The sequence below is a fragment of the Hordeum vulgare genome, chromosome 6H, assembly GCF_904849725.1.
Source record: "Hordeum vulgare subsp. vulgare chromosome 6H, MorexV3_pseudomolecules_assembly, whole genome shotgun sequence".
Lineage (NCBI taxonomy): Eukaryota > Viridiplantae > Streptophyta > Magnoliopsida > Poales > Poaceae > Hordeum > Hordeum vulgare.
The window spans coordinates 554,473,075-554,545,163 of record NC_058523.1 but is presented as its reverse complement, the minus strand read 5'-3'; the positions used below and the strand labels follow the sequence as shown (position 1 = coordinate 554,545,163).

At 45.5% G+C, this 72,089-nt stretch overlaps 2 protein-coding genes across 4 annotated transcripts; one reads left to right on the top strand and one right to left on the bottom strand.

Annotated features, from left to right (window-relative positions):
* Positions 1–31,791: 31,791 nt before the first annotated feature.
* On the top strand, positions 31,792–36,745 carry LOC123402219 (P-loop NTPase domain-containing protein LPA1-like). Of its 2 annotated transcripts, none has more exons than XM_045096111.1 (7): positions 31,792–32,155; positions 33,583–33,872; positions 34,215–34,296; positions 34,532–34,951; positions 35,072–35,809; positions 35,933–36,037; positions 36,224–36,745. In XM_045096111.1, exons 1-7 carry the CDS (start codon positions 32,018–32,020, stop codon positions 36,482–36,484), a joined length of 2,034 nt encoding a protein of 677 aa, XP_044952046.1. In that variant the 5' UTR covers positions 31,792–32,017; the 3' UTR covers positions 36,485–36,745. The 2 variants fall into 2 exon arrangements, with proteins under 2 accessions (XP_044952046.1, XP_044952047.1); XM_045096112.1 differs by lacking the exon at positions 31,792–32,155 and adding an exon at positions 32,624–33,138.
* Positions 36,746–37,231: 486 nt separating this feature from the next.
* LOC123402217 (pumilio homolog 3-like) lies at positions 37,232–42,993 on the bottom strand. 2 transcript variants are annotated; one of them, XM_045096109.1, is made up of 11 exons: positions 42,737–42,993; positions 41,596–42,299; positions 40,555–41,485; positions 39,912–40,461; positions 39,695–39,836; positions 39,474–39,581; positions 39,163–39,381; positions 38,966–39,076; positions 38,340–38,534; positions 37,926–38,100; positions 37,232–37,764 (listed from the first exon to the last, which is right to left on the bottom strand). In XM_045096109.1, the coding sequence occupies exons 2-11, from the start codon at positions 42,211–42,213 to the stop codon at positions 37,724–37,726; spliced, it is 3,090 nt and encodes a 1,029-aa protein (XP_044952044.1). In that variant the 5' UTR covers positions 42,214–42,299; positions 42,737–42,993; the 3' UTR covers positions 37,232–37,723. The 2 variants fall into 2 exon arrangements, with proteins under 2 accessions (XP_044952044.1, XP_044952045.1); XM_045096110.1 differs by lacking the exon at positions 42,737–42,993 and adding an exon at positions 42,417–42,556.
* Between the last annotated feature and the right edge of the window lie 29,096 nt (positions 42,994–72,089).

Sequence of the window (72,089 nt, the reverse complement as noted above, 5' to 3'; positions counted from 1 at the left end):
GGCCTAAACGTGTCGCGGACCGGTCCGAGTAGGCAACGTATCGTGTTTGGACCTGAACCCCGGACACGCGGGCCAGCACGACACGGCCCGTATATTAATCGGGCTCAGGCGGGCCGGACCGGTCCGTTTGGCCAGGTATGAGTAGTACGTACTAGAGTACCTTGAAAGCTATGGTCAGTGACTGAGTCAACGGTCGCCATGCACGCACATGGACATGGACATGGGAACACCGGCATGACCGATGAAATCTTAACAGTGCATGCTGCCACGTGTCGACAAAGAACGGATACGTCCATCGACACGGAAAACCAGCACAGGGTAGAATCGAGAACGGCTGACACGAGAAAGAAAGGATCACGCATTGTTCTTTTCTTTTTGCTGACTGTGAAATGTGTGACATTGATTTGAAGAGCGCGCTAGCTAGCATGACAAAGTAAAATCCAATGAGAATAAAATTGAATAAAATACCCCTAGTTTTTTTTTTTTGAATGAAACTGTACTATTAGAATCTTACTATATAATTTTTTGCCGGAAAATTCTTACTAGCATACTCCCTCCCTCCACAATTAAGTGTACATATAGATTTGTACTTAGTCAAACATTTTAAAATTTGACCAACTTTATAAAAAATAGTAGCAATATATATGACATTAAAATGATATATTTAGAAACTTCATGTAAAGATAAATCTATTGATACTAATTTGATGTCATAAATGCTAGCATCTTTTTTTAATAAAGTTAGTCAAAGTTTAACTAGTTTGACTTACAGAAAAGGAAAAAGTACACTTATTACCGGATAGAGGGAGTATGGCAATATGAATATATGATAACCGTCGAAGTTGTACTCTTCGATAAATAACGTTGACGTCCAAGGCAGCATTTTTTTTTTCTTAATGAAGGACATGATAAAGTAGCACTTCGAATAGAACACAACATATCGCTAAAGTCGCGAGAAATTACGGAACAATAACATATTTGTTGTTGTGGAGTTGCCTAGAAGTAATCGGCTTTTACGAGTCGGAGACGCTGTTGGGGACCAACCACCCAGTCGGAGAAGGGGGTGATGCGGCCTGCCACGGCGTCGCTGGCGGAAGGGAGTCATTGCTCCTTTAAAAACATCTCTAACAGATCTCTTAAAACAAAAAACTGTAAAACCGAGACAAATGAACGAAGAAAAGACATTTTAAGGGTCTATTTTAGCTACAACCGAAAATATAATGTAAAAAACAAACCTAAAATCAAATATTATTCGGATACACAGAAGAGCTCCTTCCTCCAACACAATCGACGCCGCCCCTTCCCCAGTCGGCCACACCTCATCCCCGTCGGTCGCGCACCGTCGCCACGTCGCTCGTCGGCTGCGCCCAGCTCTGATTCCGACCGAGCCATGCCCCTTTGCCTGCCGCGTCGGAAGGATTTTGGCGGCCAGGCTCACGTCACGGGAGGTCACGACGAGGTCGAGCACGTACAATTCGAACGGACGACGATCGATTCGGCATCGAGCAACCTTTTTTCGGTGTGCGGTGATGAATTCCGGCAAATTCCACGATGGAGTGTTTGCTTCGACGAGGTTTGACCGGTATACGTGCCATCCTCGGTTCGGCCTTCCAGCCTTCAAATATGAAGTTCTCGGGTGTGGATTTTTGGTGCCTTTAAAAAAATACGGACTGGAGCACTTTTACAGTATCTGTTTTGAAAACCTTTTTTTGATCAAAACCTTCAAACTTAAAAATTATAAGGATTTGATTATTTTTAAAGGTCTACTAGAGATGCTCTAAGTACGCAGTCGCTGTCCGAATCCATTCATGCACCTGTACTGTATATATCTTACTCGGACAGAGATCAGGTGACATGCACGTTTGCCTGTCACTGTGTGTCTTGCGACCTAAATTCAAATTTAAACATTGTGAAAAAATCTAAAAAAAAATCATGCATGTTCACAACACATATTAATATAACCCTAAAAAATATCACCATGTTACCTGATCTCTGTCCATCTTACTCGTCATGGACGGTCATCCAAGTTTATTCTTCACACATGGAAGATAGAAGCTTTTTCTAAAAAAAATTCAAAAGCAATTAAAGGGACCGGAAAAGTGGACAGATTTGTTCTACAAGAACGGACGGGCACCGGCCATTGCTGGTTTTGCCGTGCACGCACGTATTCCCGCGCACTCGCTACCTTTAGCATGTCCAGAGCACGATGAAGTGCGTTTGGAGAAGTGGCCTTTTTTAGTTTCTTCAATCGAACACATTCTTTCTACACCTAGTACAAAAACAAATTCTGGAAGAGGACGACACGCATACACATACTTCCTCCGTTTCAAAATTCTTGTCTCAAATTTATCTAAAAATAGATGTATGGAACGGAGGGAGTACCTATCAACAGCTTGTGCGCAAGAGATTTCATCAACAAATATTTCACGCGTGCTGTGCACATAAAAGACAAACGTGTAGATCAAAATATTTTCTTATCGTATTTGTGCCAGCAGCTTTCCTTTCTTTCTGTAGTATAAAAATCATTATACTACTCCCTTGGATCCAAAATAAATATCGCAGTTTTAAACTGGTTTAGTTCAAAACTACGACACTCATTGTGAAGGTATCATTATTTAGCAAAACTTTGCATTTATCTTTTTTCCTGCCGTATACGGATCACTATACTACACCCTCTATACACTAAATGTAGCATTATTTAACAAAACTTTGCAGGTGCATAGAGAAATTGCATATATTTATTTAACCAAACATTTTGTTTAAAACTACTCCCTCCGTAAACTAATATAAGAGCGTTTAGATCATTAAAGTAGTGATCTAAACGCTCTTATATTAGTTTACAGAGGAAGTACTAAATAGTGTTTTCAATTATTGTTTTCGGACTCCGGGCACAATGGAGACCGGTCTTCAAAATGCCGCACTCAAAAGTTGGAACATCACTTTTTAGGTGGAGTACAAATTAGCATCATGATTTATAAACTACCTGTAGTGCTATTTGGATATCGATCGGTCTTCACGGTGTACCTTTGACTAGTAATTCATATTTTAATATTTGTATAAAATATAAGAAAAACTACTATATTCTATATAACCTCTTGAGGACGAACCCGTGCATATGTTTTTTAAAATTTCAATATTTTCAAAGTTTTTACAATCGGCTGAAAATATGTTCAAACCATTACTTGTGATGTACGTACAGGGAGTAAATTTTGCTTAGCCGCGTAGAGAACAAGTGGATTTTTGTCTGATGGTTACTGCTAAAGAAGAGATATATTTGTATATATGTTGCAACAAATATCGCAGGATTAAACAAGAGTACGTACTTACGTACGTGTCCGGCACCTAGTGCAGATGGACGCCTAATTAATCCAAAAGTTGCACCTTTTTTTTCTCCCTGATACTCGTAGTATATAAACATCACTTGTTCCTGTCTGCTCTCTTCTCTTGATGAGATCTCACTTGTTCCTGTCTAGTCTAATTAATTGTCACATGGGAACAGTCGGCACAATCAAGACGATTTAATAGTACTGCCACTTGTCCGCAAAGAACAGATACAACCACTACACAAAAGATCAACACAAGACATAATAGAAAACGACTGACACAAGAAAGAAATATGGGATCATGCATTTCCCCTTTCATATAGATCGTGAAATTTGAGCCATCGATTTAAAAAGCTAGCACAATAAAATAAACCCGATAAGAGTAAAATTGTACTATTAGTATCCCTCTTGATTACTATCAAAGTTATACTCGAGAAATTATGCCAATGTTCACCACAACAACCTTCTTAATTTAAAAACATGAGAACTAGGCTGTAGCCTAGTGGCAAGGGAGCGCAGTGGCGTCTCCAGCAACCAGGGTTCGATCCACGTCGGGGACGAATTTCTGATTTCTCATGAGGGATGCTTCTTCTATATCAATAAAACCATGGGTGCTAGTGCCCATGGAGTTTCATTTTTTTTTAATTTAAAAACATGCAAAAGTATCGACACTTTTCTTCTCCGTCATATTTGGAGCATCTATAGCACACCCCGTAGAAGGGCCGAACCTGCAAAATTCCGACGAGTATACGGGTTCGACCTATTTTAATGGACAGAACACACCCCGTATCGCGCATCCGGTCTGTAAATCTTTTATCGCACCCGGAAAAAGACCCCCAACCGGCACATATGCGATTTCATAACGCGTTTACGGGTCAAACCCTATCCTCCGCCGCGATTCATCTCCCACTATGCCCTAATTTCTCGTCGCCAGCGAGACAAAAAAAACCCATAGCGGGCCGTCCCGACCATAGACGACCACGGAAATGAAGGGGATGACGCCGAGCATCGTCGCCCCGTGTGCTCCGACGCCACACGCAAGTGGGGATCACGGAGGTGGCTGAACTACGGCCGTCGGCTTTCGAACGCCTCGAGCTCGAGCAGTACGAGCGCGAGCTCGCGGCTCGACGCATCGGCTCCTCTGGCTTCTCTGCCGCTGGGAGCTCGTCCGCGGGCGCCTCGTCCTCACGGACCATCGCTCCGGTGAAGAGAAGGCCGGAGGAGCTCGGGTCGCTCGCCGTCAAGTTCGAGGATGACGTTGTCCCGCCGCGTGGAGGGGTCATCGGAACACAGGACTACCTCCCACCGGGGCAGGAGGATCACCTCATGCGCGACATCATGGAGCGCTCAGTGAGGGAGGCGGCGAAGGACGCCGCAAGCTCGAGATCGAGCAGATCTTTCTCGAGCAAGGGGTCACAGCGTCGCAGGTGAGCGCGTCCAAGGAGACGGACCTACGCGTCCTGAAGGCCGAGCAGGACAAGATCTGAATCGACCTCGACTCCAACGAGGACTAAGCTCCTCCGGCTCCTCCGTCGCGTCGTCGTCGTCGCACCCGTCATTTTTGGTAGCCTTGGCTCGGGTACGCTGCAGGACCCGTAGAACTCCCCTATCTAGTAGTAGTATGAAGAACTGATGTAGTTTGATGAAGAACTCATGTAGGTTGATGAAGAACCATGATGTAGTTTGATAAGAACTATGATTGAGTTTCACCCACGAACCTTTAAAAAAAACAGTTTCATATACGTGATCTGATCTTTGACGCACGAAATGGCCCCTAAAATTGCTCCGCAGCGACCTTTTGCGGATCGCTCTTTTACGGTGTCTGCTAGAGATGCTCTTAGGGAAGCAAATATAAGGCTTTGATCAACAATTAATCCATCAATATGCAATTTTATGTACGTATAGACATGCTTTTGTATCATATAAATCATATATTAACCTGGAAAATAAATAAATCCTATATTAAAAGCGCAATCTGTGGTCAAACGTTGTTGAGAAAATTCAGTTGACACCATGATTTAATGAACGGATGGAGTAGTGGTGGAACTTTTATCGTTATCATATGTTCTTTTTGTGGGAGATTAGTATACATTATTATTACTAGTTCTAAAACAAGAAAAAAAATGAACAGTAAAAAAGATAAATCCAATTCAATTTCAAGGCAAATTGAAACTATCCGCTTAGAGCATCTGTAGCACGCCCCGTATAACGCCGACCCGCAAAAGCCATTTACAGTTCGAAAAGTGAATTTTGCGGGCCGGCGCGGGTGCGGACAGAGGCAGATTCCAAAAATGGATCCGTATAAAAGCATATTCGCAGAAGATGCTATTATAAGGATCGTAATGCGGGGTGTGCTCGGGCACCATCGCGTCGACCTGCAAACCGAAAAACCATGCAATAAAAGATAGTTAGAATTTTACAACGATTCCGGCAGATGAATTTGAATTTAAACAATAAAGCATAGTTCGCGCGTGAAACGAGAGCATAGTTTAAAAGACAAACGCAAAAGGACTTCATGCATCCTCATTGTTCTTCAGTCTGCACCATCGAGTTCATCGCCGCCCACGAATCCATCGACTCCCTCGAATCCATTGCCTGCACTTGTTCCTACTACGGCACCGAAATCATCGGCTCCGATTCGAGAGGAGAAACCATCGTCACCATTGTAACACGCAAGCATCCTCCTCTTCAAGATTTCTCTCCTTGTCATATCATGCCATTCTTTGCTGATATCGTCCATGTCATTGTGGTTCAAGGTCATGATATTATTCTCTTTGGCAAGAAGGTTGGCCATGGTTTTGTTCTCAGCGGCACGTGCATTTCTCTCCTCAACTTCCTTGAGCAATTTCCACCTCTCTTGCTTCTCTCGTGCCTTCTTCTCGGCCAACTCTATCTTTGCATCCAAAGACTTCGCTAGCAATACCTCATTTAATTACAGCATGAAATATATCTTGTCCCGCAAGGTCGATGCTTCACGTTCTCTTTTGATCTTCTCCTTTGTTTTTTTGTCACCATCGGGCTTGTTCAAGTTTCTTGGGCCATCACCATCTTCATCTTCATCCATGTCCGTAAGTGAACCTCTCCTCGGTGGGGATTCTCTGTCAATCAACGCCCACTTGTTGCAGTTTTTGCGCAATTCCTAGCAATGCTCTACTTTAAAAAATCTGCCTTCGGAAGCATCCATGTCTTTGTATCATTGTTGGGCAATTTTTTTTCCTACACAATAAAAACAAAGTCAAACTGATGGAACCATTGAAAATTATGCAAACTAATGGAACCATTTGATTGCAATCAACTCACATAGTCGGACTCGACGGTTCCACTTGGAGGAGCATTGTGAATTTGTTCCAAGCTGCCCAACGGCTACAAGTCGGCTTGATCACGTCCCAAAGACCTTGGAGTGACCGAAAGGTCCGCGCTGTCCTATTGGGATACTTGGTCATCAATTGAAAGTACTGATCTTATATTCTTTGCCAATACGTCTTGGCGGTTTTGTCACGCCCAAGATGCGACCCTATCCTCAATTTGGCACGAGGGCCTCGTCAGGGATAGAAGCACATCTCGTCGTGTTGCAAGAATGGATATTGTTACAAGTACTTGTACTGAAAAGAAGAGATATAAAGAATTGGCTTACACTCACCACAATCTACATCAGAGTCACATCAGTACATTACATAAACATCAAGAGTAAGAGCAGGGTCCGACTACGGACGAAAACAAACGAGAAAAATAAGAACGACGTCCATCCTTGCTATCCCAGGCTGCCGGCCTGGAACCCATCCTAGATCAATGAAGAAGAAGAAGAAGAAGCAACTCCAAATGAACAATCAACGCGCTCGCGTCAAGTAACCTTTTCATGTACCTGCAACTGGTGTTGTAGTAATCTGTGAGCCACAGGGGACTCAGCAATCTCATTTCCAAAGGTATCAAGAATAGCAAAGCTTAATGGGTGAGGCATGGTTAGGTGGTGAGGTTACAGCAGCGGCTAAGCATATATTTGGTGGCTAAACTTACGAGTACAAGAAATAAGAGGGGGAAGATCTACGCATAACGGACGTGAACTACTGATGATCAAATGAATGATCCTGAACACCTACCTACGTCAGACATAACCCCACCGTGTCCTCGATCGGAGAAGGAACTCACGACAGAGACAGTCATGGTTACGCACACAGTTGGCATATTTTAATTAAGTTAACTTCAAGTTATCTAGAACCAGTGTTAAACAAAGCTTCCATGTTGCCACATAACCGCGGGCACGGCTTTCCGAAAAGATTTAACCCTGCAGGGATGCTCCAACTAGTCCATCACAAATTACCACAAGCCGCATAGAAATCCTCAATCACGAAGCTCACGATATCGTCGGATTCCCTAGTGGAAAACCTCAACTCTGAGATTACCCAAAGCATCACCGGAATTCCGATGCACAAGATATCTCGTCAAAGTTAAAACTAATCCAGCAAGGCCGCCCGACGTGTCGACGATACCGATAGGAGTCGCGTACCTCGTTCTCAGGACACGACGGATGAGCGATGGTTACCACGCCAAACGCCGAGTTGCCCCGGGTAGCGTTAATAAGCTGCTCTGTTTTGGACCAACACTCATGAGGAGCCTGGCCCGGGGGTTGATTAAATTTCCTCGGTTAATTACTCCCTATGCAATTCATTAGTTGTTAGGCAAATGTAGTACCAAAGTTGGGCCTTGCCAGACCAGCTTTAATCTAAAACGAATTATCAAGGGGGTCCCCATAACAACCCCGATCGTGTTAGGAGCGCTCATTTATGGAACATAACACTGGTAGCCGAAACTAAGGGGGCAAAGGTGGAACAAAACACCAAGCTAGAAAGGCCGAGCCTTCCACCTTTTACCAAGTATATAGGTCCACTAAATTAAATAGCATTTAATATAGTGATATCACAAGGAACCCATGTTTTCACATGGAAGCAACTGCACCTGCAACTAGCAACGCTAACACAGGGTTAAGCAAGCGGTAACATAGTCAATCAGTGGTTTGCTAGGTTGAACAGGTTGAAGGTTTCATGGCATTGTTGAGAGGCTAATATTTAACATGTGGTAGGCAACGAGACATAATTGATAGCATCGAAATACCTAGCATGGCAATGATAGTAATGGTATCTGGGGAAATGATCATCTTGCCTGAGATCCCGCTTGGAAGAAGAACAACTCCATGAAGTCGGCGAACCACGTAGTCGAACGGGTCCTCACATTCCGACACGTTTGCGGAACTCTATCGAGACGGAGCAAACCGAAAACAACATCAATATAGATATTCACCACACGATGCACAACATGATGCACAACCTAATATGATGCATGATCAGTTCAATGATGCAAGGGATGGCATGACAATTCACTTCACGCAAACACTACACATTAAGTGAAGCTCGATATGCAACGGGTTGCATATCGATGAAACTCCACGATTAATTATTTAATTCACTCCCGATTATTTACACGGCAATGTTAAATTGTTGTTATCATGGCAAGGGGTGAAGCGATGATCCTACATGGCATCCTAGTCGGTATAACTCGCGGAACATAGAATGGAGCTACGGCACGAGAGGCATGCAACACAAGAATATATATGCCATGAATGCCTCATGCATGCAAGTTCATCACATCACGACAAGGAGGGAAAATAAGCATGTATCGCCATGGAGAGCGAGAGGAAATCATGGCGGCAAAACGGAAACGATGCCACGGCAACGTTCCTATCCCGACAACTCGTCGAGATATCGAAGCCACGAATAGGGAGCGCGTGCGGGAACGGTAAATTAAGATGGGGTGATCCCGTATACCGGGTTCCCATGTGTCGGGCACAACATAGAGGGACAACGTGCAACGGTCAAACATACGGTGCATACATGCATTCAACTCAAACAACACATACACACGGTCACGACCACGTTTCATCGGTATACCTTCGAAGCGTGCATATCGGAGCGGTTCGGTCCGGTGAAGGAGAACAACGATCGTCATGGAAGTCGAGGTGCTCGGTCTCGTCGACGGTAGTCGTTCGCTCGGCGTCGTGGTTCACGGTCTCCGGCGACGGAAGTCGAACTCGTTACCGGGGTCATCGAGGGCGTCGTTGTACTCGCGAACTTGTCGACGGGCCACGGTGGCGGGGATGGTGCACATGGCGACGACAACCAGCGACAGCGGCAACCGCTAGCATCTAACATCTAACGGCAAGCTACGGCAGGCAACCCGGCTAGCGCTAGTAGGCAACAACAAGCAGCAGCTAGCACAAGCGACAACAATCATCTACGGGAAGCACTAACAGGAGCTACAGCTCTCGGCAACAGTCAACAGCAAGCATGGCACGACAGCTAGCAACGGCAAGCATCAACAGCAACCGGCCACGGCATCGGCACAAGCAAGCAGTTTAGCAGCTAGCAACGACAGCGGCGGCATCAGCAAGCATCAAGCATCACTAGCAGCAAACTACAGCGTCAGCAAGCGACAGCAGCATGCACAAGCAACAACAACTTGCAGGCAGCATACGGCAAGAGCAGCAAACTAGCTAGCACTAAAAACAAGCTAGCATGCAGCAAAGCATCAGCCAGCTACAACTCTCGCGGGCACAGCGAGCAGGCACCAGCAGCTATCGGCTTGGGCAGCAGCAAAGCAGTAGCCAACAGCACGCAGCTGCACGCAAGCAACAACTAAACGGCACAGCAACGCTAGCAACAACAGCAACTTGCATCACGGCGGCAGCAGGAGCATGCACAACAACACAGGGGCCTCAGGCCGGCCGGGAGTTGGAGGCGGCGCCGGTGGAGGGGCTCGGCCAGGGCGACGAGCGGGAGATGCGGGCACGGCGACCTGGAGGCGAGGGACGAGGCGGAGGAGAGGCCATGGCGGCGAGCTGCAGGATGGCGAAGCGGAGCAGCAGGGCCAACCGGCGCAAGCACGGGACGAGGCGGATGCAGCCGGCGTGGGGAGGCGGCGAGGCGAGGAACTCGCGCATGGGGGGAGCAGGGGCGACGGCAGGAACTCTCCTCGCAGCAGACGGCGGGCGGCTGCGCGCTTGGGTCGAGGGGGCGACCACCGGCGATGGGAGGCGCGGGGTGGAGCAGGCGGCGCTGGGCGGCGACCACCGGAGGCCAGGGGCGGCGCGGGCGACGGCGGAGCAGCGCGGCGGCGCGACAAGGAGGGCTAGGGCGCAGGGGCGCTGGGGCGGCGAGGCGCGGGCGGGCGGCGCGGCCATGGGGCTCGGGGTTGCAGCGCGAGGAGGCGGGGTTGAGCGCGAGCAACGCGGGACGAGGGCGAAGGGAGCGGCGCAGGAGCTAGCAGCTGTGGGGAGGGGCGCTGGAGACGGCTCGGGAGCTTCTCCCTGCGAGCGAGGGGGAGGGGCACGGGAGGAAGACGGCGCTGGGACGGGAACGACGATGGGATCGGGCACGGGGGGGGGGGGCAACGGGCTAGGTCATGGAGGGGAAGCTCGGCCTTGCGCCGGTTGGCCTTGGCTGGCTCCTCCCCCATTTTTTTTTATTTTAACACTTTTAAAACAGACAGCTTTTAACTAAAAAAGGCTTTTAACAAAGAAAAGAAAAAATTGAATAATAATAAAAAAACTAATAAACCCCAACTCTAAAAATAGATTGGGCTTTTTTAAAACAAATAAAAATGAAACCTTTTTAAGAATAAAACAAAACCTCTTTTATTTAACGAATAAAATAAAAGCCCTTTTAAAAGAGAAAAGAAAATGAGACGGTTTCAAAATAAAACAAAAGAAGGAATTAAATAAAAACCCAAGGGTTGCCCCTACATTTAATAAAATGATTTTTCTTTAAAAGAAGACAAATCTTTATTTTTTTTAAATAGGGGTTAAAACTAAAGTCTTTAGCCAAACCACAAAAAGGAAATGAGAGGGGAGAGAAGGTTTTAGGTCCGCGGTGCAACAGGGCTTAGCGGTGGCTCTCACGCACCCTCTCTCATCACTCCAACAAAACAACGCCACTCACGAAGCACTATCACCCAACACACGGAGCAGCACGCAACACCGACAAAACACAGGTGACATGATGCCATGCATGATGCGACGATGCAAACTAAATGACGATGCAGCCAACAAAATAAAATAGCCACACGACGGAAACGGAATAAAGGGGGGAATCTTCTGGAACGCCGGCATCGGGCTGTCACAGGTTTGAGACACACCCGTGCAAGGATCCATAGACACCGCACTCCAAGCCTTGATCAACATTTGATCTTCAAAGATCGTGTAGTTCTTTGATCTCACGCTTTTTTCCTTGCGATTGCTGATACGTCCCCTCATCTATCTCCTCCACCTCGTCTTCACCACCGTGGTCATCAACATCACCCTCTAATTCATTGTAATTAAAACTACCGATCGGGGCTTGATCGATGTCGACTGCATTGGTGGCTAACAAGTGCACGAACTCGAGAGTGGCATTGTTCGAACCACGGCTACATCGAGTGAAAGCACATCATGATGGGCGAATAATCAAAGCAAAAATAAGTGAGAGAAGTTGCATACCTTCCGGCCCTTTCATCGAACACCTCGCCTACGGTGGAAGCAACGCCGCAGGAAGGCACCGTAGGGGAACGTCTCGTCGGGGCGGATGGGGTGGCCGAAGGTTTCTTCGTAGGAACATTCTTCCGCTTCACGCCCGAAACCTTGTTCATCTTCCCCGCCGGCGGTCGGCCAGATCGCGCAGCAGCGGCAGCGCCCGGCGCGCCTTCCCTTCCGGCTAGCCCAGCCGGATTGCCGTCCCGCACGACAACGTTGCCTTGCCACTTGCGGGCTGGCGCGTTGGCGACATGGCCGGCGATGAGATGCGCCGGACGGGATTGCGCGTGCGCGACCTCCACGGTGACGAGATCCGCCGGCTGGAAGGCTTCCATGGCGACGAAGAATGTCGGGGAAGAAGGTCCGAAGCACGCGGTGGGCGGGGCAACAGCTGCCGAGGAGGGAGGAGCGGGGGAACGGCACGGAAATTTTCCTTGCGCCAAATCTCGTTGCGGATAAGGGGCGAGCTCGGGTCGGCCTCCCACCCCGTGAATCTGAAGGTTAAGGACGAACAAAAAATCACGGGCCGAACGCATTTACGGGATCTGGTCTGACAGCATTTTTTGCCTCGAACTGTATTTTGATTGTTATTTTACGGGTCGAGGCATTATACATGATCTGCTAGAGATGCCCTTAGTGTTGTGGTCGGGTGGCCGGCATACTTTGACGCCCCGGTCCACCCATCATCACCGTCCAAATCTGCCCATGCACCACCCCTCATGGACGGTGATCCATGTTTGTTCTTATTTTTGGTATGTGGTGGGGAGGAGAGGGGGAATACATGTCTCTTTTCACACACGAATACTAAAGGCCAAAGGTGCAACAAGAAAGGAGAAATGAAAATAGAACACGCACCTTATCAGTTGCACGAATCATTTTTTTTTCATGGCAGAGGCGACGACATGGGCAGCCGTGTACCGCCAACCCGCTATCAAACCATCTCGCCGTTGCCAAGGCGCGGCGCCGGCGAGGAGAACGTGCGGATCGAGGGGGTCTGTTGTGGAGGATTATTGTGGGGCAACAAAGGAGATGTGTGCTCGAGCGTTGTCCTTCGTTGTGTGGAGAAATCCTGCTGCTCTAAACCTGGCGTCGCAGTTCTTGAGGTTCATCTTCAGTTTCGTCAGAAATAAGATAGGCGTGCGTGTGGAGTCTGTTCTCGCGCGCGCCCGTGGCATAGGCTAGATTTGCCAAGATTAGTTAGACGCCGCGATGATCGCTCTTGTGGGATGGCACGGGGACACTGCGAACATGGCGGCGATGAGGGGCGACGAGGAAGCGGTCGTGGGATGGCGCAACCCTGAAGCTCGATCGTGGCCCCGATAGACTAGGGATTTTCGGTTGCGTTTGTAACAGAAGTATAAATAAGATGAGAAGAAAACGCTGCGTAAGTTAAGCGGCACAAAAACCTTCGTCTCCTTCCCTCGATCTATCACAAAGAAACGAGAGAGTGATCGCGAGGCGAGAGAGAAGAGAGAGACTTGCTCTACAACGACAATTGGCATCAGAGCCATCTGAAAGGATCCTGCGGAGATGCCCGAAACGCCGGACAGGTCGCTGACGCCTCGCCTCGCCGTCGAGGATCGGTACACACCGCCAGGGGCAGACGATGCTGGTGGCGCTCAGCTTCTCCTGACAGAGGCTGAGTGGCACGCGCGGCAGAAGTAGAAGAACCCAGAAGAAGGTTTCTCCGGGGGATCCGGCGGCTGGAATGGCGGAAGGGGCAACCGCCAAGGTGGCGACGGACGCGGCAACGGCGGACGCGGGAACAACCAGGGAGGCCACGACACCGGCGGGCGCGGGAACAAGGGAAAAGCGAAGATGAAGTGCTACAACTGCAGCAAGGAGGGTGAAAGGACGTGGATGTCGCCTAGAGGGGGGTGAATAGGCGCTTTAAAATAATTAAGGTTTAGGCTTGAACAAATGCGGAATAAAACTAACGTTTAATATGTCAAGCACAAAACCTACAAACAACTAGGCTCACCTATGTGCACCAACAACTTATGCTAAGCAAGATAAACAACTAAGTGATAGCAAGATATATTACAATAAACAATATGTCTATCACAAAGTAAAGTGCATAAGTAAAAGGTTCGGGTAAGAGATAACCGAGGCACGGGGAGACGATGATGTATCCCGAAGTTCACACCCTTGCGGATGCTAATCTCCGTTAGAGCGGTGTGGAGGCACAATGCTCCCCAAGATGCCACTAAGGCCACCGTAATCTCCTCACGCCCTCGCACAATGCAAGATGCCGTGATTCCACTAAGGGACCCTTGAGGGCAGTCACCTAACCCGTACAAATGGCAAACCTTGGGGGCGGTCACCGAACCCGTACACGTGGCAACCCTCGGGGCGGTTACCGGTACCCGTACAAATTGCTCGGCGCTATCTCCACAACCTAATTGGAGACCCCGACGCTTGCCCGGAGCTTCACACCATAATAATTGAGCTCCGAGACACCACCAAGCTTCTAGGATGCCAAAGCATCCACGAAGAACAATATCTAGGGTACTAAGTACCAAAGATAGTAAGCTTCTCAACTTCTCACTTCCACGTATCACCGTGGAGAACTCAAACCGATGCAACTAATGCAATGGCAAGAACACACGAAGTGATCAAGTCCCTCACACTCAAATCTCTCCGCAACAACAAAAGCTATGGAGAAATATGAGAAGAAGAACAAGGAGCTCACAAAGAACTCCAAGATCTAGATCCAAGGGGTTCCCCTCACATAGAGGAGAAAGTGATTGGTGGAGATGTGGATCTAGATCTCCTCTCTCTTTTCCCTCAAGAACAAGCAAGAATCATTGGAGGGATTGAGAGTTAGCAAGCTCTAGGAATGTCAACAATGGAGGTAGAACAAGAGCTCAACGGATAGATTAGACCAAGGGGGAAGAAGACCCCCTTTATATAGTGGGGGAAGGAATCAGACCGTTACCCCCACTTACAGCCCGAGCCCAGCGGTACTACCGCTGACCCTCCGGCGGTACTACCGCTGGCTGCAGCGGTACTACCGCTGACCCTCCAGCGGTACTACCGCTGGCTGCAAAGATACTACCGGGCCAACCACCGCCAAGAAAGTCTTCGCAAAAATGTCCGACGCAGTACAACCGCAAAGATGACGGTACTAAAAACTTGGAGCGGTACTACCGCTGGCCAGGGGCGGTACTACCGCTGGGACAGCGGTACTACCGCCAGCTCTAGCGGTACTACCGCTAGGGCTAGCGGTACTACCACCAACTCTAGCGGTACTACCGCTAGGTCCAGCGGTACTACCGCTCGCCACTGAAACATCCATAACTTTCACATACGAGCTCCGAATCGAGCAAACCAAAGCTTGTCGGATTCAGGACGACAAGAGCTATCCAAACAGTGACCATGCAGATATGAAAATGCCAATGATATAGAGATGTGAGTCCTCTATGAATGAAGAACCGGCAAAAACTCCAACATCGAAAACATCATAGTAGATGCTTATGGACTCCGTTTTCGATGAACTCGAGCTTGTCACGAAGATGACCATAAGCTCTAAAACTCACAAAGAGAAACACCAAACAAGAACCAAGAAGTATGATGCAAGGATGCAAATGGTTTGAGCTCTCAACGAACGATACGATCAAGCTACTCACTTGAGAGCCCCCCTTGATAGTACATCAATCTATCCTAAACAGAAAACCTATCAAGGGCAAACCTATACCTTGCACCTCGTCCTCTTGAGCTAGATGATGATGATCTTGGCTTCCTCAAGATGGACCACCTTTCTTGATTGCATTGGCTTGATGAAGACTAGTTGATTGCTCCCCCATACTCACTATGGGTGAGCCACTCTTCAGCATATCTTCACAAGTCCATTGCCACCACAATGGACGGCAAGCTTCAAGCATGATATCTTCGTGCTGATCCACTTGAACTTGCACATCGCAATCTTGATGACGATCACAACTTGACGTCATACTTCATGGGTTGTATGAGATATTCCCTTTGACGCAAGCCCATGGAAACACACCTAGCCCCCACATAGAACTCTCATGAAGACCATGGGTTAGTACACAAACACGTAATGGACAATGCTTACCATACCATGGGATCACTTGATCCCTCTCGCTACATCTTGTACGCTTTGTGTGTTGATCATCTTGATTTACTCTTTGTCTGAGATCATGATCAACCATGTGTCTCTATGACCATTCTTTGGATAATACCTTGAATACCATCTTGGTCATCATATAAACTTCTTGAACCCAACAGATGGACTTCAAGAAGTGCCTATGGACAAATCCTATAAATGTAACTTAAGGCAACCATTAGTCCATAGGAATTGTCATCAATTACCAAAACCACATATGGAGATATATGCTCTAACAGAGGGGCACTTCGCGCGCGAGTGCCGACAGCCACGGCGCGAGCGTGGTGAGGAGGCGAACCTCACGCAAGGCCCGGACGACGCCGAGCCTGCGCTGTTGATGGCCCACGCCGTCGAACACCTGGCCACGAACACAGTCGACATCGTCGCGCCGCAGACTGTGCTCCTCAACGCGGAGCGTGTGGTGCCGGCCGATGCCGGCAACGGCGCCTGATACCTCGACTCGGGCGCCACGAGTCACATGGCGGGAACGAAGGACATTTTCGCCGCCCTCGACAAGACGGTGCAGGGCACCGTGCGGTTTGGAGACGGCTCGACCGGCAGCATCCAGGGCAAGGGCACGGTGGTGTTCGAAGGCCTGAGCGGGGAGCAGCGTGCACTGGCGGAAGTGTACTTCATCCCTACTCTCAAGAGCAACATCATCTCGCTGGGGCAGATGGGCGAGAACGGCTGCACCATCGTCATCGACAACGGCGTGCTGAACATCTACGATCGACACAAGGCGCAGATCGCGCGCGTACCTCGACGAAGGAATCGCCTCTACATCGTCAACCTCGTCATCGCCACGAGCGTATGCCTGCTGGCCAAAGCGGATGAAACGGCGTGGCTCTGGCATGCCCAATATGGGCACCTACATTTTCGTGCACTGTGCGCCCTCGCCGCCAAGAACATGGTGCACGGCCTTCCCACAATCGAGCATGTGGAGCAATTCTGCGATGGTTGTGCATTGGGAAAGCAACATCGCCTGCCATTCCCCCTGGTGGCGACTTACCGCGCGGAGCGCGCCCTGGAGCTCGTGCACACTGATTTGTGCGGGCCGATCACCCCGACAACTCCTGGTGGAAGCAGGTACTTCTTGCTCGTACTTGATGATCATAGTCGATACATGTGGGTTGAGATGCTCAGGACGAAGGGCGAGGCGTTCGCAAAGTTCAAGAAGGTGAAGGCCGCGGCAGAAGCACAAGGAGAGTGTCGGCTGCTCGCGTTCCGGTCGGACCGGGGCGGCGAGTTCAACTCTGGCGCATTCAAGTTGTACTGCGCGGAGAGCGGCATCCGACACCAGACCACGGCCCCGTACACGCCACAGCAGAACGGAGTCGTGGAGCGCCGCAACCAGACCTTCGTTGAGATGGCACGCTGTCTCCTCAAGGCGATGCGCGTGCCGAACACCTTCTGGGGCGAGGCGGTGAGGACCGCCGTCTACATCCTCAACCGATCCCCCACCAGGAGCCTCAACAGTGTCACGACGTATGAAGCCTAGCATGGAAAGAAGGCAAGCGTGCACCACTTCCGCACGTTCGGGTGCGTGGCGCATGTCAAGCAGCTCGGGCCAGGGGTCGACAAACTCGCAGACCGCTCGACACCCATGGTGCTCATCGGGTATGAGGAGGGCGCGAAGGCGTATCGCGTCTACGACCCTGCGGCGAAGAAAGTGCAAGTGACGCATGATGTGTGTTGGAAATATGCCCTAGAGGCAATAATAAATTAGTTATTATTATATTTCTTAGTTCATGATAATCGTTTATTATCCATGCTATAATTATATTGATTGGAGACACAATACTTGTGTGGATACATAGACAAAACACTGTCCCTAGTAAGCCTCTAGTTGACTGGCTCGTTGATCAAAGATGGTCAAGGTTTCCTGGCCATAGGCAAGTGTTGTCACTTGATAACGGGATCACATCATTAGGAGAATCATGTGATGGACTAGACCCAAACTAATAGACGTAGCATGTTGATCGTGTCATTTTGTTGCTACTGTTTTCTGCGTGTCAAGTATTTGTTCCTATGACCATGAGATCATATAACTCACGGACACCGGAGGAATGCTTTGTGTGTATCAAACGTCGCAACGTAACTGGGTGACTATAAAGATGCTCTACAGGTATCTCCGAAGGTGTTCGTTGAGTTAGTATGGATCGAGACTGGGATTTGTCACTCCGTATGACGGAGAGGTATCTCGGGGCCCACTCGGTAATACAACATCACACACAAGCCTTGCAAGCAATGTGACTTAGTGTAAGTTACAGGATCTTGTATTATGGAACGAGTAAAGAGACTTGCCAGTAAACGAGATTGAAATAGGTATGCGGATACTGACGATCAAATCTCGGGCAAGTAACATACCGAAGGACAAAGGGAATAAATACGGGATTATATGAATCCTTGGCACTGAGGTTCAAACGATAAGATCTTCGTAGAATATGTAGGATCCAATATGGGCATCCAGGTCCCGCTAAGTCTCTCGGGTCATGTCTACATAGTTCTCGAACCCGCAGGGTCTGCACACTTAAGGTTTGACGTTGTTTTATGCGTATTTGAGTTATATGGTTGGTTACCGAATGTTGTTCGGAGTCCCGGATGAGATCACGGACGTCACGAGGGTTTCCGGAATGGTCCGGAAACGAAGATTGATATTTAGGATGACCTCATTTGATTACCGGAAGGTTTTCGGAGTTACCGGGAATGTACCGGGAATGACGAATGGGTTCCGGGAGTTCACCGGGGGGGCAACCCACCCCGGGGAAGCCCATAGGCCTTGAGGGAGGCACACCAGCCCTTAGTGGGCTGGTGGGACAGCCCACAAGTGCCCTATGCGCCATAGAGATAAAAATCAAAGAGAAAGAAAAAAAAGGAGGAGGTGGGAAGGAAGGGGGACTCCCTCCCACCAAACCAAGTCCAACTCGGTTTGGGGGGGGGGAGTCCTCCCCCCTTGGACTCGGACGACCCCCTTGGGGCTCCTTGAGCCCCAAGGCAAGGTCCCCTCCCTCCCACCTATATATACGGAGGTTTTAGGGCTGATTTGAGACGACTTTTCCACGGTAGCCCGACCACATACCTCCACGGTTTTTCCTCTAGATCGCGTTTCTGCGGAGCTCGGGCGGAGCCCTGCTGCGACAAGGTCATCACCAACCTCCGGAGCGCCGTCATGCTGCCGGAGAACTCTTCTACCTCTCCGTCTCTCTTGCTGGATCAAGAAGGCCGAGATCATCGTCGATTTGTACGTGTGCTGAACGCGGAGGTGCCGTCCGTTCGGTACTAGATCGTGGGACTGATCGCGGGATTGTTCGCGGGGCGGATCGAGGGACGTGAGGACGTTCCACTACATCAACCGCGTTCTCTAACGCTTCTGCTGTACGGTCTACAAGGGTACGTAGATCACTCATCCCCTCTCGTAGATGGACATCACCATGATAGGTCTTCGTGCGAGTAGGAAAATTTTTGTTTCCCGTGCGACGTTCCCCAACAGTGGCATCATGAGCTAGGTTCATGCGTAGATGTCTTCTCGAGTAGAACACAAAAGTTTTTGTGGACGGTGATGTGCGTTTTGCTGCCCTCCTTAGTCTTTTCTTGATTCCGCGGTATTGTTGGATTGAAGCGGCTTGGACCGACATTACTCGTACGCTTACGAGAGACTGGTTTCATCGTTACGAGTAACCCCGTTGCTCAAAGATGACTGGCAAGTGACGGTTTCTCCAACTTTAGTTGAATCGGATTTGACCGAGGAGGTCCTTGGATGAGGTTAAATAGCAACTCATATATCTCCGTTGTGGTGTTTGCGTAAGTAAGATGCGATCCTACTAGATACCCATGGTCACCACGTAAAACATGCAACAACAAAATTAGAGGACGTCTAACTTGTTTTTGCAGGGTATGCTTGTGATGTGATATGGCCAACGATGTGATGTGATATATTGGATGTATGAGATGATCATGTTGTAATAGTTAATATCGACTTGCACGTCGATGGTACGGCAACCGACAGGAGCCATAGGGTTGTCTTTATACTAACGTTTGTGCTTGCAGATGCGTTTACTATTTTGCTAGGATGTAGCTTTAGTAGTAATAGCATGAGTAGCACGACAACCCCGATGGTGACACGTTGATGGAGATCATGATGATGGAGATCATGGTGTGACGCCGGTGACAAGAAGATCGTGTCGGTGCTTTGGTGATGGAGATCAAGAAGCACATGATGATGGCCATATCATGTCACTTATGAATTGCATGTGATGTTAATCCTTTTATGCACCTTATTTTGCTTAGAACGACGGTAGCACTATGAGGTGATCTCTCACTAAAATTTCAAGACGAAATTGTGTTCTCCCCGACTGTGCACCGTTGCTACAGTTCGTCGTTTCGAGACACCACGTGATGATCGGGTGTGATAGACTCAACGTTCACATACAACGGGTGCAAAACAGTTGCGCACGCGGAACACTCGGGTTAAGCTTGACGAGCCTAGCATGTGCAGACATGGCCTCGGAACACATGAGACTGAAAGGTCGATCATGAATCGTATAGTTGATATGATTAGCATAGAGATGCTTACCACTAAAACTATTCTCGACTCACGTGATGATCGGACTTGAGATAGTGGATTTGGATCATGTACCACTCAAATGACTAGAGAGATGTACTTTTTGAGTGGGAGTTCTTAAGTAATATGATTAATTGAACTAATTGTCATGAACATAATCTAATGGTCTTTACGAATTACGATGTAGCTTGCGCTATAGCTCTACTGTTTTTATATGTTCCTAGAGAAAATTTAGTTGAAAATTGATAGTAGCAAACTTTGCAGACTCAGTCTGTAGACGAGGATTGTCCTCGTTGCTACGCAGAAGGCTTATGTCCTTAATGCACCACTCGGTGTGTTGCACCTCGAGCGTCGTCTGTGGATGCTATGAACATCCGACATACACGTTTCTGATGACTACACGATAGTTCAGTGAAAAATACTTAATGGCTTAGAAGCAAGGCGCCGAAAACGTTGTAAAATGTCACGGAACATAAGTGATGTTCTAAAGAGATGAAATTGTGATTTCATGCTTGTGCCCTTGTTAAGAGGTATGAGACCTCCAACAAGATTCTTTGTCCACAAAGTAAAGGAGAAAAGCTCAATCGTTGAGCTTGTGCTCAGATTGTCTGAGTACGACAATCACTTGAATCAAGTGGGAGTTAATCTTCCAGATGAGATAGTGATGGTTCTCCAAAGTCACTGCCACCAAGATGTGAGAGCTTTGTGATGAACTATAACATATCAAGGATAGATACAATGATCCATGAGCGATTCGCGATGTTTGACACTGCGAAAGTAGAAATCAAGAAGGAGCATCAATAGTTGATGGTTTGTAAAACCACTAAGTTTCAAGAAAGGCAAGGGCTAGAAGGGATACTTCGTGAAACGGCAAAACAGTTGCTGCACTAATGAAGAGACCCAAGATTAAACCCGAACCCGAGACTAAGTGCTTCTGTAATGAGGGGAACAGTCACTGAGGCGGAGCAACTCTAGATACTTGGTAGATAAGAAGGCTGGCAAAAGTCGAAAGAAGTATATTTGATATACATGATGTTGATGTGTACTTTACTAGTACTCCTAGTAGCATGAGGGTATTGGATACCGGTTCGGTTGCTAAGTGATTAGTAACACGAAATGAAAGCTACGGCATAAACGGAGACTAGCTAAAGGCGAGGTGACGATACGTGTTGGAAGTGTTTCCAAGGTTGATATGATCAAACGTCGCACGCTCCCTCTATCATCGGGATTGGTGTTAAACCTAAATAATTGTTATTTGGTGCTTGCGTTAAGCATGAACAAGATTGGATCGTGTTTATTGCAATACGATTATTCATTTAAGGAGAATAATGGTTACTCTATTTTCTTGAATATTCACCTTCAATAGTTTATTGAATCTCGATCGTAGTGTTACAAATGTTCATGATATTGGTGCCAAAAGATACGAGTTAATGATGATAGTACCACTTACTTGTGGCACTGCTGCTTGAGTCATGTTAGTATAAATTGCATGAAGAGGCTCCATGCTGATGGATCTTTGTACTCACCTGATTTCGAATCACTAGTGACATGCAAATCATACCACATGAGCAAGGCCTTGTTTTCATTGAGATGAAATAAGATAGTAACTTGTTGGAAGTGATACATTTTGATGTATGCAGTCCAATGGGTGCTAAGGCACGTAGTGGATGTCATTATGTTCTTACTTCACTGACGATTTGAGTAGATACAGGAGTATTTACTTAATGAATCACAAGTCTGAAATGTTGAAAAGTTCAATTCCGTTTCAGAGTGAAGTTCATCGTAACAAGAGGATAAACTGCCTACGATATGATCATAGAAATGAATATCTGAGTTACGAGCTTTGGTACACAGTTAAGACAATGTGGAAATTGTTTCGCAGTTCATGCCACCTGGAACATCATAGTGTGATGATGTGTCTGAACGTCATAGCCACGCACTATTTGGTATGGTGCATACTATGATGTCTCTTATCGAATTACCACTATCGTTTATGGGTTAGGCATTAGAGACAACCGCACTCACTTTAAATAGGGCACCGCGTATTTCCGTTGAGATGACACAGTATAGACTGAGGTTTAGAGAAATCTAAACTGTCGTTTCTTGAACATTTGGGGTTTCGACACTTATGTGAAAAAGTTTTAGTCTGATAAGCTCGAACCCAAAGCGGATAAATGCATCTTCATAGGATATCCAAAACAGTTGGGTACATCTCCTATCTCAGATCCGAAAGCAAAGTGTTTGTTTCTAGAAACGGATCCTTTCTCGAGGAAAGGTTTCTCTCAAAAGAATTGAGTGGGAGGGTAGTAGAACTTGATGAGGTTGTTGAACCATTACTTCAACCAGTGTGTAGCAGGGCGCAGGAAGTTGTTCCTGTGGTGCCTACACCAATTGAAGTGGAAGCTGATAATGGTGATCATCAAGCATCGGATCAAGTTACTACAAGCCTCGTAGGTTGACAAGGTCGCATACTACTACAGAGTGGTACGGTAACCCTGTCTTGGAGGTCATGTTGTTGAGCAACAGTGAACCTACGAGTTATGGAGAAAGCGATGATGGGCCCAGATACCGACAAATGGCTGGAAGCCATGAAATCCGAGAGAGGATCCATGTATGAAAACAAAGTGTAGACTTTGAAAGAACTACTTGATGGTCATAAGACTATTGAGTAAAGATGGATCTTTAAAAGAAGACAGACGATGATGGTGATAAGTCACTATTAAGAAAAAGCTCAACTTGTCGCAAAGATGTTTTCGACAAAGATCAAACAGTTGACTATGATGAGACTTTCTCACTCGTAGCGATGCTAAAGGTCTGTTAGAATTATGTTAGTTGTTGATGCATTATTTATGAAATATTGCACGTAGGATGTCAAAACATTGTTTTCTCGATGGTTTCCTTGAGCAAACATTGTATGTGATACAACCAGAAGGTTTTGTCGATCCTAAAGATACTAGCAAGTATGCAAGCTCCAGTGATCCTTCAATGGACTGGTGCAAGCATCTCGGAGTTGGAATATACACTTGATGAGATGATCAGAGATTTTGGGTTTGTACAAGGTTTATGAGAAACTTGTATTTCCAGAGAAGTGAGTGGGAGCACTATAGAATTTCTGATTGGTATATGTGGTTGACATATTGTGGATCAGAAGTAATGTAGAATTTCTGTAAAGCATACAAGGTTGTTTGAAAGAAGTTTTCAAAGGAGTACCTGGATTACGCTACTTGAACGTTGAGCATCAAAGATCTATGGAGATAGATCGAAAGCGCTTAATAGAAGTTTCAACAAGATGCATGCCTTGACAAGTTTTTGAAAGAGTTCAAAATAGATCAGCAAAGAAGGAGTTCTTGGTTGCGTTGTGAGGTGTGAATTTGAGTAAGACTCAAAACCCGACCACGGCAGAATAAAGAGAATAGACGAAGGTCGTCTTCTATGCCTTAGCCGTAGAATCTAAAGTATGCCATGCTGTGTACCGCACCTGATGTGTGCCTTGACTCAAAGTATGTTGAGAGGTACAGAGAGTGATCCATGATTGAATCACTAGCAGCGGTCGAAATTTATCCTTAGTAACTAATGGACTAAGGAATTTTTCTCGATTATGGAGGTGGTTAAAGAGTTTGTCGTAAAGGGTTACGTCAATGCAAGCTTTGACACTAATCCGAATAACTATGAGTAGTGAAACGGATTCGTATAGTAGAGTAGATATTTGGAGCATTTCCGAATAGCACGTAGTAGCAGCATCTATAAGATGACATAAAGATTTGTAAAGAACGCACGGATCTGAAAGTTTCTGAACCGTTGACTAAAACCTCTCTCACGAGCAAGACGTGATCAGACCCCATAACTATATGGGTGTTGGATTCATTGGAATCACATGGTGATGTGAACTAGATTATTGACTCTAGTGCAAGTGGGAGACTGTTGGAAATATGCCCTAGAGGCAATAATAAATTAGTTATTATTATATTTCTTAGTTCATGATAATCGTTTATTATCCATGCTATAATTATATTGATTGGAGACACAATACTTGTGTGGATACATAGACAAAACACTGTCCCTAGTAAGCCTCTAGTTGACTGGCTCGTTGATCAAAGATGGTCAAGGTTTCCTGGCCATAGGCAAGTGTTGTCACTTGATAACGGGATCACATCATTAGGAGAATCATGTGATGGACTAGACCCAAACTAATAGACGTAGCATGTTGATCGTGTCATTTTGTTGCTACTGTTTTCTGCGTGTCAAGTATTTGTTCCTATGACCATGAGATCATATAACTCACGGACACCGGAGGAATGCTTTGTGTGTATCAAACGTCGCAACGTAACTGGGTGACTATAAAGATGCTCTACAGGTATCTCCGAAGGTGTTCGTTGAGTTAGTATGGATCGAGACTGGGATTTGTCACTCCGTATGACGGAGAGGTATCTCGGGGCCCACTCGGTAATACAACATCACACACAAGCCTTGCAAGCAATGTGACTTAGTGTAAGTTACAGGATCTTGTATTATGGAACGAGTAAAGAGACTTGCCAGTAAACGAGATTGAAATAGGTATGCGGATACTGACGATCAAATCTCGGGCAAGTAACATACCGAAGGACAAAGGGAATAAATATGGGATTATATGAATCCTTGGCAGTGAGGTTCAAACGATAAGATCTTCGTAGAATATGTAGGATCCAATATGGGCATCCAGGTCCCGCTATTGGATATTGACCGAGAAGTCTCTCGGGTCATGTCTACATAGTTCTCGAACCCGCACGGTCTGCACACTTAAGGTTTGACGTTGTTTTATGCGTATTTGAGTTATATGGTTGGTTACCGAATGTTGTTCGGAGTCCCGGATGAGATCACGGACGTCACGAGGGTTTCCGGAATGGTCCGGAAACGAATATTGATATATAGGATGACCTCATTTGATTACCGGAAGGTTTTCGGAGTTACCGGGAATGTACCGGGAATGACGAATGGGTTCCGGGAGTTCACCGGGGGGGCAACCCACCCCGGGGAAGCCCATAGGCCTTGAGGGAGGCACACCAGCCCTTAGTGGGCTGGTGGGACAGCCCAAAAGTGCCCTATGCGCCATAGAGATAAAAATCAAAGAGAAAGAAAAAAAAAGGAGGAGGTGGGAAGGAAGGGGGACTCCCTCCCACCAAACCAAGTCCAACTCGGTTTGGGGGGGGAGTCCTCCCCCCTTGGACTCGGACGACCCCCTTGGGGCTCCTTGAGCCCCAAGTCAAGGTCCCCTCCCTCCCACCTATATATACGGAGGTTTTAGGGCTGATTTAAGACGACTTTTCCACGGCAGCCCGACCACATACCTCCACGGTTTTTCCTCTAGATCGCGTTTCTGCGGAGCTCGGGCGGAGCCCTGCTGAGACAAGGTCATCACCAACCTCCGGAGCGCCGTCATGCTGCTGGAGAACTCTTCTACCTCTCCGTCTCTCTTGCTGGATCAAGAAGGCCGAGATCATCGTCGAGTTGTACGTGTGCTGAACGCGGAGGTGCCGTCCGTTCGGTACTAGATCGTGGGACTGATCGCGGGATTGTTCACGGGGCGGATCGAGGGACGTGAGGACGTTCCACTACATCAACCGCGTTCTCTAACGCTTTTGCTGTACGGTCTACAAGGGTACGTAGATCACTCATCCCCTCTCGTAGATGGACATCACCATGATAGGTCTTCGTGCGCGTAGGAAAATTTTTGTTTCCCGTGCGACGTTCCCCAACAATGTGATCTTCGAGGAGGGAAGGCCGTGGGACTGGGAGTCTACGCCCGAGATGGTCGCCGCGGCGCCTCTGTTGAACACCTTCGTCGTCGTCTACAACACCGCGCCTGGAGAGACGATGGTCGATGCCGGAGTCACCTCTGGACCGGAAACTGAACCACCGGGCACTCCAACCGGCGCCCCACTAGAGCCAGCTACACCGACGGTGGAGACGCAGCACAAGTGGGCGCCGCCTCCCACACACGATGAAACCAGAGACGCAAGCTCCGAACCACGACGATACAGGTACATGGAAAACCTGTTGGAAGAACTTGATGAAGAAGGAGCACAGCGAGACGAGTTGTGCATGCTGGCAGCAGAGGAACCAGCAAGCGTCGATGAGGCCCTCCCTGACGAAGCGTGGAAGGAGGCCATGGACGAGGAGATGCGCTCCATCACCGACAACAACACCTGGGAGCTCAGGACGCTCCCTGCCGGCCACCGCGCGATCGGACTCAAATGGGTATTTAAGGTGAAGAGGGATGCATCCGGCGCCATCATCAGACACAAAGCTAGATTAGTGGCGAAGGGGTATGCCCAGCGACAGGGGGTGGACTTCGATGAAGTGTTCGCCCCGGTCGCGCGGATGGAGACAGTGCGCCTGTTGCTGGCGCTAGCGGCACACAGCGGCTGGAAGGTGCATCACATGGACGTAAAGTCCGCCTTCCTCAATGGTGATCTAGTGGAGGAAGTGTACGTGCACCAGCCGGCCGGGTACATCGACGGCGACAGCTTGAACAAGGTGTTGAAGCTTCGGAAGGCGCTGTATGGGCTCCGTCAGGCCCCCCGTGCCTGGAATGCTAAGCTTGATGAAACCCTGACCAAGCTGGGGTTCAGGCGATGTCCGCTTGAGCATGCTCTATACCGACGAGGTGATTCAGAGAACTATCTCCTCGTTGGGGTTTATGTCGATGATCTGGTGATCACGGGCACAAGCAGTGATGACATCAGCAAGTTCAAGGCGCAGATGGGTGAGCTTTTTCAGATGAGCGACCTTGGTCTCCTAAGCTATTACCTGTGGATCGAGGTGAAGCAGGGCGACGACGAGATCACGCTCTGCCAGGCTGGTTATGCGAGGAAGGTGCTCGAGCTCGCGGGAATGGAAGCCTGCAGGCCCTGTCATACAACCATCGAGAACCGACTGAAGCTCGGGAAGACCAACGGCGGAGAGGCTGTTGATGCAACCCTGTACAGGAGCGTGATCGGGAGTCTCCGATACTTGGTTCATACGAGACCTGATATTGCGCATGCTGTGGGATTCGCAAGCCGGTTCATGGAGGCCCCGGGCGCACGACACTGGAGCGTGGTGAAACAGATCCTACGCTATGTTCAGGGGACGCTTGGATATGGATGCTGCTACCGGGCGGGCTCGTCGACACCCAGCCTCGTCGGATACAATGGCAGTGACCACGCCGGAGACGTCGACGATCGCAAGAGCACGTCAGGCATAGTCTTCTTCCTCGGCGGCAGCATCATCACCTGGACCTCGCAGAAGCAAAAAAGTTGTGGCGCTCTCATCCTGCGAGGCAGAATATATCGCGGCGGCAGGCGCTGCGTGTCAAGGCATCTGGCTGAGCCGTTTGCTCGTCGAGATGTTGGGAATGGAACCAGTGAAGTTCAAGCTGCTGGTTGACAACAAATCAACAATCGCACTAAGACAAAACCCGGTGTACCATGATCGGAGTAAGCACATCGACACTCGCTTCCATTTCATTCGTCAGTTCATCGAGGAAGGCAAGGTCGACGTCTTCTTCGTCAACACCAGCAGTCAGCGAGCTGACCTGCTCACCAAGGCTCTTGGCCGCGTCAAGTTCGTCGAGATGAGGCAGATGTTGTGTGTGCAAGAAATAACATCTGAGCATCAGGATTAGGGGGTGAAGTGTGGAGAAATCCTGCTGCTCTGAACCTGGTGTCGCAGTTCTTCAGGTTCATCTTCAGTTTCGTCAGAAATAAGATAGTCGTGCGTGTGGAGTGTGTTCTCGCGCGCGCCCGTAGCATAGGCTAGATTTGCTAAGATTAGTTAGACGCCGCGATGATCGCTCTCGTGGGATGGCACGGGGACACTGCAAACATGGCAGCGATGAGGGGCGAACATTTTCGGTTGCGTTTGTAACTGTAGTATAAATAAGATGAGAAGAAACGGTGCGTAAGTTAAGCGGCACAAAAACCTTCGTCTCCTTTCTTAGATCTATCATAGAGAAGCGAGAGAGTGATCGCGAGGCGAGAGAGAAGAGAGAGACTTGCCGCTCCAACGACACGTTGGACGGTGTGCGGCGTAGGCGGCCCTGAGGGGTCCAGCATGGAGTTCTTCTCATCGGTGGTCTGGCCTGGCTAGATCATTAGAAAAGTTGGCGTCAGAAGTGCACGGTTGTAGATGGCGGCGAGCTCGTCATCAGACCCTCGGACCTGTCAGTACAAGGGCATGGGTGATTCCTTTCAGCTTAGTTATCTTTAAAGACTTTTTCGTGTTTGGTTTGTGGCAGCGAAGTGGCGACGTTGTTCCACGGTAGGAATAATGTTGTTTCTGCTCTATCCCTGTTCTGTTGGTGTACATCTTGTCCGTTGACACGGGGGTACGTGTGAAGCTGTGCCTCTGGCGGGTCTTACCCGAACCGAACGGAATGGATTTTCTCTTGGCTACCTTGGAAGGGAGTGAGTCTACGGTCGCCATGCGCCGTCGCATACTCGCTCGATCGCACGTACCGTCTAGACTTGGCCCTGGGGTCCCGTCTATGTCTTGCCGGTCGGCGTACGTCGCCGTCCGAATCCATCCATGCAACGCAGGCAGGCGCCGGGCATGCAAATGCGGCCGGTCTCAGCCCGCCATGGACGGACGGTCGTCCTCGCTCGTTTGTTTCACACACACACACATACGATACGAAAAGCAAAAAGGCAAACGAAAGAAGGTGCATAGGCAAAGGTGCCGGCCGGAAAGGGAGAAGGGATCCATCCTGCAGCAACGGACGGACGCCGGCCATCGCCGCCGGTTCTCGTCATGCGTGCACGCACGTACTTTCCACGGCCGTCCGCAACCGCGGAACGGAATCGCCGCACGGACGATTCTCCGCCATTTTTCTTAGTACGTAGATAGATGTCCTTTGGCCTTCTCGCCGAGAAGAAAGGACGCAGGGGGACGAGCCGTGGCGCATCGATTCTTCTTCTTCTTCTTCTTTCCCACGGAAGAGAGAAAAGAATCCACAGCATTATCCCCAGTTTCGTTCATTTTTACTCGCGCTTGCTGTAGAGAATGTGTAAAACGTCACCTTTTATCGTACTCTCTAATTTAAAACCACGGTAGGACTTATGAAACGCAGGAAGAAGTAGACTAGACAGATACACACACACACACTTCGCGGTTACAATCTGTATAGATAAGCTACTCCCTTCATGTCACATATAAGTGGTATTTTGGCACTGATATGGTCTATAAGAGCATCTAGAGCCATGGACAACAAATTCGGGTCCTCAAATATGTCAAAACACGTCCATGGACAATGACCTTAAATATACTCTTGTGCATCCGGATAGCTCATATTTAAATCCTTAAATCCATAAAAGACATGCAAACAATGAAATTCTACATAGATGAACCTATACTACCCTAATCATCCTCGAAGATGTTCCATACCCGGCTTCGAATAAACGGGCGGGCAGCCACAACTTCGACTCATGTGGCTGCTCTGCCTCATGTTTGACGAAAAGTGCGCCGATCACCGTCCGTTCCTTCTGGTTGGCTTCACATAGACCTCATCCTGGATGGACTCTAAAATGGCCTGTTGATCCAGCATCTTCACCGCCGCTTGGGCGACCGCAAACTCCGTCATGGCGTCCTCCATGTCGAAGCCCATAACCAACGCCAGCTCGTCCTCCGACAGCTCCATCCCGTCCTCCTTCGGATCTGCTAGCTTCATCGGAACTAGCTCCTCCGGCTCCTCCTCCTGCCCCTCTGGCTCCGACAAGTCCGGAGGCATGCCGACTTCGATGCGGGCGGCGCGCCTCGCCTTGATCTCCACCTTAATCCGGATCCGGCACTCCGACATGAGCATAGCATGCGTCGTCTTCTTTTGTCAGGCCATGACAAAGCTAGACGGCGCAACAAGGAAAGAGGTGGATGAGACTAGGGTTGGGGGACGCCGACTGGGTTAAATAGTCGGACTTTGGCCTCGGACGATGAGCCAGAGCAACACCATGCATCGTTCACACCTCCACCAGAAGAGACGCTCGTCGGACTGTTGGTTTTTGAACGATTCTGTGTGGTACCCAACCTTCAATCTCACGTGGCGGACATGCTCAATCGTGTCCGGGCCTCCCATATCCATTTCATATTTGTGCTGAATATGAAGGATGTCGATCAGCCTTGATGTTTGAGGCACTCGTCTGAATCATTTTTTGTGACCAGTCACTGATTGGACCACCCACCCGACGTTTGAGAGAGGTTTTTTTGGGTGCCTGATTGTGAATGCTCTAGCAAATTATTTTTGTGATGTACTATGATTTAATTAATATGTTTTTGGAGAAATTAAATCATAAAAATATGCTGGTTTCAAATTTTCAGCCCAAATAATTGAAATGAAATCCGTGCTAAATATTTTGATAAATCAACTAAGCACCAACTTGCTCGCAAATACAAGTTTTATTTGCTACCATTTGAGTGAAAATCCAGTCAGTAGTGTAAATAGCAGTTCAATTTTTGTCCCCACTTGAGTGAAAATCAAGTCGGTCGTGTCAATAGCAGATCAATTTTTGTCCCCACGATTTTTTCTAAGAAACAAATTAGATAGATTCATGCATATGCCGTCAAAGATATCGTTGGGTTAAACAAGAGTACTCACCTACGTGCCCAACACCTAGTGCAGATGGATGCCTAATCCAAGGCTGCACTTTTCTTGCCCTGATATAGAAATCTCACTTGTTCCTGTCTGATCTCTTCTCTTAATTAATTAATTAATTAATTCTCACATGGGAACACCGGCATAACCAAGGTGATTTAATACTACGGCCGGTGCCACGTATAGACGATGGACGTATACAACCATTCACACAAAAAGATCCACCCAGGAGGGAATCGAAAACGATTGACACAAGAAAGGATTGGTTTAAAGAGTAAGCACAATAAACTAAAATTCAATAAGAATAATATCGTACTATTGGAATCTCGTGATTACTGTCAAAGTTATATTCGAGAAATTTAAAACGAGAACTAATAGGGGATGGCACAGTTCCTTCATAGCGAAGGCATTTAAATTTTTTTTGTCATGGTTGATCTAGAAACGTTTGTGAGTTAGCATTATCGTAAATTAAAACTGATGGAGTAGCACTTTTATTATTGTACATTAATAATTAATAGCTATAAAAATATTACTAGTAAAAGATAAAAGGAAAGAAGGAGAGGGAAAAAAAAAAGAGAGAGAGAGGCAGGAGGCAATAAAAGCGGAAGGAGGAGAGGAGAAAAACAGGGGCGGCCAAATCCCACAACTTTAGAGAGAGAAAGCGGAGGAGGAAGGCGACGACTCGTGCAGAGCGGAGGCAGAGAGACCCATGTGGAAGCCATGGGCGTGGACGTCGTGACGACACCTGCTCTGCCTCCCCGCCGCCCCCATGACCCCGCCGCCGCAATGCGCCTCAAAACCCCATCTTTAACCCGGCGGGCTCCGTGAGGGTCCTCGATCCAGGCCCGGCCATGGCGGAGGCGCCGCCGCCCAAGCTGCTCTACATTGCCGTCGCCGACGGCGGCGGCCGGCGCGCGTTCCGCTACACGCGCCCCGTCCTGCAGAGCACCCTCCAGCTCATGGGCTGCAAGGCTCGCCACGCCTTCAAGGTCGTCCCCCCCTCCCCTCCCCTTACCCCATCTCCTTCCCCTCTTTTGCTGCCTGTATGTATTGCTGTCTGCGATCTTGATCCTGGCAATGGAGGGCCGCCCGCCTCCCTCCGATTGGAAGCCCTCGCGCGACCTGACGTTATGCCGCGATTAGATTGGACCGAGGACGGAACCGGCTGCTTCTGCTCTGTTTTAGATGCCACAGATCCTCCATGGCCAAGCATGGTGTTCTGGCGCTGCTGCATACTTGAATCGCTCCTTCTTGGTTCAGACGATGTAGTTAGGCATGCCGAGCATAGTGTTTGGCAATGGGACGATTTCGACATGGGAAGGCGACAGCTGCCTGCTTCTGTTACGTTCTAAGCAGTAGCTGCCGTAGATCCTTCATGTCCATGGACAGCACATGCCTAGCAGAGTGTTGAGTTGATTGTTCTTTCCTCAAACGATGTTGTTAGGCATGCCTGGCATAGTGTTCGGCGGTGGGACGGTTTCGACATGGGAAGGTGACAACCGCTCCGCCAATCGATGAGCAGCATACCGCCTTCTTGGCTCGATCCAATCCAAACTCCACTTCCCTTGGACTGGACAGGAAACTCTCGCATCATTTTCGCAATCTTTTGTCCAGGCCTCCAGGGTCACTCTCTGCAACAAGAGATTGGATCTGATTCCGCGTATTTTGTCCAAGCTATATTGTTCTTGTTGCAGACTGAATTTGTCTTTTGGTGATACTTTGCTTGGGGGCCATTATCGTCACAATACCGTCATGCAACTGTTGCCCCTTTGCTACACCTAGTGTGAATCGCTATTCCTTTCTTCGCTTTATTGTGCTCTCATGACAGGGACAGCACCATGTTATCATGATATGGACATCTAGGCTTTGCCTTGCCATGATCTTTATGCTCGGGAACTGTGGCTTGACGGGCTACCGTTGTAGTCTGTATCTTGGTACTGACCTGAGCTTTGGTATCGGGTTCTCACTCGATGTAATTTTCTTTGCTCTGATTTGGTCATGACTGTTTGGCGTATCTTGTTTTCCTCATCGTCCATTTCCATTAGCTGCCTAAGCAAATATGCATCTTGGAGTTGACCTGACTCTGGTATCAGGTTCTCACTTGACGTAATTTTCTTACTCTGATTTGATCATGACTGTTTGGCGTATCTTGTTTTCTCCGTCGTCCATTTCGATTTATTAGCTGCCTAAGCAGATATGCATCTACGAGTTGACCTGACCTCTGGTATCAGGTTCTCACTTAACGTAATTTTCTTACTCTGATTTGGTCATGACTGTCTGGCCTATCTTGTTTTCCTCACTGTCCAGTTCGATAAGCTCCAAAAGTAATACGCTGTTCATATGCACAACTTTTTTTTACTGCTGTGTGGAGTTTAACAGTGTTCTTTTTTTCTGTCACCCCTGTTGTCACCATCAGATTAGCAAGAGAGTATTCAGTGTGATGAGGAGTGAATTCTTGGAGGCATCAAGGTCGGATAGGGCTGTTAAAGATGAAAATGCCTCTAGCCTGGACATTGGGGAAGATGCTGAGATGCTTAAATCAGAAATTCCAGACGCAAGTAGTAGCAGTTTGCCCTTCGAGTTGTACAAGACGCAGACAACGGTTCTTGTTTCAAGAGAGAGGTTTCTGAATATCGTGTGTGATGCACTCTCTTCTTACAAGTATGTTGGACCAAACCAGAAGGCTGACTTGCTTCTTGCTTGCAGGTAACTTTACCCTGTCTCTTTCTTATTGAGTAAATACGAAGTAGAAGCAGTCAAACTAGCATATTTCTTCATCTATTTAATTTACAGCTCCTAGTCATCTATTATCTCCACAACTGAACAGGCTTAGGATAGACATTTATGCTTAGCATGCTTTGTTAAAGTCAAATGATTCCTTTGAGAAAAAGCCAAATTATTCTTATGAGCACGGTGCATGCATTATGCTCCAATGAAATATGCATATATTACCCAAGTCATTTCAGGGCATTCATAGGGTAGATACTCGATGAATTCAACGGCAGCTAATTTTTTGCAATTGTGTCTTTTTTCAATTATTCTGATCAGAATTAAGGAGAAAAAGGAATCGGTGACAGTACTCTTGTGTGGGACAAGCGGATGCGGCAAGTCCACCCTATCGTCTCTGTTGGTATGTTTATTTTCTAACCTAATAGTCTCAGCCATTTCTGGATAGGTGATAGCATTCAGTGACACAGTAGTTTGGTACACATGGAAGCATTTAATGATAAGTATCTGCATATCAAATACCAATTTAAAGTGCTTTCACACCTTTTCTGCTCTGTCGTGTTTCTTGTTGCTTTTAGAAGACTTCATGATGCTGACTCTTTTCTGAATGCTAAATACAGTCTGTTTGTTTCACCCAGGGTGGTAGATTGGGCATAACGACAGTGGTTTCTACTGATTCTATACGCCATATGATGAGAAGCTTTGCAGATGAAAAGCAAAATCCTCTTCTCTATGCGTCAACCTACCATGCAGGAGAATACTTGGACCCTGTTGCAGTTGCTCAGTCAAAGGCTAAGCGCCAGGCAAAGAAGCTCGCAATGGTTTCTAATCCTAACGCCAATGAAGGCCGAGATGACACTTCAGATGTTAAATCTCGTCATGGCTCCTCAGTATTACCTCCTAGGACCGAGCTGATTGGCAGCAAACAAATGGCAATAGAAGGGTTCAAGGCGCAAAGCGAGATGGTCATTGACAGCCTCGACAGATTAATTACATCCTGGGAAGAGCAAAAGCAATCTGTTATTGTTGAAGGGGTTCATTTGAGCCTCAATTTTGTGGTGCGTACTAGTCCAGAAGCAACACTCATATTCTATTACAGCTCATGCGTCGTTTACCTGTTATATATTTTGTTGAGCTGATGAATTGACTAAGTTATATTTTATGTGAATATCTAATAGATGGGGCTAATGAAGAAACATCCTTCCATAATACCATTTATGGTCTACATTGCAAATGAGGAGAAACACATGGAACGATTTGCTGTGCGCGCAAAGTACATGACATTGGACCCAGCAAAGAACAGATATATCAAGTACATCCGGAACATCAGGGCCATCCAGGAATACCTTTGCAACCGAGCAGACAAGCATCTGGTGCCCAAAATTAACAATACTAATGTTGACCAGAGCGTGGCAGCGATACATGCCACGGTTTTCAGCTGTCTTCGCCGGCGAGAAGTTGGGGAGCAGTTGTATGATCTCAACACAAACACTGTTCCTGTAGTGGATGAGGAATACAGGAACCAGCGTGCAGCTAACTCCTTGGGTTCCAAGGGGATGTTCCAGTTCATTCAAAGGAAGGGGTCCTCAAGGAATCTGATGGCTCTCCTTAACCCTGATGGTTCGGTGACTAAGGCTTGGCATGTAGATTCAAGTGGTGGCAATGCCAATGGCAGTAGAAGCAGTGGTAGATCAGTAGGAAATCATATGGTTAACCCATCACAAATTGGGATGGCGGAGTCAGTTAATCTCCAATTTGGTTCTTTTGGGATTAGTGCGTGGCTGAGTGACACAGGTGGTGGCACCAGTCATGCTGGAAGTGTAGATGACCTGAGGGCTGATGGCATGGAGACAGGCGGTAGATACTTCTCCTCATGCTGCAGTTCACCGAAGACGTCAGACTGCGCCTCCAAAGAGGTATGTGTTGTGCAGCAACACTAAAATATGTTATTAATATTAGCAGTAATGTGTGAATATTTTTGTAGTAGATTGCTGATGCTATACATTCCAATCTAACAAACGCTCTGGTGACCGTTCCAGCATATGGAGGATTATTCAGTCTATGGTAGTGAAGAAGAAGCTGACGACCCACCTGACGCTGAAACTGATGAGGATCTATCTGACGAAGAAAGGGATGTTCATGAGGTAGCTACTATATTATCCAGCAATTTTCCTAGTCGGATTTACTCCTATTATTGGTAGCAGAGACTTGATTCCAGTTGCTGCTTGATAGCGTGCCAGTTGATAGCATGCCTCGTTTCAATGCTTGTGCATCAGTAATCCGAGCTTTCTAGATTGCTAAATGTTTTCTCCACCAACCATTTCCTTCAGATTGAAGCGGGCTCTGTCGACGAGCACTCCACCAAGTCCGACGAGGAGTACGACGACCTAGCGATGCAGGATGTGATGGAGAACGGCAACTGCTCTGACGACGATGATGAGCAGGCTGCGGGGTATGGCACCAGGAGCTCACCGCCCATGGATGAGAGCATCCTCGGAGATGACGCCGTGCTGGAGGGCAGGTACCACCACAACCTGGACCTCTTCACGATGTCCAAGGACGTCACCGCCACAAAGATGCCGTGCGCGTGACACCGCCGCCCCTGACCAACCCCGGGGGAAGAAAAGCCTGGACACCACTGCCACGGTTCACTGGCGGCCGCGGTGCTCTTGGGCACATTATCTGGTGGTGCTTCCAGTTCGGAGTCTGCACCGGTTGTTGTACCCATATGAGCTTATATGTTGTGTTTGTGACTGTTAGAGAGGATCAGATGCTTGGCCATATATAGGAATATTGGGGCTTCCCCCTTTGTCAAAACTCGAATAATGAAAAGTTCAATTTGCACAAGAGTATATTGGCGTCGAAAGTTGGTGCAGACGATGGACACATACTCCACCAGTTTGGAAATATAAGACATATCTTAACTGTGCAAGATCGTGATTTGAAGAACAAGTTTATCTAGTTTATATTTTATATTTTAAATATGAGACCATTGGATTTGTGTTTGAAAACATTTTGTAGCAGTTAAACAATAGCCGAGTGAGGGCTAGGACTAGCCCCCAGTTTCATATTCCCAAGGGTAGGCAACAAATGAGGGCTGTTAGCAACAGCTCCTAATCCCGTTGTCAGTGCAACAAATTCAGCCAATTCCTCTCTTTTCAACTGCTATTGTGAGCATACAAATCCAATAAATATTCTATGTATCATTATGAGAAGAAAATGTCGCAAAGTCAAAAGACAACTCGAGTGATAAGATTAGCATGGCATATGTATCAAACAATACGCCATCACCAATAAATAAAGATGGGAGAAAAATTACAGGCCATGCATAAAAAACAGAATAAGAACACTGGTACTTGATTTCATAGATAAGACATTCATTAGATTTCTATTAAACCTCCTTTACAGAGAATGAAACATTTGATTTCTGCGAAACATCAGTAAAAATAGGAAATCTTTACAGGAGATGGAAACCTTATACACTGATGAAACCCAAGGCAAAAGGATCTACAGGTGTCCTTGCTTCCCATCATCATCTAACCCTAAATATTTCAGCTAATTTTGCTTCCATGCTTTGCCTTTGTTATATATATTTATATATATGTATCTTACTCGAAGAGGGAAAAACGGTACAAATATACAACTTCTCTCCTTTTTGAACAAGCAAAATCTCTTTCTCTTTCTCTTTATTCCCAGAGGCCCCCTCCTTTATTTACAATCAAAGGCTTTCGCGAGCTCCAACTTCTCCGACGACGGCAATGGACAACGACTACTGGTAAGGCTAGCCTCGCTATCTGTCTGTACAGGGGTTATTCTGTCAAACTAACCATTCAATCTCTGCAAGACTGCGACGAGACCCCGATACGCCTTTCTGCAAATGAGAAAAACAAATTAAATCCAAATGGAAAAGGATTTGCAAAAATATGCAGATTAGGAAGAAATAAGCAAACGCCTCCATGACCACCCATCTTAAAAAGGAAGAAGGATGAATTGCAGTAAGGGTGACTAAAGAGGGGCTCTGTAATCTGGTACCTCCTGCGGCTATAAGCTTCTCCACCCGGGCAACAATATGTTTCCCGTAGGTGTATCTCTTCAGTGCGTTCAGGTGGACCTTGATACGCGAAAGAATCAGCTCACGGTTGTGGTCGTCGCAAGTCTCCAAAACCTTCTGCACTACATAGTTTGCAAACTGGTCTTTCATCATTGCCTGGAAAGCAGAAGCTAGACGTCAGAAGACTGGAATTGCCCAAACATACAGGCTTTGGAATAACAAAGACCCGGTATCCACATCTGCACCTTGAAGCAGCAAATGAGGAAATGAAAAACAGTTTCACACATATAGCATGCTAAACAACTCATGTAGTCAACATATATCAATTTTATTTCTACACAGAGCATGTTCTGCAACAAAGAACCAGTACACTTAAACAGCTGTTGAAAACACACCTGTAATGGCTCATTCTCATCAGTAGTACCAAGCATTTCATTAATTAGTATCTGGCGCTCCTCAGGAGAACCAAAAGACAGACACTTCTCAACAACATTGGAAGCGAATTTCTGTTGGCTCATCTTCACGATCTGTCCAGCAAGTTGCGTAATTATAGAAGTACGTTCTTCTGGTTTCCCGTGTTGCAGGACATGCTGCAAAACAAATAAACCAAAAACCTTTTGTGTAAGTGGGATACATGACACTTTCAACTAGGTAAGGGCTAGTTTATGCAGTAATACGAGAAGGTGGTAAACAGAAGAAAAAAAAAACGAGAAAGTAGTAATCAGAAGAAAAAAACTGTCCATATATAATATCATATATCGGGATGATAGATCACACTGAACAAATCAAAACACTTGGTGGTACTGGGCAGAAAGTATGAACAAAACAGTACAAGCACATGCGGTAATTAGAAACTACTCCCAACGAGATATAAAAACTAGAGAAAGAGCATTTACATGATATGTAACTGCCAACGTGGTAGAAGAAATCCAATATAACCCATCCCTTCAATTTAATACACAAGGCCCAAGTGAAATTGTACAACGACAAATATCTAACAAGTAAATGAATAAGCAGCTACCTGGATAACATAATTGCCATACTGGTCTTGTGTCAAAGGAACCACACACTGCATGATCTCCTCCATCATGGCATTTTGCGTGCTTTCATCATCACAGTGCTCCAAGACTCTCTGGTGGTAGTCAATACAGGTAGGTAAATTTAGTAAATTGTGAATGAAATGCATCCATTAAAGCCAGATATAGGTTGATATAGCACCTGAATAACACGGCAACCATATGGATGGGTGGAAAGTTCAACCACTTGTCCATAAAAAGCAGAAATGATGAACTGTATCCTTTCTTGAGGGATGCATTCTATGCACTTTTGGATTACATGGTTGCCATTCTGATCACGAACACATTTCATGATAATTGCGTTTCCATCAAGCTCCAAAGCCATTTGTGTTTGTTGCTCCACACCAACCACTTCTAAAGCCTACAGAAAATATAATGTCCCTAAGACTGTATATAAACAGCTGGTCCGTAACTGATTTGGTGGGGAAACGTTTAGTTTGTAGCAATACATACCTTCTGAATAACGCGGCAACCATACATTTGCGTACTCAGCGTATATACATGACCCTTGAGTAGGTTTGCCAATTGCTTCTTTTGTGGTTCAGTCCCATACTCGAAGAACTGCCAAGAACAACAAATTAAGTTGAGAGGTTTTTAAATAATAAGATAAACTCACAAATCGTTAGTGAACAAATCAAATTTGTTCGATACTGATGCATAAGATAGTTGCTCACCTTCTGTATAACATAGTTTCCAAAAACATCAGTCATCAACGTTTGGGCTTGGGGAAGTATTTCTGGAAAAATCATGTTCTTCTCTTCAGTAGAAGCTGTTTCAAGCTTCTGCTGTATAAAACGACTCCCGTACTGATCCGAGCTGCAAAGGGAGAATCGTATTAGTATTCCACATATACACAGCAACTATACTGGGTTAAAAACCAGGAAGTAGTACCTGAACTCGACCACATGACCTACAATATCTAGCAGCTCAAAAGACCGGGTCTTATTGGTCTTGAATTCCTCCAGCAGAGAAGACCCATAACCATTATCTATTACACCATTCTCTGAACTCCATCCTCCAGTGGTGCTCCTTGCCATGGATGGAATACGTGTTAGCCTATCCCCTTGCCTGGCATGACCCTGGGGAGATGGGACAAAATGACTAGATGTTGGACTTGGTAAATATGCCATGTCCATGCCATATGCTTGTTCACTGCCATAAAGAGTTGGGCTAAGACCACCAGACTTGCCCAGGTATGGTATTCCATACTGTAGCTTCTGCTGAGCAAGTAATGATGCAAGATAAGCCTTTTGATATGCAGCACTATCCATGTGGCCTGAACCAGAAAAGTTACTTCCCCGGAAAGGACTCATGCTTCCAGCTGCACCAAGGGGGGAGTTGGGGTTTGCCTGCAAGTAAGGCGCATACACTGTGTCCATTGGTTGGACCTGATAACCAGTCCCCCCTTGTTGATTTGAAAGAAGGTTGGCATACTCACCATCTGGATAGGAAAACACAAGTCAGGAAACAATGGTAACACACACACACACAAAGAGAGAAAGAGAGAGGAGGGGGAGAGGTAGAGAGAGAGTACCAGTATTCAGGTGATTATTCAGCATGGACGAGCCAGAACTTCGTGAATTAGCCTTCGCATGCCGTCCAGTTACATCAATGTTTGAGCTATCACCATTCAGGTTTTGGTAGAGATACACAGGTCCAGTCGGGCTCAGTAAAGATCCTTTCTTGTGCCCATTACCATGCTGTGATTGTGTAGGGAACTTGCTGTTGCTTTCAGCTGCCAGTTTACTCATATTTGGATTACTCAAGTTACTGCTACCATTTGGAAAGACTGCATATTCCAGGGCATTTATCGGCTCTTCATCAGCATTATTATGAACTAAATTCTGTGGAGAAAATTGTCTATGCTCCTTTGGAACATTATTAAAGAGCACATCTCTTTGATCGCCACCAAAGTTCTGGTAAATATGATTTTGCACATCACTTTCTAAATTGGCCATGTTGTTCCCTGAGAGGTTTAAACTGGACATAGCAGATAGAGCTGCTGCAGTATCAGAACCATCATGATTACGAGAAGCAACACTTCTGCCTTCAACCATTCTATCAGCTTTTCCCATCCTAACTCCAACTGGAGGAAGGCAAGGGCTTGGAGCCCTCTGCATCAATTGAGGGTCAGGGGTGGTGCTTCTTGAGATCGAAGAGCCCACTGCAGAAGCAAATGTGTGCGACATTGAAGAACCTAAACTTTGCACCCTGACAAGACTGGGTGAAGCTGATCGAAAGCCATTCATAGATTCTGACCTACTCTGCAGTTGTGCCTTCGATGACTCAGAGGACCTTACTGGATTTGGGCTCTCAAAAGCATTCCGGCTATTAGAGCGTGAAAGATTCGGGCTCTCAAAAGCATTCCGGCTGTTAGAGCGTGAAAGATTTGGGCTCTCAAAAGCATTCCGGCTATTAGAGCGTGAAAGATGACCAGCTTTAGAAGCAGGACGGCTAATATTTTCCTGCCATGGAAACCACTGTAAATTAGAAAACAAACAAACCGAGACGTATTGAAGGTTAAAGAACTATTGATCCTATCAAAACACAAAAGCAATAAGAGAATATTTTCAACCTGCAGGGCATCCGCAAAGCTCTTGCGGCGGGAGGCGAGGCCATTGACATCAGACAACCCAATAAGCCCATCAGCGGCCTGCCCAAGCCACTCCGACGACTGCTGATGTGCGAGCCCATTCCTTTCACCTCTGCCCATCCTATCGTTCAGGAGGTACTCCACTCCGTTGCCTTCACGGGCTCCTGGCTGAACCGAGAACAGAGAGCTCCCACCAGTGGCCTCCGAGGGCCTCCTCCTCCAGTCCCCGACACCCCCGGAGGCAGCCTGGAACCTCTGCGCCGCGCGCCAGTCCTCCTTGGACACCATCGGCACGGGCAGCCTCGGGTTCAGGTGCTCGTTGTTGTAGTAGTACTGCAGGTACGCCGGGTGAGACAGTATATCCTCCTCGGAGAGCATGTCATTGAGGCCGCCGCTGCTGTCAACGTGGGCCGGGGGCGCGGCGGAGAAGAGTGTGCCTACGGCTGCACGGGCGCCCTGGACGGTGGGGGGAGCGCTGCCGCTGCGGTACATGCTGAGCTCCTCGGCGGAGGCGCCGCCGCCGTGGTTCTGGTCCATGAGCACCGCCTGCAGGTCGCGCTCGAGGTCCTCGAAGGTGGGGCCCGCCGGAGACGGAGCCATCGCCGCCGCAGCAGCAGCCTCGGTCACTTGGCCGGCCGGCTCTGTTTCCTTCCTCGTGCTTTTCCGCCTTGGTTCCCACACGAAACCTGAAACCAGCAAGCACCGGGACGGCGAATAATCAGGACCCCGAATTTCACACCCAGATGAATTGAAGATAATCCCACACGAAGCTTCAGGAAGAAGAAGAAGTGGATGAAGTATACAGAGAAAACGATGAGAAGCCAGAGCCAGGAGGCGCGAGCTAAAGGGAATCGGCTTAATCCCGAGCAGATTTCATCGATTCCCCTGCCTCCCACCCTGGATAGCAGCGCCAACAAGAAAGGCGAGCTTTTTAGGGGCGGACCTGCCGAGGGTTCAAGCAACAGAACCCCAAATTATATGGCAAGAAATCAGCAAACCCACTGGGCTACTCCATCGAAGCAGCGAAGAAATCGGCAGCGGCGGGCGGATTGGGGAGGAGGCAAAAGGAAACATCAACGAACCCCGGGAATAATAATAATCCAAGAAAGTTAGGGTTCGTCACCTCCGACGGACGGGAGGAATCAATCGGGGCCCCGGCGGACGGACGGATCCCCGGTCCACGCCAGTCCGGCGGCGCGGACGAGGAGTGGGGGGATGGGCTGCCGGGAGGGTGGAGAATTCCTGGAGGGTTCGGCGGGCGGGCGGACGGAGGAGGAAAGGGGAGGGGGAGCTGGGTTGGTTTTGTTGGTCGATCTCCGGTGCGAGGCGAGGGCAAAAGGCAGCGGCAGCTAGTGGACCCGAGAAGAAAAAACCATCCTTGGCGGATTTGGTGCAGCTTACCTCCTCCTCCTCGCTAAGCTAGTACTAGCCCTATGCAAATGCAATGCACCCTTCTCTTTCTTTCCTTCCCTTTTCTTTTTTCCTTTTTTGTTGTGTTCTTTATAAGCAAGAAATGTCTTGAGATGACTTGCCAGGTGTTTTTTTGCAACGACTTGGTGGTTAAGATACGTGACAGGCAATCTAAACAATTCAGAAAAGTAAAAACCATGATGGAAAAGTTAGCCGGATCTTGTTAATATGGGTGCTCATACGCCCGCAGACGCACACGAAGTTAGCCGGACCTTGTTAATATGGGCCCTCGTACGTCCGCAAACTTGCCCCGGCGCATCCCCAGACACTGACCGAGCACGTCTCGTTTGTTGCCTTCCACATCTGCGTCCCTCATACCCATACAATTCATGCAACGCTACGTAAAGAAAGTACATCAACACGGTTCATCGGATCGGATTGCATTGCCGAACAAAAGGAACATAATTCATCGGAGTTCATCGGCAAGTCCAAACTACGAACTACTTAAACATACTTCAAATATAAACAAAACGGGGAAGAGCGTATGAAATCACCATTTCCTCTCCGACCCCTTCCCCTTCCGGTCGTCCACGCGGATGTGCCCCTCCGCCGTGTAGGCGTTAGCTGCGGTGGAGCGTCGTCGTCGTTGTCGTCGTCATCAGAGCCGGAGGTGGAGGCGTCGTCGTCGTCCTCGTCAGAGCTTCACCGCATGTCGGACAACCTACAGAGCAAGCGGTCCTCCTCCTTCGCGTGTCAGGCCACTTTTGCCTTCGTCGCCGCCTCTTTCATTGCCCCACGCTCCGACAATTGGATGGCCAGTCGGAGCGCCTCGGCATTCTTATGGCGGAGGCAGCGTGCATCGTCTCTACCGTCGTCAGCGAGCGACGAAGGACGCCCGCGAGGAGCGCATCCTTGGGGCCGAACGCCAAGTAGCCCGTGCCTCCCCCCTCTCTCTCTCGCCTTCTGCCGCTCGAGGCGGGTTGCACGCACCTCGGACTCCGACAACCTCGTCACCCCATCCCCGGCGTGGGCACGAGGACCCAGAGGTGGCCGGGCACCGCTTCGTGAAAAGAAGGTGGTGGAGGTGGGCGACGTACCTCACCTGGAGCATGCCGGACGAGCGGGAGTGATACATGTGATCTGCGATGGGTTTTTCCCCGAAGAGGAGGGGATGATGCAACACAGTGTAGATAAGTATTTCCCTCAGTGAGAACCAAGGTTATTGAACCAATAGAAAGACCATGCAATTTCCCATCTTCAACGCCTACACACAAAAGAGCAAACACTTGCACCCATCACGGACAAGAGGGTTGTCAATCCCTTGAACTCGTTACTTGCAAGCGATAAGTAGTGATAGATAGATAGCTTAAATGTATTAAATATAAAAAAAGTAAATATAAATAATAAAAGGAAGTGAGGTATTTAGTATTTTTGTATTTATATTTGTGAATAGACCCGGGGGCCATAGTTTTCGCTAGAGGCTTCTGATACGTCTCCAACGTATCTATAATTTTTTATGGTTTCATGCTATTATCTTGTCAAACTTTTGATGTTTTGTATGCCTTTTATATCTTTTTTGGGACTAACTTATTAACTCAGTGCCAAGTGTCAGTTCCTGTTTTCTCGTGTTTTTGACCCTTTTCAGAGAAGGATTTTAAACGGAGTCCAAACGGAATAAAATCTGCGGAATGATTTTTTCCATAACAGAAGACATGGCGGAGACTTGAAACCAAGGCACGGGACCTCGGAGGAGGTCACAAACCCACCAGGCCCGGCCTAGGGGGCGGGCCTAGCAGGCTTGTGAGCTCCCCGTGGCTCCTCTGCCCTAGGTCTTTCGCCTATATATTCCCTAAAATCCCAGAAAAAATCAGGAGATCATCGAAAGTACTTTTCCGCCACCGCAAACTTCTGTCTCCACAAGATCCCATCTGGGGCACGTTCTTGTGCCCTGCCAGAGGGGGGATTCGGATACGGAGGGCTTCTTCATCAACACCATGACCTCTCCGACGATGCGTGAGTAGTTCACCATAGACCTACGGGTCCATAGCTAGTAGCTAGATGGCTTCTTCTCTCTCTTGGATCTTCAATACAAAGTTCTCCATGATCTTCATGGAGATCTATCCGATGTAATCTTCTTTTGCGGTGTGTTTGTCGAGATCCGATGAATTGTGGATTTATGATCAGATTATCTATGAATCTTATTTGAGTTTCTTCTGATCTCTCTTATGCATGATTTCATATCCTTGTAATTCTCTTCGAGTTATGGGTTTTGTTTGGCCAGCTTGATCTATGATTCTTGCAATTGGAGGAGTGCTTGGTTTTGGGTTCATACCGTGCGGTGACCTCACCCAGTGACAGAAGGGGTAGCGAGGCACGCATCGTGTTGTTGCCATCAAGGGTAAAAAGATGGGGTTTTCATCATTGGTTTGAGATTATCCCTCTACATCATGTCATCTTGCTTAAGGTGTTACTCTGTTCGTCATGAACTCAATACACTAGATGCATGCTGGATAGTGGTCAATGTGTGAAGTAATAGTAGTAGATGCAGAAAGTCTCGGTCTACTTGTCTCGGACGTGATGCCTATATGTATGATCATTGCCTTAGATATCGTAATGACTTTGCGCGGTTCTATCAATTGCTCGGCAGTAATTTGTTCACCCACCGTAATATTTGCTATTTTGAGAGAAGCCTCTAGTGAACACTATAGCCCCCGGGTCTACTCCACACTATATTTTCAGCCTTACACTTTTACTTCGTTGCACTTTCCGCCTTCAGATCTCACTTTGCAATCAATCTTGAAGGGGTTGACAACCCCTTTATAGCGTTGGGTGCAAGCTCTTTTGTGTTTGTGCAGGTACTTTGGACTTGACGCGATTCTCCCACTGGATTGATACCTTGGTTCTCAAACTGAGAGAAATACTTACTGCTCCTGTGCTGCATCGCTTTCCTCTTCAAGGGAAAAACCAACGCAAGCTCAAGAGACGACAGAAGCTTTCTGTCGCCGTAGCAGAAGGATTTATTGCGCCGTTGCCGGGGAGGATCGAGTCAAGAACTCATCCAAGTAAGTATCGCAAACTCATCTCTTGCATTTTCTTTTTTGCGTCTCGTTTGCCTCTCCCCCACTTCTGAAAAAACAAAATTTACAAAAAAAAGATTTGCCCTTTTCTTCGTTTGCCTTTTCGTTTGCTTTTCCTTTGCTTATGTTCTATGTGCCTTCAATATGCTTGCATCTTCGCTTCCTGAAAATCTAGTGATATTGATCCTCACCCACTTGCTAATCTCTTTAAGAGATCCAATTATGTTGATCCAATTGCTAGTGAGTTGAGTGCACTTGACTATCTTTATGGAGTTTTGCTTGAGATGCGTGAATCTGGAAATTGCGAGGAAGAAATTTACGAAGTGATTCACGAGGCCTCCTTGAATGAAAAGCATGATTGCAATGGTTTCATTATAAATTATATTAATGGCAATCATGCTAAAAATATGCAAAACCCTAAGCTTGGGGATGCTAGTTTTTCTATGTACACTACTTGTTGCAATGATCGTGATTGGGGTGACTATTTTTCTTATGATCTTGAATTTTTTTAAGCCTCTTGATGATTATGATATTTGCAATAACATTGAAAGTGGGTTTGGAGAAGTCATGACTTTAGTTGATGATAATCCCACTATTTTTTAAGAGCGTCAACTTTGCATGCATGTGGATCATGAAAAGAATATCCTATGTGATAGCTATATTATTGAATTTGATTATGATCCCACATGCAATTGCTGTGAGAGAGGAAAATATTGTGGTAGAAACTTTCATGTTACCAAATTACCTCTGGTTATCTTGAGATTGCTATTGTCTCTTTCTTCTTCCTTGCATTTGGTAACTATTAGTTGTCTTGCCAATTTCTTTCCCTATAAAATGCCTATGCATAGAAAGTATTTTAGACTTAGATGTGATTTTCACATGCTTTATGATGCTCTCGCTGTGCTTTAATTCTTGTCTTTTGTGTGAGCATCATTGAATTATCAATGCCTAGCTAAGGGCGTTAAACAATAGCGCTTGTTGGGAGGCAACCCAATGAATTTATATTTTTCTTTATGTTTTGTTGCGTCCACACCATCATAATTCTGTTATGGTTGTGTCTTTTGTGTTTCCTTTTGTGTTTGAGCCAAGCAAAACCTTTATGACTAGTCTTGGTGATGGTTGTTTGATCCTGCTGGAAAAAGACAAAAACTTTTCGCTCACGAGATGATTTTTCATTTTTATTCAGAAAGAGATTTTGAGTTGATTCTTTTTGCTGTTGGTTGATATGCCTTTTGCAAGTTTTCAGAATTTTTGATATACCAGAAGTATACGAAGTATACAGATTGCTACAGACTGGTCTGTTTTTGACAGATTCTGTTTTTGTTGAGTTGGTTGCTTGTTTTGATGAAACTATGGATAGTATCGGGGGGTACTAGCCATGGAAAAGTGAGAATACAGTAACCTAACACCAATATAGATAGAATTCAAGTTTGATACAGTACCTAAAGAGGTGGTAGTTTGTTTTCTTGTGCTAATGTTATCACTAGTTTCTGTTTAAGTTTTGTGTTGTGAAGTTTTCAAGTTTTGGGTGATGTTCTCATGGACAAAGAGATAAGGAGTGGAAAGAGCACAAGCTTGGGGATGCCCAAGGCATCCCAAGCCAAATTCAAGGACACCAAAAAGCCTAAGCTTGGGGATGCCCCGGGAAGGCATCCCCTCTTTCATCTTCAATCCATCGGTAACATTACTTGGAGGTATATTTCTATTCACCACATGATATGTGTTTTGCTTGGAGCGTCTTGTATCTTAGGAGTCTTTTCTTTTTGTTGTGTCACAATCATCCTTGCTGCACACCTTTTGAGAGAGACATGCACTCATTGTGATTTTGCTAGAATGCTCATCGTGCTTCACTTATATCTTTTAAGCTAGATAATTTTGCTCTATGTGCTTCACTTAGATCTTTTAGAGCACGGCGGTGCGTGACTTGGTAGTTGACTTATGCTATGAAAGTAGTCCCAAAGGTGATAGGTACCCAAAGAGGATACAAAAACCTCCATCTTCATGTGCATTGAGTAGAAAGAGAAGTCTTGATTCCTCTCAATTAGTTTTGAGACATGGATTTGGTAATATTAAGAGTTATGTTAGTAGGTTGTTGTGAATCTAGAAATACTTGTGTTGAAGTTAGTGATTCCCGTAGCATGCACGTATGGTGAACCGCTATGTTAGGAAGTCGGAGCATAATTGATCCATTTATTGTCATCCTTTGTGTTGAGGTCGGGATCGCGCGATGGTTAACACCTACCAACCCTTCCCCTAGGAGTATGCGTTTAGCACTTTGTTTTGATTACTAATAAAAACTTTCGCAACAAGTATGTGAGTTCTTCATGACTAATGTGAATCCATGGTATAGATGCACTTTCACCTTCCACCATTGCTAGCCTCTCTAGTGCTGCACAGTTTTCGCCGGTACACAAACCCACCATATGCCTTCCTCAAAACAACCACCATACCTACCTACTATGGCATTTTCATAGCCATTCTGAGATATATTGCCATGCAACTCCCACAGTTCCATCTCATGACTTGTGCCGTCACTCTCATATTTCCATTGCATGATCGTAAGATAGCTAGCGAGATGTTTCAACGTCATACGCCAAGCTAGATTGTTGCACATCCCGGTACACTGTCGGAGGCATTTCCTATAGAGTCATCATCGTTCTAAGCTTTGAGCTGTGAGTAAATAAAAGTGTGATGATCATCATTATTGGAGCATTGTCCCATGTGAGGAAATAAAAAAAGAGGCCAAAGAACCCAAATAAAAAAAAGAGGCCAAGAGCCCAAATAAAAAAAAGGGAAGAGAGGAAAAGAGAGAAGGGACAATGCTACTATCTTTTTCCATACTTGTGCTTCATAATAGCACCATGTTCTTCATGATTGAGAGCCTCTCGTTTCGTCACCACCATATGCTAGTGGGAATCTTTATTATATAACTTGCCTTGTATATTCCAATGATGGGCTTCCTCAAAATTGCCCTAGGTCTTCGTGAGCAAGCAAGTTGGATGCACACCCGCTAGTTATCCTTTTGAGCTTTCACATACTTATAGCTCTAGTGCATCCTTTGTATGGCAATCCCTACTCATTCACATTGATATCTATTAATGGGCATCTCCATAGCCCTTTGATACGCCGAGTCAATGTGACCATCTCCTTTTTGTCTCACAACCACCACCACACTCTTTTCCATCTATAGTGCTATATCCATGGCTCAGGCTCATGTATTGCGTGATAGTTATAAAAAGTTTGAGAAAGTAAGAGTGCGAAAACAATTACTTGGCCAATACCGGGGTTGTGCATGATTTAAATTAGTTGTGTGAGGATGATGGAGCATGGCCAGACTATATGATTTTGTAGGGATAACTTTCTTTGACCTTGTTATTTTGAAAGTTCATCATTACATTGCTAGTTTGCTTGAAGTATTATTGTTTTCATGTCAATAGAAAACTATTGTTTTGAATCATACGGATCTGAACATTCATGTCACATGAAAGAAGTTGCAAAGGACAACTATGCTAGGTAGCATTCCACATCAAAAATTCAGTCTTTATCACTTCCCTACTCGAGGACGAGCAGGAGTTAAGCTTGGGGATGCTTGATACGTCTCCAATGTATCTATAATTTTTGTTGGTTTCATGCTATTATCTTGTCAAACTTTGGATGTTTTGTATGCCTTTTATATCTTTTTGGGGACTAACTTATTAACTCAGTGCCAAGTGCCAGTTCCTGTTTTTTTTCGTGTTTTTGACCCTTTTCAGAGGAGGATTTTAAACGGAGTCGAAACGGAATAAAATATGTGGAATGATTTTTTCCATAACAAAAGACACGCGGGAGACTTGAGAACCAAGGCAGGGGACCTCGGAGGAGGTCACAAGCCCACCAGGCCCGACCTAGGAGGCGGGCCTAGCAGGCTTGTGAGCTCCCCGTGGCTCCCCTGCCCTAGGTCTTTCGCCTATATATTCACTAAAATCCAGAAAAAATCAGGAGATCATCGAAAATACTTTTCCGCCACCGCAAGCTTCTGTCTCCGCAATATCCCATCTGGGGCACGTTCTGGTGCCCTGTCGGAGGGGGGAATCGGATACGGAGGGCTTCTTCATCAACACCATGACCTCTTCGATGATGCGTGAGTAGTTCACCATAGACCTACGGGTCCATAGCTAGTAGCTAGATGGCTTCTTCTCTCTCTTGGATCTTCAATACAAAGTTCTCCATGATCTTCATGGAGATCTATCCGATGTAATCTTCTTTTGTGGTGTGTTTGTCGAGATCTGATGAATTGTGGATTTATGATCAGATTATCTATGAATCTTATTTGAGTTTCTTCTGATCTCTCTTATGCATGATTTCATATCCTTGTAATTCTCTTCGAGTTGTGGGTTTTGTTTGGCCAGCTTGATCTATGATTCTTGCAATTGGAGGAGTGCTTGGTTTTGGGTTCATACCGTGCGGTGACCTCACCCAGTGACAAAAGGGGTAGCGAGGCACGCATCGTGTTGTTGCCATCAAGGGTAAAAAGATGGGGTTTCCATCATTGGTTTGAGATTATCCCTCTACATCATGTCATCTTGCTTAAGGCGTTACTTTGTTCGTCATGAACTCAATACACTAGATGAATGCTGGATAGCGGTCGATGTGTGGAGTAATAGTAGTAGATGCAGAAAGTATCGGTCTACTTGTCTCGGACGTGATGCCTATATGTATGATCATTGCCTTAGATATCGTCATGACTTTGCGCGGTTCTATCAATTGCTCGACAATAATTTGTTCACCCACCGTAATATTTGCTATTTTGAGAGAAGCCTTTAGTGAACACTATAGCCCCGGGGTCTACTCCACACTATATTTTCAGCCTTACACTTTTACTTCGTTGCACTTTCCGCCTTCAGATCTCACTTTGCAATCAATCTTGAAGGGATTGACAACCCCTTTATAGCGTTGGGTGCAAGCTCTTTTGTGTTTGTGCAGGTACTTTGGACTTGACGCGATTCTCCTACTGGATTGATACCTTGGTTTTCAAACTGAGGGAAATACTTACTGCTCATGTGCTGCATCGCCCTTTCCTCTTCAAGGGAAAAACCAACGCAAGCTCAAGAGACGACAGAAGGTTTTTGTCGCCGTAGCAGCTTCTCTCTCGTAGAAAGCATAGAGTGGGTAAACAAATTACTGTTGTGCAACTGATTGAAAAGCGCATAGTTATGCAATATTTATTTATGGCAATGATCATTATATATAGGCATCACGTCCGTAAGCAAGTAGACCGAGTCTTGCCTGCATCTACTGATATTACTCCATCCATCGACCGCTACCCAGCATGCATCTAGAGTATTAAGTGAAAACATAGTAATGCTTGAAGAACAATGACATGATGTAGACAAAGTAAATCCAATTAGTATAAATCAACCCCATCGTTTTACCCTTAGTGGCAACAATACAATATGTATCATGTACCTTTCTATCACTGGATTGAGCACTGCAAGATTGAACCCACTACAACGCACCTCTCCCACTAAAGTTAGATCAATCTAGTTGGACAAACCAAATCAATAGATGGAGAGAATTACAAAGCTATCACAATCATGCATATAAGAATTCAAGAAGACTCAAATATATTTCATGAATAATCTGAATATAAACCCACAATTCATCGGATCCCAACAAACGCACCGCACAACAGTGATTACAAAAGATAGATCACTGCAGGAATTGCGATGATCATGGCAACAAAGAAGAGAGAGAGAGAGAGAGAGAGAGAGAGAGATCGTTGTCTACGTATTAACTACAGACCCGTAGGTCTAAGGTTAACTACTCATACATCACCACGGGAGCGACAAGGTTGATATAGAGGCCTTCCGTGATCAATCCCCCCTCCGACAGGGCACCGGAACAGGACTCCAGATGGGCACACGATGGAATAGAGACTTGCGCCGGCGGAAAAAATGTTTCAGGAGGCTCCTTAGGGTTTCGGGGATTAATGTGAATTTATTGGATAGAGAGGAGGGTCAGAGGCCAAGGGATCTATCTTTTGTAATCTATATTTTTTTTTATTATTCCATGCTATAGTATTATCATTCTAGGATACTTTTTGGGCATTCATTTGTTGATTCATATTATTTTTTAGCACTAACCTATTAGTCGAGTGCCAAGTGCCACTTGATGTTTTCTACATGTTTTTGGCTTTTCACGTTTACAGTGCAGAAGGGGGATTGATCATGGAGGGCTTCTACATCATCCTTGCTGCTCCCATGGTGACGTGTGAGTAGTTCACCACTGACCTACGGGTTCGTAGTTGATGACTCACAAGTATAGGGGATCAATGATACATCTCCAATGTATCTATATTTTCTTATTCTTCCATGTTATTATATTATCATTCTTGGATGTTTTTATGATCATTTTATAGCAACTTTATATCACTTTTTGGGGCTAACCTATTGACACAATGCCTAGTGCTAGTTGTTGTTTTTTGCTGTTTTTTCTTCTTCGTAGAAAATCAATATCAGATGAAGTCCAAATGCCACGAAACTTTACGAAGATTTTTTTGGACGAGAAGGAAACTTGGGAGCCAAGGAGGAGCATGAGACGAGGCCAAGGCAGCCCACTAGGCACCAGGGCGCGTCCTGGTGTCTAGTGGGACCCTCGGACACCTCCTCCACCGCCTCTGAGCTCTATAAATACCCCAATATTCATAAAACCCTAGCGGAGTCGACAAAAAATCGTTTCAGCCGTCGCAAGTTCCAGAGGCCACGGAATCCAATCTAGAGTCCATTCCACAGAGGAACACAATCACGGAGGGGTCCATCATCCTCATTGGTGCTCCTCCGATGATGTGTGAGTAGTTCATATCAGACCTACGGGTCCGTAGGCAGTAGCTAGATGGCTTTCTCTCCCGTTTTTTTCTCAATACAAGGTCTCTTGGAGATCCATATAATGTAGCTTTCTTTTGCGGTGTGTTTGTTGGGATCCGATGAATTGTGAGTTTATGGCAAGATCTATGAAATCATATTCATGCTTGATTATTATAGCCTCGTATTTCTTCTCTGATATTTGATTTTTGTCTGGCCAACTTGATCTTTTATCTTGCAATGGGAAGAGGTGCTTTGTAATGAGTTCGATCTTGCGGTGCTCAATCTTAGTGACAGAAAGAGACATGACACGCATGTATCATTGCTATCAAGGATAAAACGATGGGGTCTATTCCTACATGAATAGATCTTGTCTACATCATATCATCATTCTTAAGGCATTACTCCGTTTATAAATGAACTCAATACACTAGATGCATGCTCGATAGCGGTCGATGTGTGGAGTAATAGAAGTAGATGCAGGCAGAAGTCGGTCTACTTGTCTTGGACATGATGCCTATATACAAGATCATTGTCTTGAATATCGTCATAATTATTTTCTATTCTATCAATTGCCCAACAATAATTTGTCTACCCACCATTTGTTATTTTCTCGAGAGAAGCCACTAGTGAAACCTACGGCCCCCGGGTCTATTTCACATCATCTATTTGCAGTCTATACTTTGCTATTCGCGTTTCTATTTTATTTGCTCTTTTATTTACATATCTATATTATCAAAAAAACCAAAAATACCTTGTTGTGTTTTATTTTCTATCACTCTTATTTGCATCTATCAATCTATCCTTACTTACCCACGAGGGAATGACAACCCCTCCATGCGTTGGGTCGCGAGGATTTGCTATTTGGGTGCAGGTGCCGCTTATATAGTCTCGTGGATCTTCCTACTGGATTGATACCTTGGTGTCATAATTGAGGAAAATACTTGCCGTTGCTATGCTATATCACCCTTTAAGCTTGGAGAGAAACCAACGCAAATCAGCGGGGAGTCAAGATTTCAGGCGCCGTTGTAGGGGAATATCAAGTCAAGATATATCAGGTTCCTACACATAAACTATCTTCTCCTTGCAATTACATTATTTCGCATTTGCCTCTCATTTTCCTCTCTCCCACTTTACAACAATTTGCCTTTTTGTTTGCCTGCTTTACGTTTGTCGTTTTCTTGCTGGATCTTTTGTTTACTTATTGCTTTGGCAAATTCCTCCCTCTCTATGAGCACCCATGAGATTGAAGTTCTCAATTTTAAGAAAAGGGGAGGAGAAAGTCTGAAAGATGCTTCGTATAGGATTTGCAATGCTCATGATAGATATATCCACACGCAATCTACTATCATTCTTCTTCAAAACTTTTATGTGGGAATTACTACTTGGTATAGATTTGTTCTTGACATTATGATCGGGGGAAATTTCTTAAGTTTCCCATGTTGAAAATATGCTCTACAGGCAATAATAAATTAGTTATTATTATATTTCCTTGTTCATGATAATCGTTTATTATCCATGCTAGAATTGTATTGATTGGAAACTCAAATACATGTGTGGATACATAGACAACACACTGTCCCTAGTGAGCCTCTCAAGGACTAGCTCGTTGATCAAAGATGGTCAAGGTTCCCTGGCCATAGACATGGGATGTCATTTGATAACGGGATCACATCATTAGGAGAATGATGTGATGGACAAGACCCAAAATATGAATGTAGCATATGATCGTGTCAGTTTATTGCTACTATTTTCTGTATGTCAAAGTATCTATTCCTATGACCATGATATCATGCAACTCCCGGACACCGCAGGAATACCTTGTGTGTATCAAACGTCACATCGTAACTGGGTGACTATAAAGGTGCTCTACATGTATCTCCGAAGGTGTCTGTTGGGTTGGCATGGATCAAGACTGGGATTTATCACTCCGTATGACGGAGAGTTATCTCTCGGGCCCACTCGGTAATAAAACATCACAACACGCCTTGCAAGCAACGTGACTAAAAAGTTAGTCACGGAATCCTGTATTACAGAACGAGTAAAGAGACTTGCCGGTAACGAGATTGAACTAGGTATGGAGATACCGACGATCGAATCTCAGGCAAGTAACATGTCGATGGACAAAGGGAATAGTATATGGGATTAACTGAGTCCTTGACATAGAGGTTCAACCGTTAAAGATCTTCGTATAATATGTAGGAGACAATATGGGCATCCAGGACCCGCTATTGTTTATTGACCGGAGAGTGTCTCATGCCATGCCTACATGTTCTCGAACCCGCGGGGTTTGCACACTTAAGGTTCGGTGACGTTTCGGTATAGTTGAGTTATGTATGTTGGTGACCGAAGGTTGTTCGGAGTCCCGGATGAGATCCCGTACGTCAGGAGGAGTTCCAGAATGGTCCGGAGACGAAGAATGATATATAGAAAAGAGGTATCGGGTTTCGGAAAGGTTTCACACACTATCGGTAAAGTACCGGGAGTGACGAATGGGTTCCGGAGGTTCACCGGGATGGGCCACCCACCCCGGGGGCCACATAGGCCTAAGAGGTGGCGCACCAGCCCCTGGTGGGCTGGGCGGCCAGCCCTTATGGGCATATGTGCCCAAAGTGAGGAGGCGGAGAGGAGTTCGAATAGGAGAAGGACTCCTCCTAGCGCTGTCGGCCCCAATTTGGTCATGGCGTGCGGCCCATCCCCAATTTGGTCACGGCGCACGGCCCGACTCCAATTAGGTCATGGAGCCACCCCTTCCCCTCCCTCCTATATATAGTGGAGAGGAGAGGGGCAGCTGACCCTGAAAAGGTTATGGCATGCAGCCACCCCAATTAGGTCATGGCGCAGTTTTCTCTCACTCCTCTAGTTCGTTTCACCTCTAGATCGGTTCAGTAGTACACGACTAAGCCCTGTCGAATCAGCTCCACCACCATCGCTGCCACGTCGTCGTGCTGGTGGAGCACTCATCTACCTCTCCACCCTTGCTTGCTGGATCAAGGAGGTGGAGATCATCAGCGAGCTGTACGTGTGTTGAACGCGGATGATAGAGCATACTTCTCTGTATGTGGATTTGGTAATTAATGACAATCCATATGGACTAATGGTTGCATTGAGTTATATTCAAAGGTTTGTCCATAGGCACTTCTTGAAGTCCATGTGCTGGTTTCAAGGAGTTTATATGATGACCAAGGTGGTATTCAAAAGTATTATCCAAAGTTTGGTCATAAAGACACAAGGTTGATCAAGACTAAGCAAAGAGTAAATCAAGATGATCAACACATACAGTGTACAAGTGATCCCATGGTATGTTAAGCATTGTCCATAACGCTTTTGTGTACTAACCCATGGTCTTCGTGAGAGTTCTATGTGGGGTTAGGTGTGTCTCCATGGGTTTGCCTCAAGAGGAAGATCTCATTCAACATATGAACGATGACATCAAGTGGTGATCGTCATCAATATTGTGTTGTGCAAGTTCAAGTGGAGCATCACGAAGATATCATGCTTGAAGCTTGCCGTCCATTGTGGTGGCAATGTACATGTGAAGATGTGCTGAAGATTGGCTCACCCATAGTGAGTATGGGGGAGCAATCAACTAGTCTTCATGAAACCAACGCAATCAAGAAAGGTGGTTCATCTTGAGGAAGCCAAGATCACTGTCATCTAGCTCAAGAGGACTAGGTGCAAGGTATAGGTTTGCCCGTGATAGGTTGTTCTATTTTAGGATAGATTACCGTACTGTCAAGGGGGGCTCTCAAGTGAGTAGCTTGATCGTATCTTTCGTTGAGAGCTCAAACCATTTGCATCTTTGCATCATATTTCTTGGTTCTTGTTTGGTGGTTTTCCTTGTGAGTTTTAGAGCTTATGGTCATCTTCATGACAAGCTCGAGTTCATCGAAAATGGAGTCCATATGCATCTTCTATGATGTTTTCGAGTTGTTCAAGATGTTTGGATAGCTCTTGTCGTCCTGAATCCAACAAGCTTGAGTTTGCTCGATTCGGAGCTCGTATGCAAAAGTTATGGTAGTTTGAGTGGCGAGCGGTAGTATCGCCCTTGGAGCGGTAGTAGTTTTTTACTACCGCTCTCTGGGCGGTAGTAGTTTTTTTACTACCGCTCCGTCGGACTTTTTGTGCATCCTTTTGGCTCAACAGTGGTACGCACGGTAGTAACTTTTTACTACTGTGGTTGGTGAACCTACCGTGCGGTAATACCGCTCCTAGCAGCGGTAGTACCGCTCTGCTTGAGCTGTGAGTGGGGGTAACAGTCAGATTCTTTCCCCCACTATATAAAGGGGGTCTTCTTCCCCATTGGATAAAAATTCATCTGTTGAGTTCGTGTTCTTCCCCCATTGTTGACCTTCTTAGAGTTTGCTAACTCTTAATCCCTCCAATAATTCTTGCTAGTTCTTGAGGGAAAAGAGAGAGGAGATCTAGATCCACATCTCCACCAATCACTTCCTCCTCTATGTGAGGGGAACCCCTTGGATCTTGATCTTGAAGTTCTTTGTGAGATTCTTGGTCTTCCTTTCATATTTCTCCATAGCTTTTGTTGTTGTGGAGGGATTTGAGTGTGAGGGACTTGACCACTTCATGTGTTCTTGCCATTGCATTAGTTGCATCGGTTTGAGTTCTCCACGGTGATACGTGGAGGTGAGAAGTTTAGAAGCTTGTTACCCTTGGGTATTTGGTACCCCTAGAGATTGTTCTTCGTGGATGCTTTGGCATCCTAGAAGCTTGGTGGTGCCTCGGAGCCCAATCATTGTGGTGTAAAGCTCTGGGCAAGCATCGAGGTCTCCAATTAAGTTATGGAGATTGCCCTGAGCATTTGTGGTCACCTCGAAGCCATATGCCTTTGCAGTGAAGCTTCATGGTGTTGCTGGGAGCCTCCAATTAAGCTGTGGAGATTGTCCCAACCTTGTTTGTACGGGTTCGGTGGCCGTCCTCAAGGGTCCCTTAGTGGAATCACGACATCTTGCATTGTGCAAGGGCGTGAGGAGATTACGGTGGCCTTAGTGACATCTTGGGGAGCATTGTGCCTCCACACCACTCCAAACAAATATTAGCATCCGCAAGGGTGTGAACTTCGGGATACATCGCCATTTCTGCGTGCCTCGGTTATCTCTCTCCCGAACCCTTTACTTATGCACTTTACTTTGTGATATACATATTGTTTCTTGTCATATATCTTGCTATCACTTAGTTGTTTATCTTGCTTACCATAAGTTGTTGGTGCTCATAGTTGAGCCTAGTTGTTTTAGGTTTTTTGCTTGACAAATTAAACGTTAGTTTTATTCTGCATTTGTTCAAGCCTAAACTGTAATTATTTTAAAGTGCCTATTCACCCCCTCTCTAGGCGACATCCATGTCCTTTCAGCGGAGGTGTCGTCCGTTCGGCACTAGATCGGAATGGATCGTGATGTGATCCCGAACGGATCATGATGAGATCGCGGGACGGACTACGACTTGGACCGCGAAGATGTTCGACTACATCAAATGTGTTATATACGCTCCCGCTTAGCGATCTACAAGGGTATGTGGATCCGATCTCTCCTCTCATAGATGGTCACCACCATGGATAGATCTTATGTGTGCGTAGGAAATTTTTCGTTTCCCATGCAATGTTCCCCAACAGTGGCATCATGAGCTAGGTCTATGCGTAGATGACATCTCGAGTAGAACACACAGGACTGTGTGGGTGTTGATATTCAGATTGCTACCCTCCTTAGTATTTTTTTGATCCGGCGATATTGTTCCATGAAGCGGCCCGGACCAACCTTACTCGTACACTTACGAGAGACTGGTTCCATCAACTGACATGCAACTTGTTGCATAAAGATGGTGTTGGAAATATGCCCTAGAGGCAATGATAAAATATTTGTTATTATATTTCCTGTTTCAGGATAATCATTTATTATCCATGCTATAATTGTATTGAATGAAAGCATAAATACATGTGTGGATATATAGACAAAACAATGTCCCTAGTAAGCCTCTAGTTGACTAGCTAGTTGATCAAGGATGGTTAAGGTTTTCCGACCATATGCAAGTGTTGTCACTTGATAACTGGATAAAATCATTAGGAGAATGATGTGATGGACAAGACCCAAATTATAAATGTAGCATGTGATCGTGTCATTTTGTTGCTATTGTTTTCTGCGTGTCAAGTATTCATTCCTATGACCATGAGATCATGTAACTCATTGACACCGGAGGAATACCTTCTGTGTATCAAACGTCGCAACGTTACTTGGTGACTATAAAGGTGCTCTACAGGTATCTCCGAAGGTGTCCCTTGAGTTAGCATGGATCAAGACTGGGATTTGTCACTCCGTGTGACGGAGAGGTATCTCGGGGCCCACTCGGTAATACAACATCACATATAAGCCTTGCAAGCAATGTGACTAAAGTGTTAGTCACGGGATCTTGTATTACATAACGAGTAAAGAGACTTGCCGGTAACGAGATTGAAATAGGTATAGGGATACCGACGATCAAATCTCGGGCAAGTAACATACCGAAGGACAAAGGGAATGATATACGGGATTATATGAATCCTTGGCACAGAGGTTCAACCGATAAGATCTTCGTAGAATATGTAGGATCCAATATGGGCATCCACGTCCCGCTATTGGATATTGGCCGGGGAGTGTCTCAGGTCATGTCTACATAGTTCTCGAACCCACAGGGTCTGCACACTTAAGGTTCGGTGACGTTTCGGTATAGTTGAGTTATAGTTGTTGGTTCGAAGGTTGTTTGGAGTCCCAGATGAGATCACGGACGTCACGAGGGTTTCCGAAATGGTCCGGAAACGAAGATTGATATATGGGATGGTTTCATTTGGTCACCGGAAAGATTTCGGGCATTACCGACAGTGTACCGGGAGTGACGAATAGGTTCCGGATCTTCACCGGGAGGGGCCCACCCACCCGGGAGTGAACCCAATAGTCCTAGGGTGGCGCACCAGCCCTTAGTGCGCTGGTGAGGCCAGCCCAAGTGGACTATGGCACCAAGGAAAGAAAAAACCCAAAAAAAGAGGGAGGTGGGAAGGAAGGAGTGGACTCCTTCTCCTCCAAACCGAATTGGAGTGGGACTCCATCTCCTCCTTCGGCCGGCGCCCTTGGGGCTCTCTTGAGCCCCAAGGCTAGTCCCTCCCCTCCTCCTATATATACTAGAGGTTTTAGAGTTTTTGGGACACAACTTTGCCACGTGCAACTCAAACCTATACCTCGTAGTTCTTCCTCTAGATCGGATTTCTGCGGAGCTTGGGCGGAGCCATGCATGAATAGATCATCACCATCACCGGCGCGCCGTCACGCTGCCAGAGAACTCATCTACTTCCCCATCTCTCTTTCTATATCAGAAAGGCGGAGATCGTCATCGAGCTGTACATGTGCTAAACGCGGAGGTGCCGTCCGTTCAGCGCTAGATCGGAACGGATCGTGAAGACGTACCACTACATCAACCGCGTTTTTTAATGCTTCCCGCTGAGCGATCTACAAGGGTATGTCGATCCGATCTCCCTCTCGTAGATGAACATCACCATGATATGTCTTCGTGTTCATAGGAATTTTTTTGTTTTGCATGCAACGTTCCCCAACAGATGGCTGGCGGGTGTCTGTTTCTCCTACTTTAGTTGAATCAGATTTGACATAGGCACTCCTTTGAGAAGGTTAAATAGCAACTTGTATATCACCGTTGTGGTTTTGCATAAGTAAGATGCGATCATGCTAGATACTCATAGCAGCCACGTAAAACATGCAACAACAAATTGGAGGACGTCTAACTTGTTTTTGCAGGGTATGATGTGATATGATGTGGCTAAAGACATGATATGATATATTTGATGTATGAGATGATCATGTTATAATAGTTAAATAATACTTGCATGTCGATGCTACGACAACCGGCAGGATCCATAAGGTTGTCTTTAATTTATTTTGGCGCTTGGTGAGGCTTTACTTTATCGCTAGTTTAGTAGCTTTAGTAGTAACAACATAGTTGGCGCGACAACCTCAATGGTAGCACAATGATGGAGATCATGATGATGGAGATCATGATGATGAAGATCATGGTGTTGTCCCGGTGACGATGGAGATCATGTCGGTGCTTTGAAGATGGATATCAAAAAGCACAAGTTCATGGCCATATCATGTCACTTATGATTTGCATGTGATGTTAATCCTTTTTATGCACCTTGTTTTGCTTAGAACGACGGTAGCATTATAAGGTGTGCACTATTGCGAAAGTTCGTCGTTTCGAGACACCACATGATGACCGGGTGTGATAGACTATATGTTCACATACAACAGGTGCAAAACAGTTGCACATGTGGAACACTCGGGTTAAATTTGACGAGTCTAGCATGTACACACATGGCCTCGGAACACAAGAGACCGAAAGGTCGAACATGAGTCATATAGTAGATATGATCAACATAGAGATGTTCACCATTGAAGATAACTTAACTCACGTGATGATCGGACTTGAGTTAGTGAATTTGGATCATGTAACACTCCAATGACTAGAGGGATGTCAATTTGAGTGGGAGTTCTTAAGTAATATGATTAATTGAACTCATTATCATGAACATAGTCAAAATTTCTTTGCAAATTACGTTGTAGATGATTAGCTTGCTCTGTAGCTCGCTTGTTTGTTTTGATATGTTCCTAGAGAAAACTAAGTTGAAAGATGATAATAGCAATTATGCGGACTGTGTCCGTAAACTGAGGATTGTCCTCATTGTTACGCTGAAGGCTTATCTCCTTAATGCACCGCTCGGTGAACTACCCCAAGCGTCCTGTGTAGATCTTGCGAACATCTGACATACACGTTTTGATGACTACATGATAGTTTAGTGCATCTTGCTTTATGACTTAGAATTGAGGCTCCAAAATGTTTTTGAACGTCACGGAACATATGAGATGTCCCAAGAGCTGAAATTAGGATTTCAGGCTTGTGCCCGTGTTGATAGGTGTAAGACCTCCAACAAGATTCTTTGTCCCCAAGGCTTGTGCCCGTGTTGATAGGTGTATCTGCTCAGATTGTCTGGGTGGTACAATTGCTTGAATCAAGTGGGAGTTGATCTTCGAGATAAGATAGTGATTGACATAGTTCTCCAAAGTCACTGCCACCAAGCTACTGAGCTTCGTAATGAACTATAACATATCAGGGATAGAGATGATGATCCCGAAGGTAGAAATCAAATAGGAGCATCAAGTGTTGATTGTTTGTAAAACCACTAGTTTCAAGAAGGGCAAAGGGAATGAAGGGAAACTTCAAGAATGACAAGACAATTGTCACTCAATGAAGAAACCCAAGGTTGAACCCAAACCCGAGACTAAGTGCTTCTATGATGAGGAGAATAATCACTAAGGCGGAACTGCCCTAGACACTTGGTAGATAAGAAGGCTGGCAACGTCAACAAAAGTATATTGGATATACATGTTATTAATGTGTAATTTACTAGTACTCCTAGTAGCACATGGGTAGTAGATACTAGTTCAGTTGCTAAATGTTAGTAACTCGAAATAGAAGCTACGGAATATACGTAGACTAGCTAAAGGCGAGGTGACGATGTGTGTTGGGAGTGTTTCCAAGGTTGATGTGATCACCGTCGCACGCTCCCTCTACCTTCTGGATTAGTGTTAAACCTAAATATTGATTGGTATTTGCATTGAGCATGAACATGATTGGATCGTGTTTATTGAAGTATGGTTATTCATTTAAAGAGAATAATGGTTACTTTGTTTACTTGAATAAAACCTTCAATGGTCATGCATCTGATATGAATGGTTTATTGAATCATGATCGTAGTGGTACACAAGTTCATAATATTGATGCAAAAAGATACAAAGTAGTAATGATAGTACGACTTACTTGTGGCGTTGATGCTTGATTCATATTGGTATAAAATGCATGAAGAAGCTCCATGCTGATGGATCTTTGGTCTCACTCGTTTTTGAATCATTTGAGACATGTGAACCATGCCTATTGGTGTAAACGCATGAAGAAACTCCATGCAGGTGGATCTTTTGGACTCACTTGATTTTGAATCACTTGAGACATGCAAATCATGCCACATGGGCAAGATGACTCAAGGCCTCGTTTTTCCAGTGAGATGGAATGAGAAAGTGACTTATTTGAAATAATACATTTTGATGTATACAGTCCAATGAATGCTGAGGCACACAGTGGATATCATTATGATCTTACTTCACAAATAATTTGAGTAGATTCATGTGTATTTACTTGATGAATCATGAGTCTGAATTATTGAAAAAGTTCAAGTAATTTCAGAGTGAAGTTGAAGATCGTCGTGACAAGAGGATGAAATATCTAGAATGTGATCGTAGAGATGAATATCTGAGTTGCGAGTTTGGTATACATTTAATACAATGTGGAAATTGTTTCACAACTCATGCCACCTGGAACACCATAGTGTGATGGTGTGTCTGAACATCATAGCCGCGCCCTATTGGATATTGTGTATATTATGATGTGTCTTATCGAATTACCACTATTGTTTTGGAGTTATGCATTAGAGACAACCACATTCACTTTAAATAGGGCACCATTTAATTCTGTTGAGATGACACCATATGAACTATGGTTTGGAGAAACCTAAGCTGTCGTTTCTTAAAAAGTTTGGGGCTACAATGCTTATGTCAAAGGGCTTCAACTTCATAAGCTCGAACCAAAAGAGGATAAATGCATCTTCATAGGATACCCAAAATAGTTGGGTATACCTCCTATCTCAGATCGAAAAGCAAAGTGTTCATTTTCTGAAAACGGGTCCTTTCTCGCGAAAGAGTTTCTCTCGAAAGAATTGAGTGGGAGGATGGTGGGACTTGATGAGGTTTTTGAACCATCACTTTAACCAGAGAGTAGAAGGGCGCATGAAGTTGTTCCTGTGGCGCCTACACCAGTTGAAGTAGAAGCTGATGATAGTGATCATGTAACTTTAGATCAAGTTACTAGCAAACCTCGTAGGTCGACAAGGACACACACTACTCCTGAGTGGTACAATAATCCTGTCTTGGAGGTCATGTTGTTGGACAACAATGAACCAGCGAGCTATGAAGAAGCGGTGGTGGGCCTGGATTCCGACGAATGGTTGGACGCCATGAAATCTGAGATAGGATTCATGTATGGAAACAAAGTGTAGACTTTGGAAGAACTACTTGATGGTCGTAAGGCTATTAAGTACAAGTGGATCTTTAAAAGGAAGATAGACGATGATGGTGAAGTCACCATTTAGAAAGCTCGACTTGTCGCAAAAAGGTTTCCGGCAAGTTCAAGGAGTTGACTGCGATTAGACTTTGTCACCCGTAGCGATGCTAAAATCTGTTGGAATTACGTTAGAAATTTCTGCATTTTTCAATTATGAAATCTGGGAGATGGATGTCAAAACATTGTTTCCTCGACGTTTCCTTGAGGAAAGGTTGTATGTGATACAGCGAGAAGGTTTTGTCGATCCTAAGGATGCTGACAAGTATGCAAACTCCAGCGATCCTTCTCTGGACTGGAGCAAGCATCTCGGAGTTGGAATATGCGCTTTGATGAGATGATCAAACTTTTAGGTTTATACAAATTTTATGAGAAACTTGTATTTACAAGAAAGTGAGTGGGAGCAATATAGAATTTTTGATAAGTATATGTGGTTGACATATTGTTGATCGGAAATGCTGTAGAATTTCTGAAAAGCATATAGGGTTGTTTGAAAGGAGTTTTTTAAAGGAAAACCTGAATTAAGCTGCTTGAACATTGTGCATTGAGATCTATACAAGATAGATCAAGATGCTTGATAAAACTTTCAATAAAGACATGCCTTGACAATTTTTTTGAAGGAGTTCAAAATGGATCAGTCAAAGAAGGAGTTCTTGACTGAATTGTAAAGTGTGAATTTGAGTAAGACTCAAAGCCTGACCATGACAGAAGAAAGAGGAAGGACGAAGGTCGTCCCCTATGCCTTAGCCATAAGCTCTATAGTATGCCATGCTGTGTACCTCACCTGATGTGTGCCTTGCCATGAGTTTGTCAAGGGGGTACAAAGAGTGATCCGGGAATGAATCACTAAACAACGGTCAAAGTTATCCTTAGTAACTAGTGGACTAAGGAATTGTTCTCTATTATGGAGGTGATAAAAGAGTTCATCGTAAAGGGTTACGTCGAAGCAAGCTTTAACACCAATCTGGATGACTCCCAGTATGAAACCAGATTCGTATAGTGGAGCAGTCATTTGGAATAGTTCCAAATGGCGCGTGGTAGCAGCCTCTACAGGATGGCATAGAGGTTTGTAAAGCACACACGGATCTGAAAGGTTCAGACCCGTTGACTGAAACCTCTCTCACAAGTGAACATGATTAAACCCCATAACTTATTGGGTGTGAATCACATAGTGATGTGAACTAGATTATTGACTCTAGTGCAAGTGGGGGACTGTTGGAAATATGCCTTAGAGGTAATAATAAATTAGTTATTATTATATTTCCTTGTTCATGATAATCGTTTATTATCCATGCTAGAATTGTATTGATTGGAAACTCAAATACATGTGTGGATACATAGACAACACACTGTCCCTAGTGAGCCTCTGAAGGACTAGCTCGTTGATCAAAGATGGTCAAGGTTTCCTGGCCATAGACATGTGATGTCATTTGATAATGGGATCACATCATTAGGAGAATGATGTGATGGACAAGACCCAAAATATGAACGTAGCATATGATCGTGTCAATTTATTGCTACTATTTTCTGTATGTCAAAGTATATGTTCCTATGACCATGAGATCATGCAACTCCCGGACACAGGGGGAATACCTTGTGTATCAAACATCACAATGTAACTAGGTGACTATAAAAGTGCTCTACAGGTATCTCCGAAGGTATCTGTTGGGTTGGCATGGATCAAGACTATGATTTGTTACTCCGTATGAGGGAGAGGTATCTCTAGGGCCCACTCGGTAATACAACATCACAACACGCCTTGCAAGTAATGTGACTAAAAGTTAGTCATTGGATTTTGTATTATGGAACGAGTAAATAGACTTGCCGGTAACGAGATTGAACTAGGTATGGAGATACCGATGACCGAATCTCGGGCAAGTAACATACCGATGGACAAACGGAATAGTATACAGGATTAACTAAATCCTTGACATAGATGTTCAACCGATAAAGATCTTTGTAGAATATGTAGGATCCAATATGGGCATCCGTGTCTCGTTGTTGTTTATTAACCGTAGAGTGTCTCAGCCCATGTCTACATAGTTCTCGAACCCGCAGGGTCTGCACACTTAAGGTACTGTGACGTTTCGGTATGATTGAGTTATGTATGTTGGTGACCGGAGGTTGTTCGGAGTCCCGGTGAGATCTCGTACGTCACAAGGAGTTCTGGAATGGTCCGGAGATGAAGAATGATATATACAAAAGAGGTATACTGGTTCCGAAAAGGTTTTGGACACTATCGGTAAAGTACTGGGAGTGACGAATGGGTTCCGGGGGTTCACCGAGATGGGCCACCCACCCCGAGGGGCCACATAGGCCTAAGAGGTGGCGCACCAGCCCCTGGTGGGCTGGGCGGCCATCCCCTATGGGCCTATGCGCCCAACGTGTGGAGGTGGAGAGGAGTCCGAATAGGAGAAGGACTCCTCCTAGCGCCATCGACCCCAATTTTGTCATGGCGCGCAGCCCGACCCTAATTTTGTCATGGCGCACGGCCCGACCCCAATTAGGTCATGGCGCCACCCCTTCCTCTCCCTCCTATATATAGTGGAGAGGAGAGGGGCAGACGACCCTGAAAAGGTTATGGCGCGCAGCCGCCCCAATTAGGTCATGGCACAACTTTCTCTCCCTCCTCTAGTTCGTTCGACCTCTAGATCGGTTCGGCAGTGCACGACGAAGCCGTGTCGGATCAGCTCCACCACCATCGCCGCCACACCGTCGTGCTGGCGGAGAACTCATCTACCTCTACACCCTTGGTTGCTGGATCAAGGAGGTGGAGATCGTCATCGAGTTGTACGTGTGCTGAATGCGGAGGTGCTGTCCGTTCGACACTAGATCGGGATGGATCGTGATGGGATCGTGGGACGGATCGTGATGAGATCACGGGACAAACTATGATTTGGATCGCGAAGATGTTCAACTACATCAACCGTGTTATATACGCTTCCGCTTAGCGATCTACAAGGATACGTGGATCCGATCTCTCCTCTCGTAGATGGTCATCACCATGGATAGATCTTAGGTGTGCGTAGGAAAGTTTTTGTTTCCCATGCAACATTCCCCAACAGGCCACCCTACGATGTTCTTAATGCCATGGGAAGTCTATTGGGGTCTCCATCTATCATTATAAATGAAACATTTTTTTAACTCTTGAGCATGTTATGCAAAAGATAAATGCTATTGAAAAGAAAATTCTTACCAAAGAGCATGTTGAAAATTTGGATAAAAGGATGCAAGATCTTGTTAACCGTATTTGTTTAAAGATGGGAGACACTATGAAAAAAAGAGAAACAACCCATAACTAAAGAGAAGGTAGTAGAGAGTCCCGCTCGAATTGATAAATCAGAGGAAATTTTTAGTAACTTGAGCACAACTTTTTATTCCATTGAAACTATTGAGAAAACTCCTCTTGGCAAGAAAATTATCCAAACTCCCAAGAACAAGGGTGCCTCTTCTAGCAACAACGTAGATCTTAAGATGATTAGGGCTCACTTCAACTTGAATGAACCTCCTCATATGAATGAATTCTTTAAATTTATCCCTAAGAGTGTAATTTTTGAGAATATGCATGCTAAATCTCTAAGAAATCAGGGATATGTGACTGAGGAATTGGAAACTAAAGATGATAATACTTGAATCTATGCTATATGCCTAGCTAGGGGCGTAAAACGATATCGCTTGTTGGGAGGCAACCCAACGAATAAAATTTATTTTTCACTTTTTCTTTCTGTTCTTGAGTGTTTGCAGAATTATGCTACTGTTATAATTGTGTTTTTTGTGTTTTATTTAGTGTTTTTACCAAGTAAAGCCTTTGGAATCATGTGGGGTGTTAGTTTCTTTAATCCTATTGAAAAACACAAACTTTTGCATCCGGTAGAAAAAATCCTAAAACTCAGAGAAACGTCAAAAGTGTCTGAATTTTTGAAACAAGATTGATATACAAATTTTCTATGTTGTCCTAGTTTTTCAGAATTTATGGAGTTACATAAGTATGAGTAAAGTTCGAGTCTTTACATACTGTTCTATTTTTGACACATTCTGTTTTCTTTGCGTTATGTGCTTGTTTTGATGATCCTATGGTTTGAATCAGGGGTATAAGCCATGGTAAAGTTAGAATACAGTAGGCATAATGCAAAAACAAAATTGGAATAGGTTTTCAACAGTACCTAAAGTAAAGTTTGGTTTTCTTATACTAACGGATCTCACAAAAATTTTGTTGAGTGTTGTGTGATTGAAGTTTTAAAGTTTTGAGTGAGATCACGATGGGTGAAGGAATAAGGAATGATAAAAGCATAAGCTTGGGGATGCCCCATGGCACCCCAAAGTAGTATCCAAGGAGTACAAAGCAACTAAGCTTGGGGATGCCCCGGAAGGCATCCCCTCTTTCTTCTAAAAACCATCGTAATTTTGCTTGGAGTTATATTTTTATTCATCACATATTATGAGTTTTGCTTGGAGCGTCTTGTATCATTTGTGTATTTTCTTGCTTTGCTAGTTAGTTTGTCATAATAAACTTTGCTGGACACACCCATTTGAGAGAACTAAATTATGTTATGATTTATTAGAATCGCTCTTTATGCTTCACTTAAATGTTTTGAGCCATGGAATTGCTCAAGTGCTTAACTTATATATTTTTGAGCAGGTGGTGATGTTATTTTGAAGAAAATTTCTCTCATGCTTCACTTAGATTATTTTTAGAGTAGTAGAAATTTTGGAGAAATCCTCTCTTGCTTCACTTATATTATTTTGAGAGATGAAAATTTTAAAGAAACTTGTGCTCTTGTTCTTCACTTATATTTGTTTGAGAGCTTGTTATTTGCAATGGCAACTTGCTTTAAATGAAATTAGTCCCAAAGTGATGAATGCCTAGTAAATATAAAATAAACACTTTCATGAAGATAATTGGATATTAAACTTGATTCTTTGCAATAGTTTTGCGATATGAAGATAGTGATATGTGAGTTATGTTGATGAGTAATTATGCTTTAGTAGGAATATTGGTGTTAAGGTTTGTGATTCCCTATGCATGCACATTAAGTCAATAATTATGCTATGAGATTACATCCTACTTGTGTTACATTATTGGGTGTTAGTTATGTCTAATGTTCACTTATGATGATTTTCGTTCCTTGGTTGGGCGCTTCTCAATCTATTTGCTAGCCTTCACTTGTACTATGCGGGAATACTTCTTGTGCATCCAAATCCTAAACCCAAAGTTGTGCCGAATGAGTCCATCATTCCTACCTATATGAGGTGTGTCAACGCTGTTCCAAGTAAATTTGCAAGTGCTTACTCTGATGTTCAAAATAAATTTCTGTTTTGTGTGCCCGTACCGCTCATGAAGCGGCGAGGGGTGGCGAGTATCTTCCATGTTAAATAGCTTATTCTCAAGATGAGTGTTTATTCACTTGTCATTGCACAAGAGTATGGCAGTAATAGGGATCTCGAGTTCCAAAATGCAAAAAATATATTTTATATTGTCAAATAATAAATTCATTGGAAAATGTTGGTATAGACGTTACGCGTGGATACGGCTAGCCGTGGAATGTGAAAGAATGATGGAAAAAGGAATAAACTTTATTTTCAGTTTGGGAACTGCCTATAATTTGTTTAGCATGAAGGATATTGGAAACTCTTAGTCGTTTTCGTTGACAGGAAAAGCATACCATCCAAAATATTTTATCTCTAAATTTTTCACTTAGAGCTCTGGCACCTCTACAAATCTGTGCTTCCCTCTGCGAAGGGCCTATCTATTTACTTTATGTAATTTTTATTTTTGAATTTGAGTCTCCGTCTTATCTTATGAAGTACCAACTAAGGAACACCATTATCATACTTGAGAATTGGATGTAGTTAATAATTGGGTGTGTTGCATGAGTAGATCAATGATGGGCTAGCGATAACGTTCTTTAGCATTTATATTTTGCAAGACTTGGTTGCTTGTTGATATGCTTGAGTATTGAAATTTTCATGTCAAACTATAGACTATTATTTTGAATCATCTATTGTTGGGGAGCGTCACATGGGAAACAAAAAAATTCCTACGCACACGCGATACCTATCCATGGTGATGATCATCTACGAGAGGGAAGAGTGAATCTACATACCCTTGTAGATCACTAAGCGAAAGCGTATATAACGCGGTTGATGTAGTGGAACATCTTCGCGATCCAAATCGCAGCCCGTCCCGTGATCTCATCACGATCCGTCCCGCGATCCCATCACGATCCATCCCGATCTAGTGCCGAACGGACGGCACCTCCGCGTTCATCACACGTACAGCTCGATGACAATCCCCGCCTTCTTGATCCAGCAAGAGGGTGGAGAGGTAGATGGGTTCTCCAACACGACGGTGTGGTGGTGGTGGTGGTGAACTAATCCAGCAGGGCTTCGCCTAAGCACCGCCAAAAACTGATCTAGAGGAAGAACAAATCTAGAGAGAAGTAGAGGGAGCACATGGAAATTAGGGTTAGCTTTTCCCTCTAAACCTCTAGTATATATAGGAGGGAGGGAGGGGAGGAGGCAGCCTCAAACCCTCAAGGTTTGGACGAAATTGGAGGAGGTGGAAGAGTCCACCTCCAATCCTACTCCAAGTAGGATTCCTTTCCTACTTGGACTCCTTCCCTTCCTTTCCTTTGGGTTTTTCCCACCTCTAGCCGCATGGGCCTTAGTGGTTGGTTTGTCCAGCCCACTAGGGGCTGGTTTGACTCCTCCCACATCCCATGAGGCCTCTTGGGTTGAGACACCCCTCCCGATGGTCCCCCGATACCCTCCCGGCACTCCCGGTACACTACCGATGAGCCCGAAACCTTTCCGGTGACCAAAACAGGACTTCCTATATATCAATCTTCACCTCGGGACCATTTCGGAGCTCCTCGTGATATCCAGGATCTCATCCGGGACTCCGAACAACCTTCGGTCACCAACACCTATAACTCAACTATACCGAAACGTCAGCGTACCTTAAGTGTGCAGACCCCGCGGGTTCGAGAACTATGTAGACACGATCTGAGACATTCCCCTGTCAATAACCAATAGCAGGACCTGGATGTTCATATTGTCTACTACATATTGTACTAAGATCTCTATCGGTTGAACCTCTATGTCAAGGGCAGTTCGCTTTGTCTTTCGGTATGTTACTTGCCCGAGATTCGATCGTCGGTATTTCTATACCTAGTTCAATCTCGTTACCGGGAAGTCTCTTTACTCGTTCCGTAATACAAGATCCCGTGACTAACTCTTTAGTCACATTGCTTGCAAGGCTTGTTTGTGATGTTGTATTACCGAGTGGGCCCCGAGATGCCTCCCCGTCATACGGAGTGACAAATCCCAATATCGGTTCACGCCAACCCAACAGACACCTTCGAAGATACCTGTAGAGCACCTTTATAGTCACCTAGTTATGTTGCGGCGTTTGATACACACAAGGTATTCCTCCAGTGTCCGGGAGTTGTATGATCTCATGGTCATAGGAACAGATACATTGACATGTAGAAAACAGTAGCAATAAACTGACACGATCATATGCTACGTCTATAGTTTGGGTCTTGTCCATCACATCATTCTCCTAATGATGTGATCCCATCATCAAATGATATCTCATGTCTATGGCCAGGAAACCCTGACCATCTTTGATCAACGAGCTAGTCCTTCAGAGGCTCACTAGGGGCAGTGTGTTGCCTATGTATCTACACATGTATTTGAGTTTCCAACCAATACAATTATAGCATGGATAATAAACGATTATCATGAATAAGGAGATATAATAATAAACAATTTATTATTGCCTCTAGGGCATATTTCCAACATAAATAACTCCATATGTCCATGCTAAAAGAAAAAGAATATGATGAACATGTGAGGCAGCACTCCACATCAAAATTTCTGTTTTATCATTTACCTACTCGAGGACGAGCAGGAATTAAGCTTGGGG

Bases quoted from the DNA above. Each gene is read 5' to 3' on its own strand.
- LOC123402219 (XM_045096111.1), top strand. From the start codon at position 32,018: ATGGCGGAGGCGCCGCCGCCCAAGCTGCTCTACATTGCCGTCGCCGAC. The intron at 33,873-34,214 runs GTAACTTTACCC...TATTCTGATCAG, and splicing joins GACTTGCTTCTTGCTTGCAG to AATTAAGGAGAAAAAGGAAT. The intron at 34,297-34,531 runs GTATGTTTATTT...TGTTTCACCCAG, and splicing joins CCACCCTATCGTCTCTGTTG to GGTGGTAGATTGGGCATAAC.
- LOC123402217 (XM_045096109.1), bottom strand. From the start codon at position 42,213: ATGGCTCCGTCTCCGGCGGGCCCCACCTTCGAGGACCTCGAGCGCGAC. The intron at 41,486-41,595 runs GTTGAAAATATT...TTTCCATGGCAG, and splicing joins GCTTTGCGGATGCCCTGCAG to GAAAATATTAGCCGTCCTGC. The intron at 39,382-39,473 runs GTATGTATTGCT...TATTTTCTGTAG, and splicing joins GTTGCCGCGTTATTCAGAAG to GCTTTAGAAGTGGTTGGTGT.